Here is a 72,089-nt window from a genome sequence, read left to right on the forward strand (position 1 = left end):
TGCATACAACGGGTGCAAGCCAGTTTTGCACATGCGGATACTAAGGTGGCCTTGACGAGCCTAGCATGTACAGACATGGTCTCGGAACACGTGATACCGAAAGGTAGAGCATGAATCATATGATTGATATGATGAACACTTTGAGTGTTCGCCATTGAAATTACACCTTGTCTCGTGATGATCGGACTATGGTGTGGTGGATTTGGTTCGTGTGATCACTAAGACAATGCGAGGGATATTGTTTTGAGTGGGAGTTCACCTAGATTTTTAATTATGTTGAATTAAAATTTGAACTCAATTTGTCATAATCTTAGTCTAAACTATTGCAAATATATGTTGTAGAGATGGCGTCCCCAATCAATTTTAACCAGTTCCTAGAGAAAGAAAAGCTTAAGAGCAACGGTAGCAACTTCACCGACTGGTTCCGTCATGTGAGGATCTTCCTCTCTGGCGGAAATCTGCAATATGTGCTTGATGCACCGCTAGGTGACCCTCCTGCGAAACTGAAACCGATGAAGTAAAAGCTGTTTACGAGACTCGGAAAACTCGGTACTCTCAAGTTCGAGTGTGCCATCCTGTGCGATCTGGAATCCGATCTTCAAAAACGTTTTGAGCACCACGATCCTCATGAGTTGATGAATGAGCTGAAAGCTATTTTTGAGACTCATGCGGCCGTGGAATGCTATGAAGCATCGAAACATTTCTTCGAGCTGTATGATGGAAGAAGGCAGCTCCATTAGTGAGCACATGCTCGCCATGACCGGGCATGCGAAGAAACTCGGTGACTTGGGAATAGTGATTCCTAACGGACGGGGATTAATCGTGTCCTTCAATCACTGCCACCAAGTTACAAGAACTTTGTGATGAACTACAATATGCGAGAACATGAACAAGGAGTTACCTGAACTCTTTGGCATGCTAAAAGCTGCTGAGATTGAGATCAAGAAAGAGCACCAAGTGTTGATGGTCAACAAGACCACCGGTTTCAAGAAACGAGGGCAAGTCTAAGGGAAAATTCAAGAAGGGTGGCAAGAAAGGCTGCTACGCCTCCTATGAAACCTAAGAACGGCCCTAAGCCCGATCGTCGAGTGCTATTACCGCAAGGAGAAGGGACACTCGGAAGCGTAATTGCTCCAAGTATTTAGCGGATCCGAAGAGCGGCCTTGTCAAGAAGAAGAAAGAAGGTATATCCGATATACATGTTATAGATGTTTATCTCAACTGGTTCTCGTTCTAGTACCCGGGTATTTGATACTGGTTCGGTTGCTCATATTTGTAACTCGAAATAGGAACTAAAGAATAAACGAAGACTATCGAAAGATGAAGTGACGATGCGCGTTGGAAATGGATCCAAAGTCGATGTGATCGGCTGTCGGCACACTTCCTCTACATCTACCTTCGGGATTAGTTTTAAGCCTAAATAATTGTTATTTTGTACCCGCGTTGAGCATGAACATTATATCTGGATCTTGTTTAATGCAAGACGGTTATTCATTCAAGTCCGAGAATAATGGTTGTTCTATTTTTATGAATAATATCTTTTATGGTCGAGCACCTGAAAAGAATGGCTTATTTATGTTAGATCTCGATAGTAGTGATACGCATATACATAACATTGATGCTAAGCGAATTAAATTGAATGATAATTCTACTTATATGTGGCACTCGTCGTCTTGGTCATATTGGAGTGAAGCGCATGAAGAAACTCCATACCGATGGATTACTTGAATCACTTGACTTTGAGTCACTTGATAGATGCGAAGCATGTCTAATGGGAAAAATGACTAAGACTCCATTTTCTGGTATGATGGAGCGAGCTACCGACTTATTGGAAATCATACATACCGATGTGTGCGGACCAATGAGTGTAGCATCGCGCGGTGGTTATCATTATGTTCTAACCTTCACGGATGATCCGAGTAGATATGGGTATATCTATTTCATGAAACATAAATCCGAAACTTTCGAGAAGTTTAAGGAATTCCAAAGTGAAGTAGAAAATCAACGTAACAAGAAGATTAAATTTCTACGATCTGATCGTGGAGGTGAATATCTGAGTTATGAGTTTGGCATGCATTTAAAGAAATGCGGAATACTTTCACAATTGACACCGCCGGGAACACCACAACGAAACGGTGTGTCCGAACGTCGTAATCGAACTCTCTTAGATATGGTTCGTTCTATGATGTCTCTTACTGATTTGCCGTTATCATTTTGGAGTTATGCATTAGAGACAGCCGCATTCACTTTAAATAGAGCACCATCAAAATCCGTAGAAACGACACCGTATGAATTATGGTTTAATAAGAAACCTAAGTCGTCGTTCCTTAAAGTTTGGGGTTGCGAAGCCTATGTAAAAAAGTTACAACCGGACAAGCTAGAACCCAAAGCGGAGAAATGCGTCTTCATAGGATACCCTAAGGAAACTATAGGGTACACTTTCTATCACCGATCCGAAGGCAAAATCTTTGTTGCTACGAACGGAACCTTTCTTGAGAAAGAATTTCTCACTAAAGAAGTGACTTGGAAGAAAAGTAGAACTCGATGAGATTGATGAATCTATACTCGTTGATCGCAGTAGCGCGATACGGAAGTTGTACTCATACCGCCTACACCGGCAACGAGAGGAAGCTAATGATAATGATCATGAAACTTCGAACGAAGAAACTACCGAACCTCGCGGATCGACAAGGGAACGTGCCACTCCGATTGGTATGATCCTTGTCTAAATGTCATGATTGTGGATAACAATGATGAGGACCCTGCGACATATGAAGAAGCGATGATGAGCCCAGATTCCAACAAATGGCAAGAAGCCATGAAATCCGAAATGGGATCCATGTATGATAACAAAGTATGGACTTTGGTAGACTTACCTGATAGCCGAAAGGCTGTCGAGAATAAATGGATCTTCAAGAGAAAAACAGATGCCGATGGTAATATTACTGTCTATAAAGCTCGACTTGTCGCAAAGGGTTTCCGACAAATTCAAGGAGTTGACTACGATGAGACTTTCTCACCTGTCGCGAAGCTAAAATCTGTGAGGATTTTGTTAGCAATAGCTGCATTTTTCGATTATGAGATTTGGCAGATGGATGTCAAAACGGCGTTCCTTAATGGAGACATTGAGGAAGAGTTGTATATGGTACAACCCAAAGGTTTTGTCGATCCTAAAAATGCCGACAAAGTATGCAAACTTCGGCGTTCAATCTATGGACTGAAGCAAGCATCAAGAAGTTGGAACCGACGCTTTGATAAGGTGATCAAAGACTTCGGGTTTATACGAGTGTCATGGAGAGGCCTGTATTTACAAGAAAGTGAGTGGGAGCTACAGTAGCATTCCCGATATTATATGTAGATGACATATTATTGATTGGGAATGATATAGAACTGTTAAGCGATGTAAAAGGTTATTTGAATAACAGTTTTTCAATGAAAGACCTTGGTGAAGCATCATATATATTAGGCATCAAGATTTATAGAGATAGATCAAGACGCCTAATAGGGCTATCACAGAGTACATACCTGGACAAGATTCTAAAGAAGTTTAGAATGGACGAAAGTAAGAAAGGGTTTTTACCTATGTTACCAGGCAAGGTCTTGAGTAAGACTCAAGAACCGGCTATGGCAGAAGAAAGAGAAAGGATGAATCAAATCCCCTATGCTTCGGCAGTAGGCTCTATTATGTATGCCATGCTATGTACAAGACCGGATATAGCGCATGCTGTTAGTTTGACTAGCGAGATATCAAAGTGATCCAGGGAATGGAACACCGGACAGCGGTCAAGAATATCCTGAAGTACTTGAAAAGAACTAAGGATATGTTTCTTTGTTATGGAGGTGACCAAGAGCTCGTTGTAACAAGTTACACCGATGCAAGTTGGAACACCGATCCCGATGACTCTAAGTCACGGTCCGGGTACGTGTTTATATTGAATGGTGTCTGCGATAAGTCGGGCAAGCTCGAAGCGGTGCACGGTGACGAAGTCTTCAACGAGAATCGGAGTACATAGCGGCTTCGGAGGCTTCATCGAAGCGGTATGGATGAAGAGGTTCATTGTAGAGCTCGGTGTGGTTCCTAGTGCATTGGACCCACTAGTCATATACTCGTGACAACATGGGTGCCATCGCCAATGCACAAGAACCAAGGTCACACAAGAGGCTGAAGCATATCAAGCTGCGTTACCACTCGATTCGCGAGTACATCGAAGATGGAGAAGTAAAGATTTGCAAAGTACACACCGATCCGAATGTAGCGAGATCCGTTGACTAAAGCTCTCCCTAGGGCAAAGCATGACCAACACCGGAATGCCATGGGTGTTAGGTTTCTTACAATGTAATCTAGATTATTGACTCTAGTGCAAGTGGGAGAGTCGTTGGAGATATGCCCAAGAGGCAATAATAAAAGTGGTTATTATATATCTTTATGTTTATGATAAATGTTTATATACCATGCTATAATTGTATTAACCGAAACATTGATACATGTGTGATATGTAAACAACAAAGAGTCCCTAGTATGCCTCTTAACTAGCTTGTTGATTAATGGATGATTAGTTTCATAATCATGAACATTGGATGTTATTAATAACAAGGTTATATCATTGTATGAATGATGTAATGGATACACCCATATTAAGCGTAGCATAAGATCTCGTCATTATGTTATTTGCTATAAGCTTTCGATACATAGTTACCTAGTCCTTATGACCATGAGATCATGTAAATCACTTATACCGGAAAGGTACTTTGATTACACCAAACGCCATCGCGTAAATGGGTGGTTATAAAGGTGGGATTAAGTATCCGGAAAGTATGAGTTGAGGCATATGGATCAACGGTGGGATTTGTCCATCCCGATGACGGATAGATATACTCTGGGCCCTCTCGGTGGAATGTCGTCTAAAGTCTTGCAAGCATATGAATAAGTTCATAAGAGACCACATACCACGGTACGAGTAAAGAGTACTTGTCGGAGACGAGGTTGAACAAGGTATAGAGTGATACCGAAGATCAAACCTCGGACAAGTAAAATATCGCGAGACAAAGGGAATTGGTATTGTATGTGAATGGTTCATTCGATCACTAAAGTCATCGTTGAATATGTGGGAGCCATTATGGATCTCCGGATCCCGCTATTGGTTATTGGTCGGAGTGAGTACTCAACCATGTCCGCATAGTTCACGAACCGTAGGGTGACACACTTAAAGTTGGATGTTGAAATGGTAGTACTTGAATATGGAATGGAGTTGGAATATTTATTCGGAGTCCCGGATGAGATCCCGGACATCACGAGGAGTTCCGGAATGGTCCGGAGAATAAGATTCATATATAGGATGTCATTTTATGTGAATAAAATGTCGCGGAAGGTTCTATGGAAGGTTCTAGAAGGTTCTAGAAAAGTCCGGAAGAAACCACCAAGGAAGGTGGAGTCCACATGGGACTCCACCTCCATGGCCGGCCAACCCTAGTGGGGGAGGAGTCCCAAGTGGACTCCCCCTAGGGGCCGGCCACCCCCCCATATGGGAGGTGGAACTCCCACCTTGGTGGGAGTCCTAGCTAGGCTAGGTTTCCCCTCCCTATGGAAGGTTTTGGTTCGGGTCTTATTCGAAGACTTGGAGACCAACTCTTGGGAATCCACCTATATAATGAGGGGCATAGGGGAGGGGCCGGCCACACCAAAGCCACAACCTGGCCGCCCCTTGAGTGTCCGGCCACCCCCTCCCAAACCCTAGCCGCCCCTCTCCTCCATAGCTCCCGCGTGCTTTAGCGAAGCTCCGCCGGAGTTCTCCACCGCCACCGACACCACGCCGTCGTTCTGTCGGATTCAAGAGGAGCTACTACTTCCGCTGCCCGCTGGAACGGGAGGTGGACGTCGTCTTCATCAACAACCGAACGTGTGACCGAGTACGGAGGTGCTGCCCGTTCGTGGCGCCGGAACCGATCGTGATCAAGATCTTCTACGCGCTTTTGCAAGCGGCAAGTGAACGTCTACCGCAGCAACAAGAGCCTCATCTTGTAGGCTTTGGAATCTCTTCAAGGGTGAGACTCGATACCCCCTCGTTGCTACCGTCTTCTAGATTGCATCTTGGCTTGGATTGCGTGTTCGCGGTAGGAAATTTTTTGTTTTCTATGCAACGTTATCCTACAACTTAGTGCTCCGGAGTGGGGGCATATGAAGTGAAGTGACATCGCTAGGCTGTTTCTTTGCAGAAAAGAAATGATGCCTAAATTAAAGTGATTATATCCTGATGCTTCCCACTCCTATCTACATTGTGTACACAGTATTGTGTAAGGTATGTAGCTACAACTTAGGTATGCTTACAATTTCTTCTCCAATGAACCTTAGATACTCTGTTTGTGAGGAAGGATGCTAGCTACTTGAGATTCTTCTTCTTAAATAGGAAGAGTAGCGCGCGTGTCACACCATGTGGTGCAATAATGCACACGACATGTACAACAATACATTTTGGTAGGTAATGAGAAACAAAACGGTTACTCTGAAAAGCAATCGAAAACATCACTGCCACCCCTAGCGCCAGGTGTTACTAGTCCATATGTACCAACTAATATTTGTGTAGCTATGAATAATTGCTACCAGTTACGATGTTTCGTGACACTCTCAAATATTTTTCTGCCTCAAACTATAGGTTTATTTTACATACATAGTTGTACCTTGGTTTACTAGGGACCAAACCCAAAGTTTGTTGTCACAGTAAGCGGATCATTCTCTCATCAGGGGCACACATTCCCATCGATATTGACGTGTTTGTGACGATTCATTCAATTTTAAAACTCAACAACCGTTTGTGTGTGAAAATGTATGTCTATATGTAGTTTGTGTTTTCAAAAGCATGATCATCACAACATTATACCATGTTGAGAATCAACGTGTGGTTGGGTGGTTAGGAGAGCAGTGACATTCACATCCCACCAGAGTTCAAAACCCAGATTTGACACTTTTGGTATCTCATTAAAAGGAGAAATATTCTTCCGTGGAAGGCGACGTTCCCGTCGACAGCGAGTCGTCTGTGGTGACTTCGTCAATCTCAAGTCCCGTCGGATGAAGTTTCTTGGACGCAGTCTCTCAGAGGTGCTCATAGGGGTAGGTTGTGCGTGCGTTCATAGGGGTGAGTGTATGTGCGTATATTTTTTTTTTTTCGAGAATACACTCTGGAAGGTGTATCAATCGTATAGAAGAAAGGCCAAGACGGCCGGAAGGCTACAACTCCACTCCACGATACAACGCTACACCACGATACAACACCAAGAGGCAAACAACACACCCTGAACACACCCGATGATAAACGACTCTTCTTGCCCAACATTCTGCCATGAATGGCGAGAAGAGGAGCACAAGTCTTCAAGACCGCGTCACGAACCAAGCAAGACAACACCGACTCGACCTCGACTCCAAGGCAACCCAGACCAATGTACCTCCCGTCATGCGCCTAGAGGAGTCGGCGAGAAGAAGGCAGGGTCTTGACGGACTTGGGTAAGACATCGAACGGAACATCTGCCATGTCGTACATTGCGCGTCGGAAGCGCAAGCCTTGGACCGCGGCCACCACCTGCAGCACATCACCAACCCCATACTCCGAAAGCCGCATCGGTCCCTCCTCGATGGCCTGGACGACGTCTTCAAGAAGATAACGACACATTGGTGCCGCCGCCGCCTGGTCCGGTGAACCGGACCTAGGGTTTCTCCTGGCATCAGAGGTAAAGGAAGGCACGGTGAAGGCCACGACCACGCCTTCAGCAAGGTAACGACACCCGCAGGCGTCGCCGTGATCAGCATCGGCCACCGCCGAGCAGGACTTTCGCCCGACCATACACCGCAACCCCGATGCAGCTGGAGCAGATAGGGGATGAGGATGAAAGCCGCCGACTTTAGCTACCACCACCCGGAGAAGAGGAACATCGACGGTGGCGAGGGTTGTGCCCACCACCGGCAACAGCCGCCGGCCAGATCGGGGACCCAATCCCGCATCCGACGCCGGAGCCTTGGCCAACTAGCCTGCAACCGCGACACCACCATGGCGCCCGGCAGCAGCAGCTAGCGCCGCCACACCGCTGCAGCAACCGCCTCAGCCCCGTAGCCCCGCCCTGGCCATGGCCACCAACGGACCCGAGGCCGCCGGCGCCGCCGGCAGGCCGTCCCGCCGGAGGGGGCTGATCCCCTCGTCGCCACCGAGGCGCCGAACTCGCCGGGGAGGGCCGCGCCACCACGCCGCCACCGAATCCCCACCGAAGAACGCCGCCGCCGCAAGGAAGGGAAGCCGCCGCCCGGGGGAGAGGTCCCCGCCTCCACCGTCGCCACCAAGGCTTCGCCCGACGGGTCCTCCGGCGGCGGCGAGGAGGAGGGTGGAGGGAGGGGGCGCGCCTGGGGGCGGCGGCGTGGGAGCCTAACCCTAGGGAGGGGGTCACGAGTTCTGGTCCACGACCTGGATGTATTCCTTGTGCGTATATGTGAGCGTCTACGTCTGTACTGTGTTTTGAAAAAAAACATTATACCACGTCCGACGCACTAGGGTGGACGTAAGCCAGCCTTAATATTTTTAATTTTAATTAATTATACGTGAATAAAAAGTATTTATCACATTTTTTACCAGCTGTCACCTGTATACTCTCCAAAAGTGAGCAAATCTTGGAAATTATTTCACGGAAATCCAAAAAGATTCGTGATTACTATACTGCACATGACGGCGATCTGCTTCGACAGACGGAAAGCGGCTGGCTGCGCGCGTGGGTTAAAGCAGGGTTTATTTGGCGTCTTGCGGCTCCTGCCTTTTCCCTTCCACTCCTCTCCCCCTTCTCCCTCCCTCGCGCGCCGCCGCGCTGCCGCCGCCGCCGAGATGCGGTCCCTCGCCGTCGCGAGCCACGCCTCGCCATTCGCCGCCGCGAGACGCCGGCCCCGCTCGTCCGCCTCCGCCAGGTTCGTGGACCGACCTCCTCATTTCCCTCGCCGCTAGCGTCCACATGCGCGAGTAGCTCCGACGCCGACTCGATCGCGTCGGCGCGTCGAGGGCCCGGCGGAGACCGGCGCGGTCTTGCGCCGGTAATGTGTTGACCGTACTCGCGATTTCCTGGCTCGTTTGGGATGTGATTTAGAATTAGATGCCTAAACGGAGCTTATGTGCTATTGGTAATGGACGATTGCTGTGAGGCGGCGCAGACATCGCGAGGCTGTTGCGTTTTACGGCGTGGATAGCCTTTGCTTGATTTTCTAGAGCTGAAATGGACACTTCATAAGTGTGTCAAGGATATTACTGCCTCCGTTTTCTGCAACTACTTCGCGACTTCCTGTCAGCCGTGTTGTCAGGAAAAATGTTTGTATTGGGTGGATGACAGTAATATTACTAGTTTTCCAGGAGTAGTATTTTCATAATACATGTTTGTAATAATTTCTCTACCAGCATACACATAGAAAAATGCAACAGTCAAAGATTTATGTTGGAAACTCGTGCTTCATATATCAGTCTACTTCAGTTATGAAATAGATGGATTATTAATGATACATTTTGCATCAATAACATGATTGTGAACTTACAGTGGGGCTAAGTTAAATATATTCAATCTAGTTTAGATGTCATATCTTCTTAGATTGCACATTCTGCACCTCTGTCACTGTTTGTTTTATTCACAAGTTTCCACTGCTGCTCTTTCGATGTGTATAATCTTAGACTAACCTTATGCTGCTTCACAAATCTTCAGGGATGCAGTTTCACAATGTGTCAAGTGTGAGAGAAATCAGGACCGGCCTTTGGGATCTCTAAGGTAGCGTTTTCGTGCAATGAATGTTGTTGCCAATTAGTAATTTCCTTTCAGCTAGAAATGTTCTGGCTAAATCCCAAATGCACAAGGACCATGCCCTTGTCCGCCTGTTTCACTTAGTTGCACTTGGCATTTCGAGCCTCATTGCATGCCCAATCTTCTGTTTCTGACATTATTAAAGCTGCTGAGTAAATTATTCCTGGAAAGTCTTCTCAACCTGTCTGGAGTAATTAACTTCTCAAGTCCTGTGTTATTCCCCTATCTGCGTTTAGTTCTACCATATATATTTTGGTGTCAGTTATGCCTTGCCAAATTTCAGTTAATATTCCTTATTTGTTTGGTCACTGTCTTGTTCAGGATAGGTTACTCTCAAGGAAGTTGGCAAAGACATGGTTCCAAGAATCTCTTCACACCAGCAGTTGGTAATTTGCCTTCCATCAGGCCATTGTTTGTGTTCGTCAACTCTATATTACCACTCCCAATGCATCTTGCAATAAAGATTCGTTTAATGACTTGACGTATAAAAAATCTTATAAATGTTCAACTCTAGCCACCAACTCTACTATTTCTTGAGAACTGTATTTTCTCATCATATTTAGCTTGTCAAAGGCTTGGCTATGGGCTGGGTTAGGTTTCGGCCGCTGCACATGCTTGGCCTCTGAGCCCAACCTGCATTGAGACCAAAGTCCAAACAGTAGCATACTTTCTTTTTATTCAAAAAATATATTAGCTTCTGTCATTCCTAATGATAAGATGACCAATTAAATTAAAAATATAGTACAATGTAGTTGCTGACTGGTCTGTAGGCCCAGCTAACTCCCTCATTTCCCAAACCCAGCCTGGCCACAGGCCATGAACAAGTTTGGTATTGTCCATCTCAGTAACCCTGTTGGAAGACAAAGCTTCAAAAAATCATGTAGCATCAACTTATTTGGGGGCATCCAGGGGCAGAACCAGATAAATATGGTCAGGAGGGCCAGTTCATAATATTGGGCTCAAATAGGACGTTCCCCACTAGCAACCCCTTGTCTCCATTCTTGAGACATCTACTTTTGCTGCCCTTACATTTCTGTTTTTCCATCTCAGTTCCAGTGTCATATGCTCTGATTGGTGTTATATATTAGGTGTACATACTTAACATGCAGTTTTAACCTTTTTATCAACCAGACATGCATGTTGTATCCATCTAAGATTTTCTGTTTCCTTTGCATCCAACTTGTTTCTTGCAGCAGCGGTTTCAGTTGAACAAATTGAAGTCAGTACTTATCTCCCAAAAGGTGATATGTGGTCTGTGCACAAGTTTGGTGGCACTTGCATGGGAACACCTCAGAGAATTCAGAATGTTGCTGATGTAGTTCTTGGTGACTCCTCCGAGAGAAAGCTGATCATTGTATCTGCAATGTCCAAAGTTACTGACATGATGTACAATCTCGTACATAAGGCTCAGTCAAGGGACGATTCTTACACAGAAGCAGTGGATAAAGTTTTTGAGAAGCATATGTCTGCAGCGAAGGAACTTCTAGATGGAGAAGATCTTGCAAGATTCTTGTCTCAGTTGCATTCCGACATCAGTAACCTGAGAGCAATGCTTCGTGCCATTTATATAGGTTTGAAATACTAATTCTCCATATTTCATGGTCTTTTGTTTTTGAGTGGCTAGTATTGATTAGGTCCTTAGAAAGTATGGCTTTTGTATAATGTCTCTTGAAAGTATTTTTCTTTCACTGATTGTTGGTTTCCTTCTTTTGTTGCTATTGCTGTTATGGGGAGATTATTGATGTCTGCTAGATCCTGAGTTCTTCATGCTTTATTAAATTTCATCAGAAGCTCAAGCACCATCGGCTTGTTTGATTTTTTTTGTTTTGTAAAAGCTTATATTTTCTTTGGTTTATATTCATTTAAGTGGCACATTTTGTCCAAACTCCCCACTATCACTCTTCATACATGTGCATCTGGTCACTTGAAGTATTGACGGGAACAAGTTGGGGACAGCCTTTGCATGTGATTTACTGCCAGCTAGGGTAGCCATGTGCTGATTAGCATGTTTACTTATATTTTTTAAATCTAGTTTAACTTCATTTCAGAAAGACATGCAATCTTGTTTTTGCGTCATTTTGTGCTGATACACAATCAGAACACTGTGTCAGTTATAACTGTTTGGGCACGTCTTTGACCAATGACTAGTATTCTGGTATATGCCGTCTTCCGTCTTATTGATGGTTGACTTACCTGTTGCTATTGGAGTAAATAGGAAATAATGTGTAAGTCGTATTCTTATAGATGTGTAATATTGTGGTTCTGTATATTTATGTTTGCAGCTGGACATGCAACAGAATCTTTCTCTGAATTCGTTGTTGGGTATGGAGAGTTGTGGTCATCTCAGATGCTATGCTATGCTATACAGAAGGTACACATGAAACAAGCTTCTGAATTTATATAACTTAGCTCGTTTGGCACCCCTCATTCATTTCGTTTGTTAGAAATGAAATGAAAGGACACCGATGCCATCATTTTTTTTGTCCAATTTGAAATTCCAAGCTGAAGAAGTATGTTTGGCTGCCACAAGGATTTATGAAATGACATGATTCCCAGAAGAATGATGGGGTTGGGGACAGGAATTGACTTAATACACCGTACCCATCTGTTGGAATTTCCAGCTGAAATGATGCTTCCAATTCCATGACAGCCAAACACATTGGCTATGGAATCTCAATTAAACTCCATGATTCCGGCACGAAATGATGGTTGCCAAATGAGCTCACACCCCTCATTTCATTTCATTTCATTTGTGCCAAATGAAATGACACTGATGCCATCATTTGATTTGTTCAATTTGTAATTACAAGCTGAAAAATCATTCTTGGCTGCCACAAGCATTTATGAAATGAAATCATTTCCAGAAGAATGACTGGGTTAGGGACTGGAATTGACTTAACATACCATATCCATTAGCTGGAATTTCCAATTCAAATGATGGTTCCAATTCCGTGACAGCCAAACAAGTTGGGTATGTATTGAATTCCACAATTCCGGCGCGAAATGATAGTTGCCAAGCGAGCTCTAAGTTTATAATTGTATGAACTCTACAGCATGCATTTGGCAGATGTCTCAATTTTATCTATGCTACTTGGAGTTGCACTTTCTTAAACCACAACAGCACAATAACATTTGCGCTTAAAATTAATACTTCCACCTTGTCACATGTGCTGAATTAACAATACACCTAAGAAAATGAAAGGTAAGCATCAGTGATGAGAGCATAGGAGCTTCAAGTTTGGCAGGGCTGTTCTCTGCAAGGTCTTTATATTCAGTTTTGTAGGGGCTGTTATGACTTGTGAATTTTCGGAGGCTCACATGATGTTCTAATTTAGTCCTCATCTTAAAGTACCTTACAGGATGTGCATCCACCACCATATCCTGCTATAGTTCAGTACTGTGAAGATGCACAAAATTGTGGCTAAACTCAACTATAGGAGCAGTGGGTCATTGATGTTACTTCTTCCCAATGCCAAAATTTATGTAAAGATGGTTGCTTAATTATTTCACTCAGATGTTTACTTAAACAAGGATAAAATTATTGCACTGACCTGTACTGTCTGATATAAATTATGCAGTCTGGAGCATCTTGTAGCTGGATGGATACAAGAGAAGTTCTAGTTGTAAAACCTAGTGGTCCTGACATGGTAGATCCTGATTATGTTGAATCTGAGAAGCGACTCCAGAAATGGTTTTCACGCCAACCTGCTGAGATAATAGTTGCTACTGGCTTTATTGCGAGTACCCCTGAAAACATCCCTACTACTCTGAAAAGGGATGGAAGCGATTTCTCAGCAGCAATAATTGGTTCTCTTGTTAGGGCAGGCCAGGTCACAATCTGGACTGATGTTGATGGGGTATTTAGTGCCGATCCTAGAAAAGGTTTGTCTCACATGGGCCTTGTTCTTTTGAACTAAATATTTTCCATTTGATTCATTCAACTTGCTGTGTTGACATTGACAAACACATAATATTTTTGGGGAGTATCTACTGCACGGAATTCTCTGATTCCCCTTGCACAAAGGAAATAAGTATATATCTGATTGACAATCATTTGATTATGCAGTCAGTGAGGCTGTGATCTTAAGCACATTATCGTATCAGGAGGCCTGGGAAATGGTAATTTCTCTATTCTTGAACACTTGCTCATAGTATTGCTTTTCAAGCTTTTCATAATGTTGAGCATGGCGACACAACGGTGGGTGGGAAGCTGCATGATGTGCAGCAAGGGTTCTTCCACAAAAAAGAATGTTTCGTCACTTTGAAGTCTTTGGTTGAGCTGGACTTGCTTGCTGGGAATGGGAACCTAGCAATAGTGGGATCCATGTGCGCTAATTTTTTTCATTTCTTGCACCCGAAGCTATTTGATCTCCCACACCAAACCTCATTGCAAACTTGAATTTGTTCTTTGCAGTCATATTTTGGGGCAAATGTATTGCATCCCCGGACCATTATACCTGTGATGAAAGACAATATTCCCATTGTCATTAGGAACATGTTCGATCTCTCTGCCCCTGGAACCGTGATTTGCAAGCAGCCTGCTAATGAAGATGCTGATTTGGATGCTTGTGTCAAATCATTTGCCACTATAGATAAATTAGCCCTTGTTAATGTTGAAGGGTAAGTTGGTACCATTTGTTCTTGATTCATAATTTGTATAATCTGGTTATGTTCTTAATCTTTGTGATACTGTAGTACTGTACTTTCATGCTCTTCAAAAGACCTAACAAGGTCATCTCATAGAGCTATTGACATACATGCAGATGTCATGACTTTGTATTACTAAAATTGGTTTCTTTTATTTATTTAATGATCTCCATAATTTTCTTGCAGAACTGGAATGGCTGGTGTTCCAGGTACAGCAAATGCCATATTTAGTGCTGTCAAAGATGTTGGAGCTAACGTTATCATGATATCTCAGGTAGTTCATATCTTTCAATCTTTTGCATCTCCATACAATTCACTAGGATTCTTCCTCACTGTAAGATATGTGCAGGCTAGCAGTGAACACTCGATATGCTTTGCTGTTCCAGAAAAGGAAGTTGCAGCAGTCTCTGCAGCTTTGCATGCTAGGTTTCGCGAGGCATTAGCAGCAGGAAGGCTATCTAAGGTGATTCTTGTCTTTGAATAGCATGACCTTTACATAAATCCCACCAAATAGTGTTATTTTCTAAAACATAGTAGTAATAGTTTCTCTATTCTAGATGTATCAAACTTTAAAAGACCAATTTTAAAGCTGACTTTGGCAAAATTTCATTTTTTTAACCCTGAACTCAAACTGTTTGAACTGCAACCTTGAAATATCCAAATAGTCCACTATAGATATGCTGTAATAATTTTGGAAGTACTCGTACTGTCCTTTTCTTAATGAAGTATTAAAAAACCACTATTAAAACAAATTTCTGCAAGAGTTCAAGGTTGAAAAATGGACCTTTTCCATGTACTTTCCATATGGACGACATGGTTAGGAGAATAGACACGTCGAAGCAAAGTTGAGAGAATCAAACTTGACACAGCACCAGCACTATAGATATGCTGTAATAATTTTGGAAGTACTCGTCCTGTCCTTTTCTTAATGAAGTATTTCTTGATTTTTTTCCTCAAAACAAACATAATAAACTTGAAAAGTATCATGTTATTATCTTTGTCAATGCTTTGCTCAAGAAATTATTTTTTGTCATGCAAATGCGGAGCAAAGTCTTCACTGTGTGACACCAAACAAATTCATGCCTTGCGCATGATTTTTTCAGGTTGAAGTCATTCAGGGTTGCAGCATTCTTGCTGCTGTTGGCCTGAGAATGGCAAGTACTCCTGGAGTCAGTGCAATCCTTTTTGATGCGCTAGCAAAGGTGCTTATAGTTTTGACTGGTAAAATTTTGATTGCCTTTGTTACTGGACTGATTTTCCCTGTAACAATTGGTGCAGGCAAACATTAATGTACGAGCGATAGCTCAAGGTTGCAGCGAGTACAATATTACTGTTGTGTTGAAGCAAGAAGATTGTGTCAGGGCTCTCAGAGCTGCTCACTCGAGGTTCTTCCTCTCAAAAACCACACTTGCTGTTGGGATAATTGGACCTGGTTTGATTGGGGCAACACTGCTTAACCAGCTTAGGGAACAGGTATGTTGTGTTTGATACTCATATTATGCACTGAACAATATTCAATTATTTTAATTTATTTTGGAGTTGTGACATCTCATTCCTAGGATTATAAAATGTATATCCACCAAAAGAGAGTTTCAAGAATTTCAGTGATGAAATATCTATTGGTAAAACACGTTGCAAAAATGACAAGAGGCTGCCAGCCTGCCACTCTTCATTTGAAGTTTTCTTGCAAAAACAATGCTCTCAGTGTAATTTGTTAAAAAATCCTGCGTATGTTGTTTGAAATGATAAAGTAGTCATTTTGATGTAGTCAACCTCCCTTCTGTGTCATATAGTGGTATTTTGTGGCTCTAGCACTTACCATACCAATGAATGTGCATAAACAAGATAATAAATAACTATCGGTTATTAATGGTGAGCAGTATGTGTATAGTACTGTTCCTCGTTAGTTCGTACATGCGGTGAAAATAATCATTTGTCAATTCATTTATTTGCCTATATTATATTGGAAAGGAAATGCTAAGATTTATCTATATTATATCTAATATGTGCAACTATGTACCCCCTTCTTGCCAAAACTTATTCAACTTCTGTGCAGGTAGCAGTTCTCAAGGAAAATATGAATATTGATGTGCGTGTCATCGGAATAACTGGTGCAAGCAGGATGCTTTTGAGTGACACGTATGCAACTGAATCTTCTCTCGCCCACCCCCTCTGTCAACTAATTGCTTGGTTGCTTTTGTCTGGGTGCTGCTTTTATGCAATTAAAAGTGGGTGCTGTCCCATAAACCTCGTCTTTTGATGAACTTTTTCATGACTGTCAATGGCATCATGTAACTGGAATTCTTGGTTCCCCATTACACTTTTGTTTGCTCCTTCATTATGATGCTTTAGTAATGGTTAATGGCCTAGTACTACAGATAGGGAGTTATTTAATGTTGAATTAAAATTGTATTTGTTTCTGTGAGAAATGCATTTCCAGGAATCAGCTACATTGTTAGGTAGGATCATGACAGATTTTGCATTAGATACAAACCACTGTTGATATATTTTTCCCTGTCTTACCAACACTGTTTTGTTAACCCAATAACTCGCGCATCATTTTCTTTTCAGTTTTGCTATTGTCTCATAGTTTTTTCTGGGTTTTTTTTTGCATGTAGAGGGGTCGAGCTAACCAGTTGGAAAGAAAATCTACAACAGGAAGCAAAACCCGCTGATCTTGCTAATTTTGTTCGCCATTTGTCTGAGAACCATGTGTTTCCAAACAAAGTATTGGTGGACTGCACAGCAGACGCAGATGTGGCCTCTCACTACTATGATTGGTTGAAGAAGGGTATCCATGTCATCACGCCAAACAAAAAGGCAAATTCTGGGCCACTTGATCAGGTAAATATTTGGCTGGCTAAACATAATTTTCCCACTTTTTGTTTATTTTGAAATAAAATTTAAGCTTTCTAATGATCATGGACTGCCCATCAATTGACTATCATCAAACTACAAGTTTTAAATGGATTAAGTCCAATTTGGTACATATGTTCTAAATATAGTGGAAGAAGACAAGAATGATGATGAGAATTTTCCAAGCACTCCACCCCTTAAAATCCTGATAACTAGCCAGTTATTTGAATGCCCAGTCACAGAATATTAGTGAGTGAGTGCAAACATGGCTGCTTGGTATCTTAAACTCTACCCGAGATCTTGTTGCTCTCAGAATTAAGAATCAAAACACACACAGCAATGTCAACCCGCTGTATTTACTACCTTGCACCTCTGCATGCCAGTTTGTCTACTGGATTCTATCAACTAAGAATTTTGTGTGTGTGTTTACAGTATCTGAAGCTAAGAACCCTACAGCGTGCATCATATACTCATTACTTTTATGAAGCAACTGTTGGTGCGGGCCTCCCAATCATTAGCACCTTGCGAGGTCTTCTGGAAACAGGCGACAAGATATTGCGTATCGAAGGCATATTCAGGTGTGTGTATGCTTGAACACAATCGGATTTTATTTTGACTAAAATGCACCACAAGTACTATTCAAGGTTTGCCAAGCTAGTTCGAATACTATGAAATTGCACATCCAAATCCTAATAGTTTGTTAAGTGTGTCATCTGGGGTCTTACCCACACCGCATCAGCTTTGACTTGCACGTATGGCAGGTTGGTCTCTGCCATGTGGCAATATTTTGCAAAAAGAACCCTAAGAAGTATCCTCTACTAATTGTGTGACCCTTCTCCTTCCTATGCATCTTCTCCCCTCCTTTCCTCTCCACCCCCTCAGTCTGCACTCTCGGCATAATCGCACCGTTTCCCTGCTGCGTTGGACAGATCCCGGCCGGTACAATCACAATCAGCCAGCTGAAGCAAGAAGACCAGAGGATCGAAGCCATGGGCCATCAATATTTGTTTCGACCTCCATGATCTTGTCATGGCTAACCTCATGACTATGCAGTTACGGATAACAGAGCTGTTAACGTTCTGCATGCACGATGGTTGAGTACAAAGAAATTCAGCATGTTAGCCGGATGGGAAACTGCAACGCCATGACTCTTCAAGATAATTTAATACGGTCAGATTGAAATATTGTCTTACTGTTGTCATTGGACACTAGAATTGTCCAAGACTGAAAGTACCAATAGCATCCAGCCAGCCGTCTCCACACTGGGATCTACATGGAGCTAGAGGGTTAAACTGGATACCGGGTAGAAAAATATTTCTTTGCAAAACAGCTAATTTTCACCATTTGATCGCAAGGCGGCGGATAAAGTGGTCTGGGGGCGTGGACTGGACGGTTGAAGGCGGCGTATTAAACCGGGTCACTGCGGTGGTTGCGTATTAAACCGTGTCATTAGGATATGTCTATCTTGCTGGATGTGATGCGTCGTCCAGACTGGACCAGAGAGATTTGATCTGGTCGTCATTACCTTTTTTGTTTGGGTGGCGGATGCACACTTGCGGAGGAGACAGAAACGGAGAGGATGCAAGTGAAGGAGAAGGGCCACACAATTAGAAGAGAAGGCTTTTGGGGGTATATGTGGAAAATATTGCCACATGGCATTAGTCAACCTGCCACACTTGCAAGTCAAAGCTGATGTGGCCTGCGTAGGACCTTAGATGTCACGCTTAACAAACTTTTAAGGCCCAGATGTGCATTTTCATAGTATTAGGACTAACTTGGCACCCCACAAATAGTTGTAGGACTTGTGAGAGCATCTTCAGCCGTTGGGGCTCCCCAGGCCGAAATCCGGCGCTATTTAGCGCCGGATTGGAAGAAAGTTTCGCCTGGGGAGGCCCATTTTCCCAGCGGCGAACCCAGGATGGATGAAAGTTTTTGACAAAATACGGCGAATTCAGACAAAACTAGGCGAAACTCGTTCAAACATAAGCGAAATTTAAAGATATTTAACATATATAGGCGAGTTCGTACATATATAGGCCGAATTCGTACATATATTTGAATTCGGCCAGATGGAAACATAAACTTAAACTAATAGGGGCCTTCTACATGCCGAAATGGCGGTCAGGCGCCACCGCCACCGTGGCGTCCTCGGCGCGCTTGGCCTCGTTGAGCGACCTGGCGATCGCCTCCGCCACCGTGGCGTCCTCGGCGTGCTTGGCCTCCTCGGCGAGCTAGTTGGCGGCGGCGGTGGCGGCGGCCTCCTTCTTCGATGACTTCCTCTTCCGCCCGTGCGATGGAGAGGAGGGTTGGTCGCGGATGACGAGGGCGCCGCTGCTGCGCCCTCTGGTCGGCGGTGGAGACGCCGGCTCCTTCACGTAGCGCGGTGTCGCCGGCGGAGGCGCCGTCGGACCTGTACGCGGACCTCGACCCAGACGAGGAGGAGGAAGGCGCCATCCTCCTTGGCGTCCAGGAACTACCGTGTCGGCGCGACACGGTAGCCGCCTCCGGCGGCGGCATCCCCAGAACGGGGGAGTTCCCACCCTCGATGAGCGCGAGCACATTCGCGAGGGTGCGGCCAGGTGCGCTCCACCACCGGCGGCGGCCGGCGGCGTTGTTCCTAGCGGGAGGAGGAGGAGGGCCATCGTAAGCGGCGAGTTCGCGCTCGTACCTGCGCCGGAAGAACTCCGTCCACGCTGTGTAGTTGTCCGGCCAGAACCGCTCCTCCGCGCGCTGCTCGTCACTGAGAGTGACGAGCACCGTGTCGATCTCCGCCTCCAGGGCGGCGCGACCCATCGGCGGCGGCGGGATCGGGAAGCCGCCAACGCTGAGTCGCCATCCTCCCGGTGCGCGGAAGTCCGGCGGCGCCGGGTAGCCCGCCATGTGGAGGAGCCGCCCCTCCCATTGGTGGAGAGAGCGGCGGCCGAAGCCATTGTTGGAAGCGCCGTTGTTCGCCATTGTGATCGCTGCTATCGCTCGAGGTTGGGGAAGATTGGGAACAGGGAGATGGCTGCGTGGTGAATGCGGCCAGACACGGTAGTTCGGCGATAAATAGAGGTCGACGAGCGTGAAACCAAGGCGACGGCATTAACTCGCCGCGTGGAAGCTACGCGTCCAGCGAAGACTGACCGGCGGCAGGCTTTTACAGCGCGCGGAAGACGACGCGATGAGGACGACGATCGGTCTCTCTCGCCGACAAGTTGGGGCCACCAGCTGCGCGGGAAGTTTTCTCGGCGTTTCCCGCGCTTTCGTTTTGTCCGGAGTCCCCGAGCGCTCCCCAGGGGGCCGGGGATGGCCTGGGCTCCCCGGATGGATGAAAGCCCAAATCCGGATGAAAACGAGGATCCGGGGGCGCGATTGGGCCGTTTTCGTCCATCCGGATGAAAAAAGGCGTCCTGGGGGCCTTGTCGGGGAGACGGCTGAAGATGCTCTGATGCATTTTACTCTTTTTTTACTCTCTTATTTTACAAAATGTTGTTTTATTAATCCACAAAATGCGCTAGTGGAAGTTTATTTGCAGGAACATATGCTCTTTTTGTTCATTAATAGATAGTTTGTTTCAAAAGCTTCAACACATTTTTTTCATTAAGAGGAGAAACATGTTTCAGTTACAAGAGAATAGCAGCAGGGCAAACAAGTGCCCACTGTTAGTGTTTTGCACGTTCAGTAGACATAGTAAGATGCTGGCTGATACAATGTTTGTTGACTGTTAAATTGCAGTGGGACTTTGAGTTATATTTTCAACAATTTTGAAGGATCAAGAAGTTTTAGTGATGTTGTTACTGAAGCAAAAGAAGCTGGGTACACAGAGCCAGACCCAAGAGATGATCTATCTGGAACAGATGTTGCCAGAAAGGTAGATCTTGGTTTCTTTTGAAAATATTGTCACTAATTACTGGCTGTTACTCCCTCCGTTTCTTTTGAATTAAAACCATGACAAGAATTATGGAACGGATGGAATATTTAATATTTGGTGCTGTGGCTAGATATATCTTATTGGGTCATTCATTTCTGATTCCTATCTCCGTATCAACAATAAGCTTCGAAACTTCTATTTGATTTTGACCAAGTCCTCCCTATTAACTAAGTTGAATACTCTTGGGGTGAGGGTGATATTGGGTACTAGATATGACCTTGGAGCCTTTCTCCAGAGTTCCACCTTCTTTTACTTGGCACATTACTCTGGCAGGATCCCTTTACTTGTCTTTGGTTAGCATTTCAATCAAGCTTGCTCTTCCAACTTCTTTTCAAAGGCAATGCTCACCTCAAATTTTACGCCATGAGGTTTCTAGCTTTTCCTTGTTTAGGTAGACAAGGTCATGTCTGTAAAGCAGAACATAATTATGGCAAATGCTACACTCATTGGTGACTTAGGTGAAAATGGAAGAAAAATATACTGGGTTAATAATTTGAATACTTTTTTGTACATTTTCATTTTAGAAATTTATGTTTTCCATTAACTTCTTTTGTCAATTGTTCACCATAATTTGTTGCTATTTGGTGGAGCAGGTCATTATTCTTGCTAGGGAATCTGGTTTGAGACTTGAGCTTTCGGATATCCCCGTAGAGAGCCTTGTTCCAGAGGCGCTTAAGGTAAGAATTGGTTATCATATTCATAACAGCTGATACCTTGTTATACATTTACAGTTTTACACTTCCTAACTGGGTTTGCTATGCAGTCATGCTTGTCGGCAGATGAATATATGCAAAAGCTACCATCGTTTGATCAGGATTGGGCCACACAACGCCATGATGCTGAGGCTGCAGGCGAAGTAAGTAAACCTTTCACTTTCTTGAATCACCCTCATGTTCTCTGAGTTGTATTGTTTATCTAGCTTTTATCGGGCACACACTTCATTCCATCTACTCTGGATGTCTCCAAAAATTATTGAGTAGAGCTGATCCAGTTCTTTTAACCTGAAGGTACTGCGGTACGTTGGAGTCGTGGATGTGCTGAACAAGAAGGGACGAGTAGAGCTGAAGAGGTACAAGAGGGACCACCCATTCGCCCAGCTATCTGGCTCCGACAACATTATCGCTTTCACCACCTCGAGGTACAAGGAGGAGCAGCCGCTGATCGTGCGAGGGCCGGGTGCAGGTGCGGAGGTGACTGCCGGAGGTGTCTTCTGTGACATCCTGCGTCTAGCGTCCTACCTCGGCGCTCCCTCGTAGACTTTGTGACCGTATTGATAAATTTGCGGAGGTTGATGGATGCCAACATGTACTATTCTATATTGGAGGTGGTAGCGTTTTGTTCTGAATAGGTGCGAGGAAAGCAAATAAGGTTTACATGACTTCCAGTGTGCTGTTCCTTGGTAGGGTGTGTGTAGGTGTTTGTTCTTCGGATTTAGGTGCTTCTTTTTGTGCCACCCATGCCAGAATTGTTATTGAATTATCAATGCAATAATAATGCCTCTTCTACATCAGATGACATTGGTTCTTTTCTGTTCACCTGGTCCTTATGTAGTCCAACATAATGTGTGGATAATTGTCAAAAGCAATAATAATGTATGGATAGAAAATATGGAATCAAACATCTGATGGATAGAAAGCTTTGAATCAAATATCTGAAATTTCAATGCAAAAAAATAGTCTTTAGATCAAAATACTTCATTTGACCCCAAGTATATATACAGAGTGAGACTTGACCATTGATTCCTTTGGAAATTTTGTTTTCCGAAAGAAATAATTATAAATTATGTAGTAGTATATTTTGTGACAGATGATATATCAATTTGTTCCCGCTCGGTGTTTGACTGGCATGAATTTACCTATATTTAGGATTGACAGGAAGAATTATTGTTAGATTTGGCATGGAAGATATATTGTTAGATTTGGCATGGCAGATATTTCATATTATAATTACTTATTACGTATAAAAATAATAATGTTCAATATTATTAGTTGGTGACTATGCCTATATCCGAAACATCGTATAGTTTATTGGAGGGAACAATCGTGCCGATATTATTAGATGGAGCTCCAAAAGAACTAAGCATTGATTACTAAGGAAACATTGGTGTATACAAAGAAAGTGCAAAGAAGAAAGGATGAAAAAAAGATGGTCTCAACAGCTTTCCGGTTGGGAAATGATCTTCGATGCAATTTCACCGGATTAGAATCCTGAAGCAATTTTTACTACAAGTTCTCCCAGGAACATCACTGTTCCTATCCCATCATCATGTCTACACACAGATTCAAATTTTCAACACTTCTACTGCAATATAATATCCAGTTTTAAAGCTGATTTAAGTTAGTTCACTCCAGCATCTCGCTAGTTCACAAATTTCGGCTTGATTAAAAAAATTGTGAAGTTTACAGTCAGTTTCCAGCAACTGACACTTCTGCTGCAATATAATATCCAGTTTTAAAGCTGATTTAAGTTAGTTCACTCCGGCATCTCGCTAGTTCACAAATTTTGGCTTGATTCAAAAAATTGTGAGGTTCACAGTCAGTATCCAGCAACCGGTAACATCCTGAAACCAGTACCATCATGAGTCATAATTAATGTTGCCGGTAACACCGGCCAAAATACCACCTGACAGTATTTAGCTGAATTGCCGGCATTTGTTCTTAATCTGTTGAACTCGTGCAAACCATGGCAAACCCGGTAAATATCTTTATCCAGTTGTTAAGGTACAAGGAAAAGCTTTTACAAGCAATAACAGGATGTGCAAATCCGAAAACCACGGCGAGGCAGATGATATACGGTGTGTGAGGAATTGGTAGCCTTGGCTTCAGAGGTGGCCGTCCAGCTCCGCTCAACTGCTGGCATCATCAACTTCACAAACTCCTTCAGCAAGACCTTCATAGTGCAGACCTCACAGACCCTGTTACAGCAGGCACAAAACAGTTAGATCTTACCCTGCAAAGTACTACATAACAGTAATTAACTTCTACTTCTCAAATGCAGGGGAAAGGTCAGTGCGTGTAAACATTTTAGTGAACTAGTATCAGCTTACGTTTTGTTGCTCTCTTCCGGAGATCAGAAAGGGCTACAGCAATTTGAGCGCCAGTAAGAGCATTGTTCTTTACAAGTGCAATATCTGAATATGCTAAGGAGAAATTTCTGCAAATGTTGTAGGAAAATACAATTTTCTGTCTACCCACCTAAGCCTTCTCTTTTTCCCGCATGAAGTACATCTCATATTTCCTTGTTAGAATTTAAGAAGGGTAGAAAAGCCAAATTGTAGTTCATGGAACAGAAAGAAAAGATAACTACCAGAAATCAAAATTACAGGTGAATATGGATAACGATGCTATTACACAGATAAGTATACAATACATCGAGACAAAAAATATAGGATACTGGCTTCCAACGAAGATCCTCCAGTTAGTACTTTCACTCTGTCAAGGATGAAGGGGGTGATTGCATTTCCTGTTATCTTTTTATCACTGGAAAAGGAAGTGCAGAATAATTAGCTGAGGTTTCTATTGGCGCGAGCGCACACACAGAAAGAAAGATGGCAAGGAGCTGGGAGTGTGTACTCTGCTTCCTTAAGGGCTTGCTGCATTGCAGACTCTATAATTTTTCCTGAAGCTGCATGCTGCTTAGGAATTGGCACTGCAATGAGAATCCCAGATTCGAGATGCATATTCTTGTTTGCATCTGCATTACAATAGACCCAAATAAGCAATGCTTAATTTAAATATGTCCAGAGAACATCCCAAAATAAAATATGTAATGACCCCTAGTGACTCTTATGATGTGATCAGGTTCTATAGTAGTTGGATCTCAATTAATTTTGTATGTGGTTTTTGTTTTAGGTTAGGGCAGATACCATGTTGAGCTATCATATATGGTAATCATATAAAGTGCAGTTGGACATTACTTTTGAATTTTACTTAACTCTTAGTTCATTGTCGGCTATAGAATCCTTAATCAGAAGTTTTAAAAAACTTTGACGAGAATATATGACTTCTGGTGGTTCTGGTCATGTACCAACATTTCGCATTATATCAATAATGTCTCACAAAAATTATTCAATAACGAATACAAAAGAAGCAACTGCCAAATGCAATATTAACACTTACCTATTATCTTGGCGCACTCTTCTGGGGAATCAACGCGGCATGGTGCCTACATTAAGCAAACAGAAATCACTTAGCGGAGGCATCCACCAATTTTCTGTATATGAGAACATATACTTTCTGATTTAAAACAGTGACTGAAATTGCAAGATATTTACTCATAATGTCTGTTCCAACCTAAATGTTTTCCACCTTATGAAATATATGTACTGTAGTTTGCGAAAGTTACTTTCAAAAGCTAACCAAACTTGTTGGCAGATGGGCAATACATAATGAAAAAATAGTCTTACATCTTTCATGACATCTGGTTTTCGATGGAGAAATTTGGAGCTGGCCCAATAATATCAACTAATCAGGAACTTATGAGATGAAAACTATTGCCTTCTCATAATATTGATGAAAGCTATCCCTTCATATGATATAAGTTTGATAAAAAATCTTTCAACAGAAATAAAAACCTGCAACTATCATTTGAGTGGCAAAATAGTTTTTTGACCAAGATGCCACTGTGGAAAGTAACTCAACAACAGTCGATTTCAGAACTACAGTGCATTTTGAACCCTCAGCAAACCCTTGAAGCTAATGTCTTGAACAAAGAAAATGCTCATGTATATTGATTTGACAGAAACAAAATTGTTCACCTTACATCCACTGGTGTCCGTGAAGAAAGCAGGAAATTCGTTGGTTTGGTAAGCAGCAACTGTTACCCCTTGAGTTTCCTGTCAACATAATCATTTAAAATAGGCGATTAAGCACCGAAACAAAGTTGCATACTGCAATGTCTTCCAGAGAAAGACCAAACTGATAAAGCTCAATGGAACACCCAATGCAGCAACTCCTTTACCAGACAGTACCAGAGCATTTCGTTATGAATTGGTTGAAGAAGCTAGTCTTATATTAAGTACAAGAGAAGGAAAAGTTCATGATAAACAAAAGCCCACCAGTTGAGGATCTACTGGTTTTGCATCCTTAGTCCCTTACCGGAGTTTCTAGTGGATAGAAAAGGAGGCACTTCCAAAGCAACAGCTTATATTTTTCTTTGTGTATCAGAATTGAGAAGGACTTGTCTACTTTTCGTGCTAAGTTATCTCCAGTTCTTGATTTCTTATTACCTGATTTCTCTAATTTGTCAAGAGAAGTGCATTTATTCATTCTGCTAACATTAGTTCAGCTACTGATATGTTAAGGCCATTATTACAGATAGTAATGACTGAGGAAACTCTATAGCACCTAGCTTTTGTTACAAGATACTGTTTAGTTTATACACAGCTTGTTATTGGGGATCTACTGCTACGATCTTTCTATGTCCAGGCGTTCTAAGCAAAATTGCTACATGATCTTACAGAAAGTGCCTGCAACTTGGATAGCTGTTCCATCAGTACTTCAATATCAAACTTGGAAAATGTGAGGTACAACCTGTCAAGCATCTGGTGCCATAGCAACTAAGTCTACATAAAAGTTAAACCCTCGACAGATCAAAATTGTTATATCATGGAAGAGTGCAAAGGATAATACCAAGTACTCGAGTGTCCGTGATATGTCCAAAATGGACTTTACACCGGCTGAAATAACAGCTACCGGAGTTTTCCCAAGTTCAGTTAAGTCAGAGGAGATGTCCATGGCTGCATCAAAATGTAAAGTGAGTCAAGTAGTCAGCAGCTATTTGTAGCCTTGCCATGACCATTACATAGAATGGTATTTAAGCAGACATTCGTTAGCCGAGTTGAAAATATATTCCTAGTCTCTTGGTAATGCATATTAGAGAATCGTGTAAGAGTAGGTGTAAATGTATTTCAAGATTAAAGTTTACTAACCTACAAATGATATAGTAACACCAGCATCCTAAATTAACTAGAGAATAACTAGAAGCTCCAGAAGACGTAAGATTGCAACAAAAAAAGACCATAACAACTCAAGGGAAATATACATTTCCTGCTAAGTGTTAACTTGTATAGTTTAGCAAATACTCCCTCCACCCCGAAAAGGATGTCGCAGATTTGTCTAAATTCAGATGTATCTATACACCAAATAGTGTCTAGATACACTCAAATTTAGACAAATTTGCGACATCCTTTTCAGGACAGAGGGAGTAGTATTCCTTACAAAATGAAACAGACACAAAACACAATAGTGATGCGATGGTAAATTACAGGTATTACTGAAAGATCGGGAGAAAATATTTGAAGTTTCATGAGGTATCCACACACAAGCCCATTATAATGGTCTTGAGTGCTACAACTACCGTTCTTTCAAAACTCGGACAAATCAGTTGGAACATTATTAGTATGCTATGCACCTAAATAAGAACTCATTACAAAAATGGAAGCTACTTACTCTTTTCACCATGTCTGTGCACGCCTCCGATCCCTCCAGTCACAAATATTGGTATTCCTACCTGAATGTCAGAATAACTCATTTCGCTGTATAGAGAGAAAAGCATTTGGTGCTAACTACAGGCAGGAGACGCAAACACGAAAATGGCTATCAAATGAAGCCAAGGTAAATAAGAAGAATAAGATGCAGTGCTTTTTGAAAGAACCTTTTGAGCAAAAAACATAGTGGCAGAAACCGTCGTAGCTCCATTGCCACCAGAGGCAACCTAAAAAGTAGTAAAAAATCGAAAACAAAATTATAAACATGTGGACATACACAAAATGTAAAACAGGGGGGATTATAAATCTAGGCATGAGGACATGACGGATTTTACATGACATAATATGCCGGCATACCAATTCTAGTGTGGTGCTAAGAAGTGACAGCAATACGAGATCTGAATTAGGAATGTCGTATTTGTATCGTGCAAGGTACTCACAACTTGTGCGATATCTCTGCGTGCTGTCTTCTGAAACTGTGTTCCGCTTATCGCCAGTCTCTTGAGCTGTTGGCTGTTAAGCCCTGCCATTGCATGACGGATATTAGGAAAGCAGTCGAAATATAAGTCCGATATTATACTGGTCCTTAGGAGATGGGGTCTGTTGCCCAGAAAATAGATAGAAATCGACTTAATAAAAGGGCTGCCAGCAACCGTGGAGCATTGAATCAGTACGATGTAGCAAAAAGTTGAAATTCTACTACTAGTTTTCAGAAGCAACTGATGTCTACACAATGTCTAGAGAAGTAACTTAATCAAGTGATTTGTGTATCCTTAGTAAGAAGGATAAAACATGCATCTGTACTGCATTCCATGCAATCACCTAGCTTGAGGACACTTCGGAGCTCGGAAGATACCAATTGGGAATCTTGTATAACTTACCAACATGTGGCACGCCATCCAGAATGGCTATGGTGGCAGGGACGGCGCCGTTCTCCCTGACGATGGCCTCCACCTCCATGGCCGTCTGCAGGTTCTTCGGGTAGGGCATGCCTGCAACGGAATCACCAGTCAAGGATTGGGCGCAGTCAAAGGCACAACGCCTTACAGTTACAGGTTCCTCTGCTCTGAAGGGGAGCGAGGGGTACCGTGGGAGATGATGGTGGACTCGAGCGCCACGACCGCCCCTCCGCTCGCGAGCGCGGCCTCCACCTCCGCCGACACCGCTACTCCCACCGGCGACGGCGCCGTCGACATCACGGCGATCGTTGGGCTCTCCTGGACTGATTGCCCCGGAGACTGGGATTCCGAATGGAGGTTTCCGCTTCCGGAGTCAGCCGGCGTACTTCAACCTTCGGAAGGCGCACTCCCTCACCGGATCGAGCACGACCAGCTGGGCCCCACCAACCGTAGCAAATTCGACGGCGCACAGCCAAACCCCAACCGGGAACGAATCCTAGCCGTCCATCTGGCTTTCCGTAGGCCCTACTCCACCACCACGGCACAGGCTATATATACACCCGCGCCGCCCGTACGGCCGACCACGCCTCATCACGTACGCAAAAACCCTAGCTCGCCACCGCCGCCGGAGAAGCAGCTAGAGCTCGCGACTCGATGGGCCGCGTGATCAGGGCGCAGCGCAAGGGCGCGGCGGGCGCCGTGTTCAAGTCCCACACGCACCACCGCAAGGGCCCCGCCCGCTTCCGCGCGCTCGACTTCGGCGAGCGCCAGGGCTACCTCCGCGGCGTGGTCACCGACATCGTGCACGACCCCGGCCGCGGCGCGCCGCTCGCCCGCGTCACCTTCCGCGACCCGGTCCGCTACAAGCACCGCAAGGAGCTCTTCGTCGCCGCCGAGGGCATGTACACGGGCCAGTCGCTCTACTGCGGCCGCCGCGCCACCGTCGCCATCGGCAACGTGCTCCCGCTCGGCGTCCTCCCCGAGGGCGCCGTCGTCTGCAACGTCGAGCAGCACGTCGGCGACCGCGGCGCGCTCGCGCGGGCCTCGGGCGACTACGCCATCGTCATCAGCCACAACTCCGAGAACGGCACCACCAGGCAAGCTTGCATAGCATAACCTATCTCGTTTTTTTTGCTTTCAGATTGGTTCGCCGATCTTGCATGAGCTCATACGTACATTGGTAGATCGATCTGATCCTGACGTACGGTGATGTGCACGTTGTGCAGGATCAAGCTGCCGTCGGGGGCGAAGAAGGTGGTGCAGAGCGGGTGCAGGGCGATGATCGGGCAGGTGGCCGGCGGCGGGAGGACGGAGAAGCCGCTGCTCAAGGCGGGCAACGCCTACCACAAGTTCAGGGTCAAGAGGAACTGCTGGCCCAAGGTGCGGGGTGTGGCCATGAACCCTGTCGAGCACCCGCACGGAGGAGGAAACCACCAGCACATCGGCCACGCCTCCACGGTCCGCAAGGACGCGCCGCCCGGCCAGAAGGTCGGTCTCCGTGGTGCGAGGAGGACCGGAAGGCTCAGGGGACAGGCCGCCGTCAACGCCGCCAAGGCCGTCTAGTTTTCTTCTTAAGTTTCGTCGATATTCGTATATTCGATCGATCGTTATGCTGATGATCCTCATCGTGTCATCGATCGTTATGCTAGGTTATTACTATCGTTTAGGTTTTGAGACTGTTAAATCGGTTATACATCCCAACGTGGATGTGGTTTTGTTTGGTGGTACTGCTACTTTCCTCGAGCTGATACTTTATAGACCTTCGTTTGCCGTATCATTTTTCATTAAGTCATTATTATGCTTCGTCAGATTTGCATTCTGTGAATTAAATCTACTGCGATGTTCTATAGATTTAGCTATGCTTGCGATCATGCTGCAGTCTTCGGCACTGAAGCTTTGAAATTGCTCATTGAATATCGAACTCTCACTACTTCGTAGATTGACCAGACATTAGACGTTGAACTAGTACAAATGCCCGTGCGTTGCCACGGATCTCATATTTTATTTCTCAATGCACATATATAGGATGACATTAAGCCCCGTCAGCAACATCTTTAACGAGAAAGGAATATCTCCTACACGGATACTAATCTGGTTCATCAGTTGAATCCTCAATTGTTCCGATATTTCCCAGACCATATACCATATGTAGTGCCATATCAGCATCTATCAAGGCGATCATTTATGTCGAACATGCTCCAGTCTATGTTTCGCCACACACCAGGTTAAACTCCTTGCACTTGATGAAAACATGTGCTCCTTCCTCCTCAGATAGTAAAATGTCTTGCCATGGTCCCGTGATATATTTAGGTTTTGACAACCATGTAGTTTGACATTCAATTAAAATGCATTTCGAGAAGCCATAATTTTCTAGCAACAAGTTTTCAAATGCATTTAGGATACTGATATATATTGAGAAGCCGTAATTTTGCAGCCACGTAGCCGATTTTGTAGCCACATATACGCATAATCAAACTTTCTTTTTAAGCCTTAATTAACTTGAAACTTTCCTTGAGTGATGACACTGCGAAAAAATAAAAGAAACTCACACCCAAACTGGGACACGGCCACCCTCTTAGTGCCTCTCGCCTGCCTCCCCACTCTCGACCTTCCTTCTTTCTATCTCCCTCCATTTCCCTTTGGTGAAGAATCCTTTCCTTGCCTCCCCACTACTGGCGATCAGACTGCTCAGTCCCCTGCCTTCCAGCCGCTAGCCTCGATGAACGCCTTCTCCCCACCGCTGCCGCCATTACCTATCCCTGGTGGCACGCCCATGTTCTTCTCCGCCGCTTGCCATTGGTTATGGTACTCGAGGGAGGAGGCTAGCTTGTGGTAGGTCCACAACCCAGCGCTTGGCGCCATGGAAGAGGAGTGACAGACCTTGTCTCAACAGGATATGTGGTACACGTGTAATCATCTGCATATGTTTAGCATAGGTTAGTCCTCACATAAGTTCAAGTATTACAATATGATTATTCAATAAGCCAAACATATACGCATATGCCATGTAAATGAAAATTATCCATTGTCACCAACAGATTTTCCGAAACAGAATCTCGTAATACTGAGAGAAGACATCATAGTTTGAGGTGATGATGGAAATATCCATTGTCACGCATACACAGGGAGGCTTTGCAGTATTTGGAACGTAAATTTCAGGGAGGTGAACATGCCTTTCTCTCATATTGCCATAGAAATTAAATTCGTGGGAAGGGGAAAAAAAAGTATAGTTAGGTAGCAAACAACCAGTTGAGAAAAGTAAGTTTACAAAACCCAAAAAAAGCTCCAGCTCACAAATTGTCCATCGATGAACTTAAGAACATACATTTTTCTCCAACTGAGTTCTAGATTCATGAATACCAAAAAATTGCTTCAAATTGCACATTTTCTTTCCAGACAAAAAGCAAACTATTTTCCAAAGATCCATCATTGTCATATATACTGTATCGTGAGGATCCAAATCCTTGTGGAATGCGCACAAAGTCTCAGATATACACGTATTATCAGGAAACCTTTCTCAAATAATGGCAGGCATGCAACTTTTGATGAGGAAGAGAATGAGAACTGACCTCGTTGGAGGCCATGGCTTTGCTTTGCTTGAACTGCCCTCCATGGTGAAAACATGTTATATCTCAGCGTTAAAATAGTCTTTACCAAATAGAAGGTTCGGTTCTTCTACTTTTGTTTTCTAACAATGGTGGAATTTTTTATTCCATAAGGTAAAACTACAGTGGCAACATAGCAGTATTCATTTTTTTCTCGTTATTACAAATTATTTACACAATAATGCAAGTAGTGAGCTACCTGTGATTGGGTTATGCCTCTATGATAAGCTGGGTTGTGCCTCTATGATAAGCTAATTTGTCCAGGCCCTATTTGTCTGATTTCCCTTACCTTTGTATGGTACATGAAACAAATATCAGATCAAAACTTTGCATTTTAGGCAGGAAAGTCTAAGAAATTCCGAAAGGGCAAGAGGGTCATTGCTCACCTTGTTTATCGTCAAGCTCCTCCAGATTTTATGACACTCCTTGCACATGATATCTGAATTATCACCAAATCATACGAAGTCACGCATCATAATCAAAATACCATAGAGACCGAGAGGCGATAGTTCTGATGAGTACACTAAGAGATTTAGCGAGCATGCAAATTTGTCATGTTACTTGAACTTGAACAACAACATAATTTATTATTTTGAAACGGAGGCAGCTTTGCCTCATTCATTGATTAAGTAGAAGGTGCCCGGTTTTTAGAAGAAAATCGGGCGAAAACCTACAACAATAGAATCAAGTCCACACTCACAACTGCCCACTCGCCACCACGAGGGGCACACGAAACCACCCTGGCTACCACAAAAGCTACACATATGCGAAGCTCAAGTTGACCTATGCCAAACAGATGGCTCTTCGAGAAGAGGCTGGTAGCTCCGATTCTGAAGACGAAACGAGTACACTGCCCAAAAGCAGTTTCGACTTCACATCAAGAGGATACCAACCCGAAGACATTCGGACACGCCGCAACGGAGCCTACTAACACGGCCTTGTGCAACCAAGCCTTGCTTATCACCATTGTCGTTACCTCGCAAAACCTCCACCCCGGAACACCCGCATCACCGGTTGACCACCAGCCAGCCCAGATGCCGTGTGCGGCCAGCCCGACGGAGTGCGCGAAGGGGATCACCGGCTTCTAGACGACACCCTCAAGAGGGGAAGCGACGATAGAACGACGCCGCCATCCGATCCCGCAAGGCAGGATCTAGGCTTTCACCCGAAGACGTGAACCCGGGGATAGCGAAGGTCGAACAGCTCCACGACCGCCCCCCAAGAAGGACGGCGACATCCACGGATGCCGCGTGGTCAGGCTTTCGCCTGGAGTAATCGAGCCTACAACATTCCCACGCAACCGGACAACAAGACGAAGCTTCGCCAGTCCGCACTCCGCTAACACACACCTCCTGTGCGGCGACCGAAGCTTCACGCTGCCCAAGCCATCTGGAACCCAGCGAGGCCAGAAAATGACCAACATGGCCCGCCCCGGACCATCCCTGCACCACACATCGGCCAGGGACTGCACGCAACGCAGCCTGACCATCCGCACAGCCCAAGCATCGCCGCATCCGCCGGGCCGCCGCCACGGCCCGCCTCCCCATCAGAATCGGGAGCGTAGGCTCCTGATCTGCCACCCTATCGTGCCGGAGCTGCCGCTCCGGCATCCTTGCGCCCACCTCCGCGCCACACAACGCCCAACCTGGCCATCCTCGCACGCCCTCCTGGAGCCACCTCGCAGCAGCACCCGCCTGGACACCCCCGACGCCTGCCCGGAGTAACCCCTCTGGCAACAGCAGACTGCTGCCGCGCTCCACTGCACCACCTCAGGCGCCCCACACCACCGCGGCCCAGATCGGGCCCCGAACGCCCCGCACCGCCGGCCGCCGCCTGCTGCTACGCCACGGCCGCGCCTCCACAGCCCGCAGCGCCCAGCCGCACCACCCCGCCGCCGTAGCAGACGGGACTCCAGGGCCGCCGCCCTGGCTTCCACCCTCCCATCCGGCGACACCCCACACGGGCCGGCCACCCCGACAGGAAAGAGCTCGGGCCTTCCTCACCCCCTTTGGGGATGAGGCCCGCCGCCATCGCGGCAAGGGCCGGCGGCAGCGGCGGCGCAGGTCGGTTGCTGGCGGCACGGGTAGGGTTTGGCTCCCGGCGTCGCCTAGGGAGCGACGCGAGGAGCCCCTGGCTTCGTGAGATTTAGTTCACTTTTTGGCCTAAAGTAACAACATAATATAGAAGCTATGGTGTCCCATACTACTACAGAGAGAGAAATATAATGTAGTTACGAAACTTTCAAATGTCAAATATGCATACATACTGCAAAACAGTTACCACTGATGAAGCAATAGATTATTGCATACAAACAGCATTTTCGTACTTTATACTTAGAACGTAGCAACATGAACTCCTCTAAAATTTCTTATCAATGATCACTATGTATGCATCCCGTTAATACACTTGTCACTATACAATCAGCAAAGAACTAAAGATGAAGCTCTGTATCTAGAAACTACCGAAGCAGTAATATCATTTTTTCCATCCGTTCCTTCAAACAATGCTCCTTCTTGCAGAACACAGTAAAGAAAACGGAAACCTAATGGAGTTTGATCTTACAACCAACCTCCTCAAGGGGCCTCAAGGCTGATGAACTCGTCGCCGTTGTGATCTGCCACCACAACCATCTGATTGGCCTCCATGTCCACATCACAGCTTCATCTCCACTAACATGGTTAGACATAAAGAAAGAAGAGAAATTGATAGAAAGACTGGAAGAATGAATCATGCAGTCTTAGACATAAAATTAAGAGTGTTGTGGAACAAGGAATCGATTCTAGAAAATAACTATGCAACATTCCTGGAATAAAAAGTATCTATACAACATTCCTGAATTCATGAGGAAAATAAAATTACCTATGCAACATTCGTGAATGGGAATTGTAGATTGTGTACAAATTGATGCTTGCTTTTGTGTTAAGGATTCTAACATTTATGATGTACTAATACCATCGTGCAAGTAAGTCTCATATACTGGATATATCTTAGAACAGAATTGCACGGTAACTCTGATGTTGAAAAGAAAGTCAGCGTAAAATGCGATAATCTGATCGTTGTCTGCACAAAGTTCAAAAGAAAGAATAGGGAATTTTCGATTAGTATTTGATGTAAACATTAATTAGTACATAAATTTAGAAATGAAAAGTTTCTAGCAAGGTATGCAGTACCATTCGATAGAACACAAACTGAAAAGAAATAGAAATATGCAACCTTGGAAGTAGCAAATTGCTACATCAAAGAGTAAACTATGACTCTTAAAACTGTTTAGCAGGGGTTGACTCTTAATAAACTAATTATACATAAACGATATTTCTTTCAGAAAGCAAACAAATTCCTGTGAGAGGATTAGTTCCTACATATTAATCGTTCAGTGCTTTTGAATAACATATAAATAGCAAGTACATAAGCTGCTTTTATATGCTGCTCCAGGTGCTAGCAGAACTATTTAACTTCAGGTTACTTATGGAAAACTAATAATTATTGCTCAATCAGTAAAGATAGAAGCCAATATTTAATCAGGATGAAGCTAGGATTATCTGTTGGTGCTACTGAAGGCTCAACATAGTACTCAGATATCCAAACATACAAATCTAGACAAACCAAGCAGCATAAGCATCGTCTCTTCCAAAAAAAAATGTAAACCAACATGCAACAAGATACATGCGACCAACATGTGTTACTATAATCTGACGATCGTTGCACAAGACCTCTGTTCTGGCAGTGTAAAGAACTGCAACAAACAATGAATAACCAGACTAAGGAGATGGTCACAGATATTGGATGACAAAAGGTACTACCAACTTTTGCAGGTCCAAAGACACGGCCAGATTCAGTATCATATATGTACTCAGACCCTAACAACACAAAAAAGAAAAAAATACCATTTGATTGACAGTTTCTACCTATGCGCAGAAAACAAAAATTGTCAGGTTGATCAACCCCCTGGTCCAAACATGCAGAAGTAGATGGGTGAAGCCGCCCTAGATTCTTGGAGAGAAGCATGAGATCATGGGGAAGGATGGTTTCACAGGGAGGAAGGTACGACGGAGAGAGCTATACCTTCAAGCCAGGTGATGCTGCGATCGGACACGTCGCTAGCCGATATGTCTCCTCTTGGTGATTGTTGATTTCCTAGATCGATGATACCTACAGAAATTTGGTCAAATTAGCCTCGGTTTAGTTCAAACATAATGAAACATAATTGCTTCTTACATACTTGCATATTGCTTTGTTAATAAGATTTGGCCACATGATGTGAAAATAAGATTAAGTTATGCATGACAAGCCTACTGAATAACTTATGTTAAACTAAATGAGCAAAGCACTATTTTATACTACAAGGTTAATTATTCCAAAAACCATGTCTACAAAGCACTAAAGTGACATATCGTATACAGAACAAGTCCAAAGCATGGAAAGGGCGGTGCTAAAACAATCACAGAATAACCAAGGTTTCTATTAATCTCTCATGTCATACACAACAGTAGGGCGTAGACTGGCAGATGGTGAATCAATCCATCTACATTGGCCATCATGTGCTTTATGGCAACGGGCATACCAAGAACAAAAGGGAGTAAGACTTCGGAGCACAGGCCGTTGAGGTTCGGTGGATGAGGAAGATGATGGGGGGCGGCTGACGAGGGTCGACACTACTAGGAAAAGGCCTAGCCGTAAGGTTGACTTCAGTGGCGCACCATGATGGCCGTGCGCCACTACTACTTAGCAGTGGCGCACCACAAAATGGTGGGCCACTGTTACAAATGTAGTAGTGGCGCACCTCGCTTGTGGTGCGCCATTACTAATTCCTGGCAGGAGGCCAGCTCCCACCCAAAACTAATAGTGGCGCACGTCTACATGGTGCGCCACTGCTACATGGCTTACTTATAGCGCATGTCTTTGTGGTGCGCCACTCGCTAGGAGGTGGCCGGGGCCCTTTAGAGATGAGGGCTTTAGCAATGGCGCATCGCTTGGTGCGCCACTACTAGGTATGGCGCACCGCCGACATGGTGCGCCACTGCTAAGTTGGGCGGGGCGTGGGTTTACAGGTAACAGGTGAGCAGTGGCGCACCACTTAGCAGTGCGCCATTGCTATGTCACCCTAGCAGTGGCGCACGGCTAGGTGGTGCGCCACTGCTAACCTGGGACCATTTCCTGCTTTTCACCCTCCACTCACATGTGCCACCCACTTTCCCCAAACACTCTTCCACCACCACCTCCCACCAAATCTGGATCTGGTCGTGTTGCCCCTCCTTCCCACCTCATTTTCACCTCTTCATTCACCAAAATTAAGTTGGTAAACTTAATTTTCTTCATAGGTAACTAATGGTGAAGCTTTCTTAGCTCAATACCCTACTCAATCTCAACTTTTTACCTCATCCAACACTCTAGGTCATGTGTGAACGGTTCCGATCGTCTTGCACACACGTCATGCACATATGTTATGTGCGAAGCTCGATGATATCATGTGTACGTGCGCATGCGCGAAAAGCGTCACGTATATACGTGCATGTGTGTTGTATGCGAAGCCTCCGGATCCACATGTGCATGTGTTGTATATGCGAAGCCTCCACACATGTGTTGCATGTGTTTTTGTTTGCAGGGATTTGAAATGCGATGGAGTTGCCAATATTTTGCCGAAACGTTGATTCATTTCCGTTTCGGCGAATGTTGGGCATACTACGCATATACATGTCCTATTTTTAGGGAAGGTCATGCCAAAATTTTCTTTTGGTATGCTAAGATATCCATTTTCTCTATATCCGCAGGCGACCATGGTCCGCATGATGAGCGAAGGCGTTGTGGCTAGGTTTTTGAAAGCCGCGACAGACGAGATGATTAGAAATAACCAAAAGGAGATAAGATGTCCGTGTCGAAGATGCAAGCTAACGAGCCTTATGGACCCTAAAGCCGATATGGTGCGGGACCACCTTCTCATGCGTGGTTTCATGGATGGCTATCGGTGGGAAGGCGACGAAGATGATTATGAATTTGTCCATGGGAATTCAACAAGAAGTAAGGAAGGCCGAGGTGATCGGGATGTAGAAGATCTCGGGCATGATCGGGATGTAGAAGATCCCGGAGATGATGATGACCACAATGTAGGAGATCCTGGACTCGATGATGAGGAAGATCAAGATGGAGGTCATCATGACGATCATGAAGATGAAGACGATGAACCATCGTCGATGGACTGGGTGCGAGGACCCTTATCTTCAAGAGCTGCTTCTCAAGCGGACGAGTAACGCAAGAGCTGCCGCCCGAGAGAAAGCCAAGATGGATCAAGCCGGAGGTAGACGCTGTTACTCCATTGTATGAAGGATGCAGGCCGGAGGATACCCGCCTGAAAGTAACGCTCATGGCTCCGGAGATGAAGGTAAAGCACAAAATGACCGACACATCCTTCAACGACAACATGTCATTCGGCGCAGGAACGTCTTCCCAAAGGTAACACGTGTCCGACTAGTATCGAGGAGGCCAAGAAAATCGTGTGTCCTCCGGATTTACCGCATGTGAAATACCATGTGTGCTTGAACGATTGCATCATTTATCGGAACGAGCACGCAGAGTGTACCATATGTCCGGAGTGCGGCGTCAGTCGGTGCAAGAAGGGGAAGAAAGCTCCTCGGAAGGTGGTGTGGTACTTTCCAATCACTCCTCGTCTGCGGCGGTATTTCGCGGATCCTAAGCAAGCAAAGCTAATGCGCCGGCACGCGGAGATGAGGAAGGGAGAAGATGACGCGGATGATCCGAAGAAAAAGAAAAAGGACAGGATGTTGAGACACCCTTCGGATGCTAGCCGGTGGAATGCGTTGGACCTCGAGTACCCGGAATTTGGGGACGATCCTAGGAACATAAGGCTGGGCGCGAGCACCGATGGAGTCAATCCGTTTGGCAGCCGGAGCAGCACGCATAGCACCCGGCCCGTGTTTGTGTGGATGTACAACCTCCCCCTGGTTGTGCATGAAGAGGAAGTACATTCAAATGAGTATGCTAATTGAAGGGCCGAAACAACCGGGGAACGACATCAATCCGTATATGGGGCTTCGAAAGAGGAGCTAGCCACGCTATGGGACACGCCCGCCAATACGTGGGACGCCGCCGCGGAAGAATATTTCCCTATGAGAGCCGCAATGCTCACGACGGTGCACGACTTTCTCGGTTACGGATATGTCGCGGGGCAGGTGGTCCACGGATTCAATGCATGCGTAAGGTGCATGGACGACACAACGTACCGCCGGCTAGATAGAGATCCCGGGTCCTCGAAAACGGTGTTCATGGGACATCGAAGGTGGCTTCGCGAGGACGACCCATGGAGGAAACGCAAGGATCTCGTTCGATGGTGAAGACGAACCCCGAAGACGGCCACGTACGAGAAGCGGCGAGCAAATAGACGAGCTATTGAAAAATTGGAAAGAGTGCCCACCGCCGGGAAAGAAGCGAAAGGCGCCGGCGCCGCTGCTTAAGGTATGGAAGACGAGGTCTGTTTTCTGGGACTTGCCGTCATCGGAAGATCCTCCGTGTGCCTCACAGCCTTGATGTCATGCACATCACGAAGAACGTGTGCGAGAGTCCGCTTGGTACCCTCCTGAACATGCCAGAGAAGACCAAAGATGGGCCGAAAGCAAGGTACGACTTGCAATCAATTGGGATCAGGGAGGAGCTTCACGCGGGACGCCCTAATAATGATGATGATGACGATGACGATGATGAGGCGGAGGACACGCAAAGTCGTCGCAAGGGAAAAAATGCCAAAAAGATTGAATATTACTGCCCCCCCGCGTGCTTCACTCTAAGTCAGAAGGAGATCGAGCAGTTTTTCGACCGTCTCCTAGGAGTAAAACTTCCCTACGGTTACGCGGGGAAGATAAGCAGGTACCTAGACAAAGCGAAGCGAGAGGTTCAGCGGGATGAAGTCTCACGACTGTCACGTGCCGATGACGCGGATACTTCCGGTTGCAATCCGTGGGATCATGGACGCGCACGTCCGTGAAACGCTTTTTGGCCTATGCAACTTTTTCGACGTCATCTCTCGGAAGTCCGTTGGCGTGAGGCAACTTAGAAGGCTACGAGGAAGAGATCGTGGTGATACCGTGCGAGCTTGAGATGTACTTCCCGCCCGCTTTCTTCGACGTTATGGTGCATCTGCTGGTACATATCGTGGAGGATATCATCCAAGCTGGGGCCGACGTTCCTGCACAGCATGATGCCGTTCGAAAGGATGAATGGTGTCATCAAAGGGTACGTTCGCAACAGGGCACGTCCGAACGGAAGCATAGCCAAGGGTTTTCGACCGAAGAGTGCATCTCCTTCGCACGAGTTATCTAGAAATCGAGAACCCCGTTGGCCTGCCCGTAAACGAGGCATCTCGGGAAGCTCGCTGGATGGGGTCACCGCGACGGTAGCCGCGAAATGCATGTCGACTTCAAGGGTCGAATCGCCGACTTTGAAAGAGCAAACCTAGTCGCGCTACAACACATAGACGTGGTCGATCCTTGGGTGGTAGAGCACAAAACCTTCATCGCAAAGACGTACGGTGATCGGGGCCAACGAGAGGACGGACGGAGATATAATCAAAGAGCACAACTCAACCTTCACGCGGTGGTTCAAGGACAAGATGCTGACGTACCCTATAGACGAGGATTCTTCTCGCGGAAGAAAAACTCATATTCGCCTTGTCACGGGGCGCCGAACACAACCCGATGACATTTCGGGCGTACGATATCAACGGCTACACATTCTACACCGAGGAAAAGGACATGAAGAGCGATTATCGAACTCCGGGGTAACGATGGAGTCCTACACCGGTGACGTCAAGCAGAGATACTACGGAAAGATCGAGGAGATCCGGGAGCTGAGCTACGCCGGAGAGAATGTGCCGATGTTCCGTGTCAGGTGGGCCAAGAACGTCATAAAAGAAGACCGGCATTTCACCACCATGGTTATACCCGAAGCCAAATCCAAGACAGCGGGCGCAAAGGTCACCGCGAAATATGAGCCATGGGTACTAGCTTCCCAAGTGGACCAATGCTTCTTCATTACCGACCCGCAAAAGCCCAGCCGTGTTGTCGTGAGGAGAGGCAAAAGGAGCATCATCGGAATGGATGGAGCCGCCAACGAGCTAGACTTTGACCGGTACGGCGATCCGAAGATGGAAGATGACGACGACGATGATGAAGAACCATACACAACAAGAAGAAGCAGGACCACCCTACCTAAAGGCCGTCCATTCAAGAGAAGAAGTCTAGGAGTTCCGGGGCTAAATTATTCAACCGCGAGAAAGAAGGGCAAGAAGATTGTGAAAAGATAATTATATATCATTTTCTTTTTTTTTGAGATCAATTATGTATCATTTTCTTGTATGAATAATGGATGTCATATTGTTAATCTACACATTGTACCGATCAAAATAGACATATAATTTATTTTTGGATATTCTACATAATTATAATTATTTATGCCTTTTATGTTGGTGTATTATGCTATTTATTATAGTATTAAATCAATTTAAAAAAAGGGAAAAAAATTGGGGCCGCCAGGGTTCGAACCTGGCCGGCCAGGGTTAACCAAACAGGGGACGGATAGCTAGCCACTCGCGGTACGGTGCGGATCTTGTCAATAGTACGAGCCAAGTTCTTTTGACCCTATCCTAAAGTCGTAGTGGCGCACCCGTAGTGGTGCGCCATTGCTAAGCATCACTGTGGCGCACCCCTAGCAGTGCGCCATTGCTTAGGGGGTCGGGGACTTAGCCATCCCGACCATCTCTTCTTCTCCCCATCCCCATTCCCCCCATTCCCCAATCGATCCTCTCCTCTCCGACGGCGGCCTCCTCTCCGACGCCACCTCCCCGGCGACACGAGCGACGCCCTCACCACCCCGGCGACGCCCGGATCTCCGAAGCCACCTGCTCGCCCACTGCGCCCATTCCCCACCACTGCAACCTTCCCTTCTGCCTCGCGACGCCGCCCCTTCCCTCGATCTGCCTCGCGACGCCGCCCCGTCCCTCGATCCACCTCCCACCGGCGCCCCCGAGCACGCCGCCACGCCCTCGACGCCACGCCGCGGAGCAGGATCACGAGGAGCACTCCGCCACGCCCTCGACAGCTGCCTCTCGCCTCGCCTCGCCGCCCACGTCCAGGACCAGGAGGAGGAGCACCACCAGGTGGAGGGCGACCTCATCCTCGACCTCGCCGCCGAGGAGCCGCACGCCCTCGACCTCTGACCGCCTCCAGCCACCATCACCGTCGCCGCAGGTGAGGCCCCTCTCCCCTCCCTCCCTCTCTAACCTAACTCGGTGCACATACATTGTTCCTTTTTTGTTCAATTAAGGGGAAAAAAGAACACAAACTCTACTTGTTGTAACTTTGTATGCTTCACTATGTGCTAGTCTATGCACCTTATGCAAACCAAATGAGGAATTTTGATTTCACAAAAGGTGGTTCTCCTTCTGCTGAGAGCAAATGTAGTTCATTGGAGTTCATAGGAATGCTCTCTGTAGTGTTGAATATGTCTATGCTATGTCTCTGGTTATATGCATATCATAAAGGTAGCAGCATTTCCATTGATCTTGGACTCTTGGTAGTGTAGCAAGAAAGGAAGGGGGAAAATCATGGAAAATATCATGGAAAAGCTGCTGCTGCTGTTAGGTTGTTGCTTAGGTGCTGCTGCTGTTAGATGTTGCTTAGGTGCTGCTGCTGCTCGTTAGGTTCACAATTGTCTGCTACTGCTTAGGAGCGATAGTGTTGTTGCTTAAAATTGATTTAGTAACTCACAAGTGAAATTTGAACACCTTGAACTGCAAGCCTCGCTGCTTAGTAACTCACAATTGCATGCTATTAAGAGCATTGTTACATGTAAAGTACACTTGTTTATAAATCAAAACTCACAATCTTCCCATAGCCTATTGTTTATAAATCGAACCTGTGTCCGGATGTTCACATTTTTTGTAATTCAGTTTGCTTGACATTATTAGTAGTAAAATGAAATCACTTCGGACTGTTGTAAGCTCATGAATCGAGTAGCAAAACTCTCTAATCACAATCTGTCACTTCTACAGATTTTCCAAGTTTTTTATTGGTAGCAACCATGCATTTCATGTTGGTTTAGCTTATAAGTGTTCAAAATGTTCTTACATGTTGTAACCCTAAAGATCTACTCGGTAAATATGCTACATTATTTTCTTTTGGTTGAGGGATTGCTTGAAGTCTCCTCTAAATTAGTGTATGAAATCGTTATAGCTTCATCCAAGCTGGTTCTTTACGTCCTGAAAGCACCGGGAGAGTAAGACCTCTTATAATTGATATTGCCCTATTGTACTTGTGAAGTTTTAGGCTTAATAACGGAAAGAAATAAGGAATTAATAGAGAGAACACCAAGTTAAAAACAATTTGAGATTTTTAAACACTGGGTACCTTACTCCGTCGAAAGCATACAAGTGTCCGTAGGCTTTCAAAACTAGAAGGCTGAAAAAATTGTTTGTGTTCTTGACATTTGGAGTATTTTTGCTCATGATGTGTGTTTTGATTCCAGCCTCTGTACAAGTAACACCACAATTGTTTTCACCGAAATGAATAACCACCATTGTGTCCTGTACATGTACACTCAAATATGAATAACCACCATTTTAGTTGCTAGGTTGATTGTTGCTGCTGCTAGGTTCTTAAAGTTACTGATTTGTTACTGATTTTTCTATTCATTTAATAGTTTACATCATCTTTCACAGCCCTTGAACAAGAGCACTCGACCGTCGGCTGCCGCATCTTCCTCGACCCGGAGCAACAACTCACCTCTCGGAGACTCCACGCGACTCACGGTGAGCAACACCTCACCTCTCCCGGTCCCGATGGTGCTGATGGTGCTTGCTGCTGGTGCTCCTAGTGCTTGCCGCTACTAGTGCTTGCTACCGGTGCTGATGGTGCTTGATGTTGGTGCTCCTGGTGCTTGCTGCTGGTGCTACTAGTGCTTGCTGCTGGTGCTACTAGTGCTGATGGTGCTTGCTGTTGGTGCTGATGGTGCTTGTTGCTGCTTGCTGCTTGCTTGCCTGCTCTGCTGCTGGCTGCTAGCTGCTAGCCGCTTGCTCGTCTTCGCTCTGCTTGATGATGCTTGCTGCTTGCTGCTTGCTGTACTGCCCATGGTTAGCTGATGCATATGGTGTATATGAGGAACAATTGTGTATGTGCCATGGTGCTCAGCTGGTGGATTGTTTTGCATGTGTATATGGTGACATATTCTTGTGCAGGGATCGACAAGAGATGCCCATTATCGCCGAAATGTTGATTCATTTCCGTTTCGGCGAAAATGGGGCACTCATATGTCCATAGATTAGCATAGGTCATGCCCAATTTTGTTAGTGGAATGGATCGTAATATGGTTCAAAAATGTAAACATGTAGGATGGCCGGTCCCGGTGGCCGGCGAGGCGGTCGAGGCCGCGGTCCTGGGCGCCCCCGCGGCCGGGGAAGGGGCCGCCGCGATGGAGCAGCAAGGGTCCCACGGTCACCGTCACTCGCATCCTCCTCGTCTTCGCATGAGGAACGCTGCTTCGAGTTCCTCCTCCGCATCGACGACGACCCACTCGGCATCAAGAGGCTACCGGACAAGTTCGCCGAGTTCGTCGACGGCGTCGAGCCGGCGCACTTGCGGCTACGGGAGGCTAGCTGCAACTTCTGCCGCTGGTCCGTGGAGGTCCTGTTCGACGGGCGGGGCAAGATGTACCTGCACACGGGGTGGGACAAGTTCGCCCGTGACCTCCACCTCGAGCCCGGCTGCCACGCTCACCTTCCTGTACGAGGGGGACGGCGAGATGATCGTCAAGGTGTTCGACGACACCGCCTGCCGTGTGCACTACCCCCACACCGGCGAATCCGGCTCGGACACCGATAGTTAGAACTTAGAGTGTTGTCAACTCTATCTTCGTTGCTTCGTGTTGTTTGAATTCTATATTAAATTGTATGAAGCTACGATGTTAGGTATGATGATGTTATGTCCAAATATCAATCTCTTGTGCATCCTACCTTGCCTCGCCGACACCATCCCGGGATGTTCATATTTGTTTGGACCAACAATGTATGAGGCCCTTGTCATTCCATTTGCTTTGGTATCTCAAAATGCCGATGATTAGAATGTTCGGTCAACCGTACACTCCGGGGTGTCGCTAGTGAGCCTCGGTGTGATGGCACAAATATCAATCTCTTGTGCATCCTACCTGGCCTCACTAACGCCATCCCGGGATGTTCATATTTGTTTCGACCAACAATGTATGAGGCACTTATTCCATTTTGTCATTCCATTTGCTTTGAGATTTTCAAAATGCCGATGATTAAAATGCTTGGTCACCGTACACTCGTGGGCGGTGTTAGTGAGCCTCGTGTGATTGCACAAATATCAATCTCTTGTGCATCCTACCCGGCTCGCTAACTCCGTCCCGGAATGTTAATATTTGTTTCGACCAACAATGTATGAGGCATTCCATTTAGTTCATACTAGCTACTTGTTTCTTATTTGAGTTGGCACTTCTTAATTGCATTGGCCGATGATTAGAATGGTTGGTCACTTGTACACTCCGTGGTGACGTAAGTGAGCTCTGGTGTGATGGCACAAATATCCATGTCTTGTGCATCCTACCCGGCCTCGCTTACGCCATCACGGAATGTTAATATTTGTTTTGACCGACAAAGTATGAGGCCCTTGTCATTCTTCCATTTGCTTTGGTATCTCAAAATGCCGATGATTAGAATGTTGGTCACCTATACACTTGGGGGAGGGGTCAGTGAACTCGGTGCGATGACACAAGTATCAATCTCTTGTGCATCCTACTTGGTTTCACCGACGCCTTCTCTAAATGTTAATATTTGTTTGGACTGACAAAGTATGAGGCCCTTGTCATTCTTCCATTTGCTTTGGTATCTCAAAATGCCGATGATTAGAATGTTGGTCACCTATACACTTGGGGGAGGGGTAAGTGAACCTGGTGCGATGACACAAGTATCAATCTCTTGTGCATCCTACTTGGTTTCACTTACTCCGTCCCTAAATGTTAATATTTGTTCCGACCAACAATGTATGAGGCATGCCTTTTAGTTCATGCTACTTGGATCGTTTTTGAGTTTGCTCTTATTCGTTGCAAACATCTATGAGCGTGCACTAATGTTTCTTTGGGTTGTGCATATGTACGCAGATATGACGTGGTATGTCGTGTACAAGGGCAAGGTTCCCGGAGTCTACAACGACCGGGAGGAGTGTCGGAGACAGGTTCACCGTTTTAGCGGTAACAGACTACAAAGGGTACACCACTAGAGCGGAGGCCGAAGACGGATACGCACGCTATCTGGCGGGAGAGAGGACGGAGCGGAGGAGGAACCGGATGAAGACCACTTTCATCGGGACGGTGCTAGTAGTGACTCTAGCTCTCTTCTATGTGATGCTAGTTTAGATGATCGACCTTGTGTAACCACTAGCTCATTTGTGACTTGTAACACCGTAACGGTTATCTAATATTTGAAATCTTGTGAATCATGGAGGCTAATGTGAAGGACTATGTATTGGTATACTGTGCTAGCTGCTTATATGTGTTATATATACTGTATTTGTGTTGTTATAGTGTGATATACAACCTGTACAAATACCTGCCAGGAATACAAAAAATAAAAACGAAATACTAGCAGTGGCGCACTAGAGGACCATCAGTGGCGCATGACCTGTAAGTAGAAGTGGCGCACTAGTCTAGACTTGTGGCGCACTACCCTCTGATCCCCTTTCGAAAGTAGCGAGTAGCGCACCGGAACGCCATAACGGTGGCGCACCCCGAGGAGGTAGCGATGAGCGCACCGACACCATAGAGTTGTGGCGCACTACTGCAGAACAACAGTGGCGCACCCCTTTGGGGTAATAGTGGCGCATCACTGGACTTGTCAATGGCGCACCACGTAGTGCGCCACTGTTACTTAGGGTAGTAGTGGCGCACCACTAGTGCGCCACTACTAAAACTTAGCAGTGGCGTGATAACAGTGGCGCACCACTAGTGCGCCACTGATGGGTAAAAGTGGTGCGCCACTGATTGCCCTTTTCCTAGTAGTGCGAAGGCCAGAGTGGCGTGAGGGATCTGCTGGATGGCGGGGACGAAGGACGGTGTGTGTGTGGGATCGGCCGAAAGAGATCGGATCGGACGCCGGCAGCATGAGCTCGGGATGCCGACGCTTCAGGTCGGGGGCGGCAACGCGGAAGGGTTGAGGCGCCGCCGAGCTCCATGGCCGCGCTGGCGAGCTCGGCGACTACTACCGGTGGGTTCGCCCTCCAATGGTGATCTACTCGATGCCGCCGCACGAGGATCTCCGCTGATGCCGACAATGAAGTCTGGGTACTACACGATGCCTCTGTGGCGACCAAAATATGTGGAGAGATAGGCATGTATTATGGGTTGATTGGCCTCTGTGGCGACCAAAATACTGGCAGATTGTGAATCAATCCATCTACATTGGCCATCATGTGCTTTATGGCAATGGGCATACCAAGAACAAAAGGGAGTAAGACTTCGGAGCACAGGCCGTTGAGGTTCGGTGGATGAGGAAGATGATGGGGGGCGGCTGACGAGGGTCGAAGGCCAGAGTGGCGTGAGGGATCTGCTGGATGGCGGGGACGAAGGACGGTGTGTGTGTGGGATCGGCCGAAAGAGATCGGATCGGACGCCGGCAGCATGAGCTCGGGATGCTGACGCTTCAGGTCGGGGGCGGCAACGCGGAAGGGTTGAGGCGCCGCCGAGCTCCATGGCCGCTCTGGCGAGCTCGGCGACTACTACCGGTGGGTTCGCCCTCCAATGGTGATCTACTCGATGCCGCCGCACGAGGATCTCCGCTGATGCCGACAATGAAGTCCGGGTACTACACGATGCCTCCGTGGCGACCAAAATATGTGGAGAGATAGGCATGTATTATGGGTTGATTGGCCTCTCGTGGCGACCAAAATACGCGGCGGATGGTGAATCAATCCATCTACATTGGCCATCATGTGCTTTATGGCAACGGGCATACCAAGAACAAAAGGGAGTAAGACTTCGGAGCACGGGCCGTTGAGGTTCGGTGGATGAGGAAGATGATGGGGGGCGGGCGACGAGGGTCGAAGGCCGGAGTGGTGTGAGGGATCTCGTTGGATGGCGGGGACGAAGGACGGTGTGTGTGTGGGATCGGCCGAAAGAGATCGGATCGGACGCCGGCAGCATGAGCTCGGGATGCCGACGCTTCGGGTCGGGGCGGCAACGCGGAAGGGTTGAGGCGCCGCCGAGCTCCATGGCCGCGCTGGCGAGCTCGGCGACTACTACCGGTGGGTTCGCCCTCCAATGGTGATCTACTCGATGCCGCCGCACGAGGATCTCCGCTGATGCCGACAATGAAGTCTGGGTACTACACGATGCCTCTGTGGCGACCAAAATATGTGGAGAGATAGGCATGTATTATGGGTTGATTGGCCTCTGTGGCGACCAAAATCGCGGCGAGATGGTGAATCAATCCATCTACATTGGCCATCATGTGCTTGGCATACCAAGAACAAAAGGGAGTAAGACTTCGGAGCACGAGCCGTTGAGGTTCGGTGGATGAGGAAGATGATGGGGGCGGGCGACGAGGGTCGAAGGCCGGAGTGGCGTGAGGGATCCGGCTGGATGGCGGGGACGAAGGACGGTGTGTGTGTGGGATCGGCCGAAAGAGATCGGATCGGACGCCGGCAGCATGAGCTCGGGATGCCGACGCTTCAGGTCCGGGGGCGGCAGCGCGGAAGGGTTGAGGCGCCGCCGAGCTCCATGGCCGCGGCCCGGCGAGCTCGGCGACTACTACCGGTGGGTTCGCCCTCCAATGGTGATCTACTCGATGCCGCCGCACGAGGATCTCCGCTGATGCCGACAATGAAGTCTGGGTACTACACGATGCCTCTGTGGTGACCAAAATATGTGGAGAGATAGGCATGTATTATGGGTTGATTGGCCTCTGTGGCGACCAAAATACTGGCAGATGGTGAATCAATCCATCTACATTGGCCATCATGTGCTTTATGGCAACGGGCATACCAAGAACAAAAGGGAGTAAGACTTCGGAGCACAGGCCGTTGAGGTTCGGTGGATGAGGAAGATGATGGGGGCGGGCGACGAGGGTCGAAGGCCGAGTGGCGTGAGGGATCTGGCTGGATGGCGGGGACGAAGGACGGTGTGTGTGTGGGATCGGCCGAAAGAGATCGGATCGGACGCCGGCGGCATGAGCTCGGGATGCCGACGCTTCGGGTCGGGGCGGCAACGCGGAAGGGTTGAGGCGCCGCCGAGCTCCATGGCCGCGCTGGCGAGCTCGGCGACTACTACCGGTGGGTTCGCCCTCCAATGGTGATCTACTCGATGCCGCCGCACGAGGATCTCCGCTGATGCCGACGATGAAGTCTGGGTACTACACGATGCCTCTGTGGCGACCAAAATATGTGGAGAGATATGCATGTATTATGGGTTGATTGAGAGACAATTATTTCGTTTCCAAAAATATAGCCTGGGAGTGCCGCAACGAAGGAAAGACCGAGTGCGACGAAGGAAAATACCGGAGGAAGCGACGACGGAGCGAACGACCAAAACTTGACGTATTGAGAGGTGAGGCGGAATAAGGATCATGTTCCTCCTTTTTAAGTAGTGTAGATAAACCTACGGTTTTGCTAAATCTCAGGTGACTGAAAATTTCTTATGTCTCAGTCGACCCGAGAATCATTGGATCTGTCTTTAAGATTCGTGCAACCAGTGAACAGAAATAAAAAATAACGGGCACGAGGCTGTATTATGGGTTGATTGGCCTCTGTGGCGACCAAAATACTGGCAGATGGTGAATCAATCCATCTACATTGGCCATCATGTGCTTTATGGCAACGGGCATACCAAGAACAAAAGGGAGTAAGACTTCGGAGCACAGGCCGTTGAGGTTCGGTGGATGAGGAAGATGATGGGGGGCGGCTGACGAGGGTCGAAGGCCAGAGTGGCATGAGGGATCTGCTGGATGGCGGGGACGAAGGACGGTGTGTGTGTGGGATCGGCCGAAAGAGATCAGATCGGACGCCGGCAACATGAGCTCGGGATGCCGACGCTTCAGGTCGGGGGCGGCAACGCGGAAGGGTTGAGGCGCCGCCGAGCTCCATGGCCGCGCTGGCGAGCTCGGCGACTACTACCGGTGGGTTCGCCCTCCAATGGTGATCTACTCGATGCCGCCGCACGAGGATCTCCGCTGATGCCGACGATGAAGTCGACCAAAATATGTGGAGAGATAGGCATGTATTATGGGTTGATTGAGAGATAATTATTTCGTTTCCAAAAATATAGCCTGGGAGTGCCGCAACGAAGGAAAGACCGAGTGCGACGAAGGAAAATACTGGAGGAAGCGACGATGGAGCGAACGACCAAAACTTGACGTATTGAGTGAGGCGGAATAAGGATCATGTTCCTCCTTTTTAAGTAGTGTAGATAAACCTACGGTTTTGCTAAATCTCAGGTGACTGAAAATTTCTTATGTCTCAGTCGACCCGAGAATCATTGGATCTGTCTTTAAGATTCGTGCAACCAGTGAACAGAAATAAAAAAATAACGGGCACGAGGCTGTAGCAGTCGAACTCAGGACCTCTGGTTACGCAGCGCGATGTCAATACCACCAAGAGAACAGTATGATACAACACAGGATCGCTACATCACAGATATATGGCTTAGTGCACTTGTTTTGTTTCATTTTGTACAAATAGCAAAGTAGACGGTATTTATGCTTATAATATTTCCTTATGCCTTCTATATGATTATTTATATTATTTGTGCATTTTTTATTTGATATTCATCAAGAAAATGCCAACCATGCTTTATATGTATTTTATATTTTTATTATTTATGTTAGTTGTATTTTCCTATTTTTTATAATATATATAGATTTCATCGGGTTTTTAATATGAGTTACACTTTTTCTCAAGAAATGTGCAACTAGTAAAGTTTTCCATACGAGTTTCAATTTTTTTAATGAAATGTGCAACTAGCAACCGATTATTGATACGAGTTACACTTTTCTAAAGAAATATGTAATTAGAAGTTTTTTTAATATGAGTTGCAATGTGAAACTAGAAACCTATTTTTAATATGAGTTGCATTTTTTCTCAAGAAATATGCAACCAGCAGTCTATATTCAATATGAGTTGCACTTTTCGAAGAAATATACAACTCCATCTAGTTTCAATATGAGTTGCATTTTTTCTAAATAAATGTGCAACTAGCTACCGGTTATTGATACGAGTTACACTTTTCTAAAGAAATGTGCAATTAGAAAAAAAAATATACGAGTTGCATTTTTCTGAAAAAAAAAAGTGCAATTAGAAAGCTATTTTTAATATGAGCTGCACTTTTTTCTCAAGAAATATGCAACTGGCATCCTATATTCATTGTGAGTTGCAATTTTTGGATAAATGTGCAACTCCATCTGGTATTAATATGACTTGCATTTTTTCCAAGGAAAAAAATAGCGCGCTATAACAAAATAGCGTGGGTCTAAAAATACGCTATTAGCATGCTATAGCGTGTTATTAACGCAAATAGCGCGCTATAGCGCCAAAATAGCGTAGCGCCGGCTCTCCAGATATGCTATAGCGTGCTATTAGCGTTGGAATAGCGCGCTATTTTTTTCCATGATTTTTTCTCAAGAAATATGCAACTAGCTATCGGTTATTGATGCGAGTTACACTTTTCTAAAGAAATGTGTAACTAGAAGTTATATGAGTTATACTTTTCTGAAGAAATGTGCAACTAGGAACCGATTTTTAATATGAGTTGTACTTTCTCAAGAAATGAGTAACTAGCATATCTTTTGGTTCCATTTTTTTTTTGTCTTTTTTTCCTTGTTCTTCTATTTTAAATGACTGACAGTCCCAACTAAATTTGTGAAAAGGTCTAAGGAACTTTTACTTTTATTATTTTTTATGAAGTTCCTTTAGTACTAGGCTAAGTGAAATCTAAACTGTTATTAGTTACCTTTGTATAAGATTAAAACGATACTGTTTAATTGGCAGCCGGCTAGCTAGCACAACATGCGTGCACATGCTGTTGTGCATGCTCCGTCCGTGCGTGTCTGTCAATTGTCAAGTGGCCTCATGATGCTAGGGCGTCGACTGAGCCAAACTAAAATCTCAGTCGACTGTTACCTAGTCACTCCCATAAACCTAATCAATAGGCAAAGCAAAAAAAAAAAAACATCATGAGCTTTCTAAACATAGATTAGATTTGATACACCCAATAATATTCATGAACTGTGTACTAGATGAAAAGCTCCTGAAAGAAAGTTCAGGGCTATATACCTTGTTGCCGTCTGAAGCTCTTTTTGCATCTAAGTTTTCTGTTGATTCTATAATCAACCCTTTTACCAATGTTCTTTATGCTGTTGGAATTCTTTCCATCTTCTCTGAGCGTCTTTTTCTTTGATTTCTTCTTTAATTCCACTCTCATATCCTAGCTCATGGCATATAACAAGGTTCAGATCAATACTCATATACAAGAAAAATATATCTGCACACTCTCTATTCCACAAAGGTTGTCTGAGATTTGTTAAAATTTAGAAGTATCTATATAGATACAACCAAATTTAGATGCATATCGGCGATGCGGGATTTTGAGTTTTTGACTGACGTCATCACATTTTCTTTTCCTGTTATCATTTTTTTTCTGATCTTATCATTTGGCTGTATATTTTCAGTCTAGACCTCCGCAGAAACTCTTACCATTATGCATGCTTCTAGATATTTTAGACTTTATTTACACTACAAGCAGTCTCAAAAGTTCTAGGCATGTAATCTTCATCTTGACTGCAACTATCAAATAGTGAATGAGCATTGCGCCTGGCAGCAGGTTTGTATGAGAATCATCATTGTTACTAGACCATGAAAGCGTACGTTGTTGCGCCCGTCCATATATAAAGAAATAATAAAGTTGGTGTACAAACATATGTTCAAGTTCATTTTTTGTGAATAAAATATTTGAGAAGTATTTTTTATGTGGGTATAAACTGGTTTGCAGACTGGGCCTTAATTGTCTAGCATGTGAACATATTTTTGAAGTTTAAAGAAAATATGGTATATGGACAACAAAAACATGTGAAGTTTCAATAGTTCAAGGTAGAATATCTCCATATAGGTGGCGGGGAAAAATTGTCACTTACCGAATAACTAAAATGCTTTTGTGTTTTACACTTTCTCTAGATCACATTAATCAAAGAGATAATACAGAATAGACATAACAATTAACTACAGTACATTATTCTATTTTCCAAAGGATAGAAATGTTCAACCTAGCAAGAGTTTGCCTTCCTAGAGTTAGAATATTATTGTGGAACTCTATACATAGAATTAGCTCTCTCCTCAAGTTAAATGGGGCATGCTGCAGCAGGGCACAAACGGTCGTCAAAACCAGGACCCTTAAGCGTGTTCAAGCATACTTTTCAGTAGAGCTAATGCCGAGAGCTATTCGGGATATAAATATTTAAAAATTTTGAATAAATATGAGTGTCAAAAATACATAACATTTTATTCATGGAATATCCCAGAAATGCCAATGGAGAGACTCAAGCCAGATTACAAGGCATGTAATTTATGCACAATTACTACTTGACTTCAAGCGAGAACTTCAGTCTCATTCTAGCACTGATAGCAAACTGCAGATTCAGAACTGCAGATTCAGATTACTTCTATGCAGTGATATGGTCAATAGCTAAGCTACAAGATCTTCAGATTTTTTTCTTTATTGACTTGGTGACAACTTACATCAATAACCCTCTTTGGCTCTATTTGCTTCTTCTTTGACCAGCAGAAGTGTCGGCCTGATTTGTAAGAGCATCTCCAACAGAGCCCGTAAACCACGCCGGAACTGTATTTTTCCGGCCGATTTACGGGTTCGGATTAAAACGGCGCAGAATAGAGACTGAACTCGCTGCCCGGCCCGAAAAAATTTCTCAGGGCCCCGAAAAGTTTCACACTCGACCCCTATTAATACAGACCGGATGGCGGTTTACAGGTCCAAAACTGACCGGAATTTCTAGCGCCGCCGTCCGTACAACCGTCTCCCGCCACTGATTAGCTGTTTTGCCAAAATTATGCGACCACGATCAAACTCACGGCTGCAGGCGGGATGCGCGGTGGCCGGACACGACAAGCCATGGCGCGAGGCGGTGGCGGGCAGCAGCGGCCGAGCTCCGCACAAGATAGCAGCGGCCGGAAGAGCAGCTAGCAGCGGCCAAGCTAGCAGCTAGCAGCATGCGCGCCGCGCGGTGGCCTGCTCGCATGAGCAGCAACGCACAGCAGCAGCGTCACAAATAGCCAATCGGCAGCACGAATCACGGCCGCGTCCGGCTGCGCTGCCCGGACCTGCGCCCCGCGCTCGGCTCTTCCTTGTACAGGGACCATCCTCGCCTGACCTCGGCTGCAGTAGGGGCGCGGGCGGCGGCCGTGCGGGGAGATCTGCGCAGCGGCGCAGACAGTTCTTATGAAGAAGACGATTGATTTTTCGAATATTTCGTTTTTCAGTTTCAGTTTATAGGGTCTGTTCTGCGCCAGCCATTTTACGACCCGTAAACACGTTTTCGGAAGACTAAACTCGAGTTTTTCGGTTTGCACTTTTACATGCTCTGTTAGAAGATGCTCTAACTCAAAGTTGGATCTCGTGCTTGTAACATGTTGATAAACACTTAGAGCTCGGACCACACAGATTTATTTTTTTTGCAAGAAATCCACCGATCTATTAATAATCATCAACAGTAGTACAAATAACCCAAAAAGTAAAGAAAATTACAAATTGGTATTCGGACCACCTAGCGACGACTACAAACACTAGCACGAGCCGAAGGCGCGCCGCTGTCCTCGCCCCTCCATCGCCGGAGTCAGGCAAAGCTTGTCGTAGTAGAGCTTGTTGTAGTAGACAGACGGGAAGTCGTCGTGCTAAGGTCACAAAGGACCAGCGCACCAGAGCAGCAACCATCGCCAATGATGACAACCGTAAATCGGAGGAGACTATCATGAAACCACACCAACAAACATGAAAACCGACCGGATCCCAGCAGATCCGGCGGGCACACAACTCCACGCGCCCTCCGACAGCACTAGATGCACCACCGGAGCGAGGATAGGGCGGGGAGGACCTTATTCTGATTTCAGGATGTAGCCGCCGCCTCACCATCCCAAAAAAGAGACTGAAAAGCAAACTAAATTAAGAACAGAAACTCCCCGCCGACGAGGGACCGTGGTCCACCACACCTCCAAGGCCCCAAGGCCACCGGAGGCGGAGTGGACCTCGGACAACACAGATTTGCTGTCTAACAGGTAGGAGCAGTGACAATATTCAGTTTCCAAGCACCAAAAGTGGTAAGAATGGCAACATGAGAGTATTGTTAGCTACATTTAATCCAGTTGGATCTGAAGGAGAAGTAAATGTTCACTGACTTCTGCAAAAAAATCATACTCAAATATAGGTTGCAAAAATACAATACTATAAAATAAAAATTGATATGTTGGAAATGAAATTAGATTACAGGCCACTTAAATATTTTTTCCTCAGCTTTTTTCTTAAAACACTTCATAGGTATGTGGAATCTGTGTTTCAAGACAAGCTTTTCCTCTCCAATTAGACAAAAGTTTCTATGATCGTTTATGAGAAGGCAAGGTGGGCTACACACTAGGGGCTTCCCCTAAAATAATTCAGTTTAAAAAGGCATGATGGCATTGGCCTCTCTTCCAACTCCTATCTGTAACCCAAAAGAAATCAGAGACATGGATGGGGAGATCAACACCTATTTGAACAAAAGCAGGTCTCTGATTTTAAAAAAAAAATCTAGTAGCATCACGTGTAGGGCTCTGTCTTGCCAAACTTGATGGGAAAAAAAAACTGTAGCGACCTCACCTTTTAAGGTGCCGATCTCTGTGCGTATCTGTGCTAGTCCCTGGATCAATCGCTAGCACACACAGTACAAGATGTAATACCAAGAAACAAAAATCTTTATTACATCGTATGATCCAGAATTTACATAAAGGATTACAAATTGCATAGCACAAGGCTAGCATATCATCAGAGTTTCACAACGAATAAACATAGACAGCATGGAGTCCTTCGTCTTCATGTGCCACAGGCGAGCATGTTGAGGATAGACTCGTAACTCTAACCATCGTAACTCACTCGTCTTTCAAAACATCTGCAACATGAAAAGTTACAGCCACGATGGTCAATACATTTGGAATTGTATTGGCAAGATGACACTATAGTAGAGTCAAATGGCAACCTAACACTCAAGTGTACATTTGGCTGGTAGAGCTCAGTTATAATTTGCATAAAGCCAGTTTTCTCCTATCATTTGTCAAATCTTTTTATTTCATACTAATAAGGCGGTACCATGGATAGAAATCAATGAACCTGGAATACCACTGATGGAAACCAGTGAATTCCTCCTACCCTTGTTCACCCATCAAATTTTTAATTTAAGAAGTTGGGATGAAGAGACTTTCGAACAGGACCCTTGTCAGTTCGCTCAAATTGTCCGTAACCGGGGACACGACTAAGTACTTAGATTTATACTCTAGAGAGGTTGTACAAATTTATCCACATGACCTAGTCTGCTCTTCTTCCATGATGCATATTTTACTCAAATGGACAGATGTTGACTAGGACGAGACTTTTCCGAAGTAATCCCCCAGACCATCTTCTACGGACCCGTACCGACCTACATTCCCCTACATCATCTGTCACGTAGGGACCGGGTTCTCACAACATACTCCGTCAAGCCAGAACCCATATAACATGTGGTTGTACGGTAAGCTAATGAGCAAGGTTGTCTACAATCTCTTTAATCCTGGGTGACTTTCCGCAAATGTGCACTCACACCAGGGTATCGCCGTTGACAGGGCCCCCCTGATGCAGCCACCCGCTCCAAAGCTCCACCATTCACCCAGGTAGTTCATTAAACTTAGTTGTTTTCCTTTAACCACTATCAAAACATTTTCATAGCATAGCTAAGCATCATACTAAGTTTAATGGCGACAAATGATACAAGTCAAGAACAAGTACCTATATTACTAGGTGTGAAATAGCAAAGCATATAATCCTATACATGCATACTACAAAAAATACTAAAGTGCATATATAAAACTAGGACATTTGTGATTGGTGTGTCACTTGCGTTGGTGAGAGGAGGAGTCGGTACACTCTTCGCAGAAACACTCGTTGCAATCAGCACAACCACAATCTACAAACAAATTTTTTACTCCATAAACACATAGCAACATAAGGATGGATGCAATATGTGGCTTAAACATGCTCAACACAACTTAGTATGTTTTCTGGTTGTCACTATATGCATGATGCCATGGTTCAACTTTTAGAGTTGTTTTTAAAAAAATCCAAACATTTTCCTACACTAGAAAAGGGCTTTAATACTAAACAAATAATACAAGGTAAGTATACAGGCCCACGCTTCTATTGTTCTAATGCTACTGTACAAAGGTTTCCATTTTATGATAATAGAAAAATTGAACATTCAATTATTTTTTTGTAGACTAATTCTATGACCAAAATACTCTATTTTAGTTTCTGCAAAAACTGTGAATAAAAATGATGTAAAAGTGCAATATTATGGTTCTACTGTATTCTACACATTTTTGTGAATCTAGGGACATTTTATTTGCTAAATTTGAATGAACGAAACTAAAGATATGATTTTTACAAGTTTCTATGTTTCTCTGTCCAAAATATCCGAAAACACAAACAGCTATGACAAGTGGCATGTTCCTATTCGAGGATACCCTTTGTTTAAGTGATCAGATTTTAGCCTTAGGATCGAGATCGTGCGGTTCACTGAGAACAAAGAAGGAAAGAATAAACGTGGCAGACTCACGTGCGAGAGGTTACTGGAAATAGCCACTGTGGTCGACGTCTAGGCTCCTACGATTCCTACCGATGATGAAGCAGATGAAGCCACTCGAAATCACGAGGCGAGTTTGGTGACGGTCGTTGAAGTGCACTGGTTCGCCCGAAATCGCTCGCCGGGAAACTTTCCAGCGGACGTACTCACAGATGAAGATGGCGCCATCGCTGCGGTGCATCAAAAATTGAGAAACAAAGCCTGAGAGATGCGCAAGGAAGAAATAGAAAGTTTGGAAGAAACTATAGATCAAAAGATGGACCGTGCTTACCACAATCGACGATTTACCGCGACGGTACCGCAGAATTGTGAGGCTAAATTCGAACAACCTGAGGCTCTCGGTCTGTGCGGTTTGAGGGGAAATGAAGAGGAGGATGTGGAGATTAAGTAGGAACAAACGGTGCATCAAATGGTGGCTTAGACTAGCCACAATGGGAGTATCATAAGGCTGTTCATAGTGGGGAGTAACTTAAACTAGTAACATATACCATGATACTAGTCTATGTTACTACCTTTATAGTGGGTAGTAACTTATATGTGATGTCATGCATTGTGTCATTTATTATGTTGTAGACTCATTTTGCCTTGGATTGTGTGATGTTATGGTAACATAGCTAGTTACCACCCCACTCTCTTTCTTCATTTATTGGCATGACATGTCACCAAAATGCTTTGAGATGTGTGATGTTACTAGCTATGTTACTCCCACTATGAGCAGTCTAAGTAGTATCATGCATGCCATGTTGGCGAAAATCTGATGTGGCGCACCAATTAATGAGGTGAAAGATGAGAGTGGTATCATAATATGATACAGTATCATAGCACGTAAAACTAGAAAACTTAATGACAAACACATCATGTACACACATTTGCATTGAGATTCTACAAAACATTAAATATGATGATACTATGATACTATCATATGATACTATGCATTGTGGGGTAGTATCATAAACTAGTATCATGTGCATGATACTAGTATATGATACTTCCCATTGTGACTAGTCTTAAAACGTTCAGAATCAATTGGAGAGTAAGAGCATCCCCACTCGTTGGCGCTCCCCACGCCCAAATCCGGCGAATTTTTCGTCCGGATTGGAGGAAGATTTGGCGTGGGGAGTAGTAGTTTCCCAGCCGCGTGCCCAGGCGAAGTCGACGAGGCGAATTTGAAAAACGGAAACTTGACAAACTACGGCTAAAAACGGGGTGAATATAGACTAAATTTAATGATATTTATCATATAACGGGCGGAGTTCATACATAGAGGCCGAATTCGACTATATTTCGAATTCGGCTAGGGGAATTCAAATGCTAATTCTAAAACACGGCGATCTACATGCCTAAACGGCGGTAGAACATCGTGTAGTCGCCGTCGTCGTCGTCGGAGCCGTCGTCCTTCGGCTGCGCGGCCTGGCTGCTGCTGCCCTGGCCGGCGTCTCCCCACCACCCCGGCGATGGCTTGTACATATCGTCGTCGGAGGACTCTAGGTCGACGACGGGGACAGCTTTGCCGGAAGGAGGTGTCGCAGGACGGCGGTAGCGCGCGGCATCGACGTTGGCGGTTGTAGCGGCGCGGGCGGCGCGTTGGTGTGCGGCGGCCAGGTCCAGCAGTCGCCGCTGCTGCTCCGCCTCCTGGCGCTCCCAGTCGCGCCTGGCCCAGTCCAGTGCGGCGTCGTCCTCGCGCTTCTCCTCCTCCATGTCCTGCAGCGATCTGGCGATCGCCTCCGCCACCGCGGCCTCCTCCGCGCGCTTCGCCTCCTCCTCGGCGAGCTGGATTGCGGCGGCCTCTTTCTTCGTCCTCTTCCGGCCGCTCTGCGGCGCGGAAGGCTGGTCGCGGATGACGAGGGCGCCGCTGCTGCGCCCTCTGGTCGGCGGCGGAGACGCCGGCTCCTTCTTGACGCGCACCGGCGTCGAAGGCGACGTCGCCTCCTCCCTCTTCACCGGCGCCAAGGATGACCTCGGCGCCGACCCGGAAGACGACGAGCTGGCAGCCATGCGTCGTGGCTGCCAGACGTTTCCCCGGCGGCGGCTCGCCGATGCCCTCGATGGAGCGGGCATCGTGAGCACCGGGAAGTTGCCTCCCTGGATGTGCTCGATCACGGCCTCGAGACTCCGGCCCGGCGCGCTCCACCAACGTTTGCGGCCCGCCGAGTTGTTGCGCGGAGGCGGAGGCGGCGGGCCGTCGTACGCGGCGAGCTCCCACTCCCACCGCCGCAGGAAGTACGAGTTCCACGCCGTGTAGTTGTCGGGGTGGTGGCGTGGCTCGGCGCGCTCCTCATCCGTCATTTTCATGCGCGCCTCCTCGATCTCGATGTCGAGGAGGTCGCCCCGAGGCGGCGGCGGGATTGGCACGCCGCCACGACTCAGCCGCCACCCACCGCCGGGCGGCCTCGTGTCCGGCGGGCAGGGGTACCCCGCCTGGTGGAGGAGGTGCCCCTCCCACGCGTGGAGCGAGCGGCGGGGAAGCCGTTGTTGGCTGCGCCGTCGTCCTCGGAGAATGCCATCTTCGGAGAGTTGAGGGAGAGTGGACGGAGACTAGAGGGAGACTGGAGGGAGAGTGGATCACGGGGTACGCCTGGCGGCGAGCGGAGCGGCGTATATAGGTGCGGCTGACACGGGGGATTAATGCCGCGTGGAGTGCGACGCGTCCGCGGCGAGCTGACCGGCGGCAGCCTTTGACCGCGGGGAGTGCGCGCGGAAGACGATGCGTGCGCGGAAGACGACGACATTAACTCGCCGCGTGGACGGCGAATGCAGACCGGCGGCAGGCTTTACGGCGCGCGGAAGACGATGCGATGAGGACGACGATCGGTTTCTCTCGCCGACAAGTTGGGGCCACCGGACGCGCGGGAAGTTTCCTCGGTATTTCCCGCGCTTTCGTTTCGTCCGGAGTCCCCGAGCGCTCCCCGGGGGGCCGGGGGTGGCGTGGGATCGCCGGATGAATTTAGGCCCAAATCCGGACGAAAACGAGGAACCGGGGGCGCGACTGGACGATTTACGCCGTCCGGATGGAAAAAAGCCTCGCCGGGGGCCTCGTCGGGGGGGACGAGTGGAGATGCTCTAAACACAAAGAACTGAAAGACGCTGCGACTCGTCCATTCGTATCCAACTTTGAAGAAGATGATGACATGGCAGTGGGTCCCGCGTGTCGGCAGAAAGAAAAATAAAAGGAAACGCGGACGCTGAGTTGCTGTTGTGTCGCGCGAGCGTGCACGTACGGCCGGACGTGCGTGCATGAGGTCTGGCGCTAGCTCGTTTGGAGCTGGCCTGGCCAAAGCTCCGTTCAATTTGTTTTTAACCTTTTCTCTTTTCTTTTTCCTATTTTAGCAAATGGAAATTAATTTGAAACCCGAATTTAATCAAAAGTGAGTGAAATCACGTCAGAAAAATCTGAATAAAATATCAGTGTATTCCTTATTCAATGAAGAACATTTAGGAATCACTTTTAAAACATTTTGATAGATTCGAATTTGGCACACAGACCTATATAGCTTTATTTGCATTACTTCGGGTTTAAGTTTTCTTTATAAATTTAAGGATCATTCAAATTTTTCTAGTGAATGCAAGGATTCCATTATGCTTATGAATGCAATGCATGTTTTGGAAAACTCCATTTTTGGATTTTTTTTTTTGAAAGTCTTAGTTCCTTGTGAATTTTTCAACTAAGACAAACAAAAAAGCTTAGATTTTATTTTTATTTCACACTCTTAAATTTTGGGTTGTGACAAAAACTTACAGAATCACCCATACCGTCAGTCCGACGGATAGCCATCGTAGTAATCATAGTACGTGAAACCTAGCTCGCCATAAGGCTGCACCCTCTGTAGTTCAGATAACTCGATGGTTATGCAATACTTGGCCAATATCTGGTCAAGACGAAAAGGGCCTACATGTTTCTCCAAAGAACCTACTCCATAGCCTGGAACATATTTCCGCTCCTCTTGCCAGGAGAGACACCCATCATCATAAGCTCTAATCTCGGATAAATCCGTGTAGTAGATTTTGCCGGATTGGACGGTGTGGACCTTGCTGGTGTCAAAGGAGATGCACCTGTTCCGGCCGACGAAGATGGAGCGGCTACCGGTGCTTTTGACCGGCTCTAGGACGCGCATTTTGGTGTCCACCCGGTATACAACAGGTTCGCCATTGTAAACCCGCCCGCTCAACACATACAACAGCTCCCCCTCAGACTCCACAAGGTAACACAAAGTGGCTCGGTATTCGCTGGGCAGAGTTGGTCCAGAAATGCTAGCACTCATCCACAGAGTCCTTGCTGAGCGTAGCAATTGAGTTCCTTCATCGGCAGGGTAAGTCATGCTTGAAATGATGGAGCCGTATCTATCTGTTACGAATATATCGCCTGCATAGTAGGTGATGCTGTGAAGAACTCCAAAGCAACTTGCCGCCCTGTACAATGCTTCACCAAAGCCTAATGCGGAGGGCCCTTCCTTGGTGCTCTGATCAGCCCACCGCAAGCTACAATTTTGAAGGTCTGATACGAACACCATGAGCGGGGATGTCATCACGACGACGGAGGACAACTCTTCCGCTGGTATCTACGCCTTCAGGCGTACAATGCAACCAGCTAAGGGGTTGAGCACCCGAGTCTTGTACGGCTGCACTCTCTGCCCTAGCACAACGAAGCCGCCCGTTGTGGCGACAAAAAAATACCTACTTAGAGGTGAGAATTAGAGCTTTAATCAAAGACAAATATCGATAACGGCAAATATATACTGAAATGAACATGCTCAGTTCTTAAAAGGAGAAGCAAAAAAAAACTTAAGGTAACACAGGACCGGCAATAATTAACTCAATAAACTGAAGTCGTGCGGATGCAAATTAAACTATATATGTGAAACTGTTGCATATGGCAAAGAATCACCTGCGGATGATACCGGAGATGTTCTTCCGCAGACAGCGGCCACTGTTCAGATTCAACAATGTGACACCGCCCTCGCTCACATCAGAAAGGGAGTGCTCAAGAATTATCCACTTCACAGGCTTAAATTCGGGCGCTCGTGTGGCACTTCGCCAGGAACCGCATACTGCACGGAAAGAGGTGTAGTAGTCGAGGTCTTCCGTGGACAAGAAGATGTCGCCGATCTTTCTGATGAGGTCGTTGGGGAGATCGCGCCAATCCACATCATTACCCCCATACCTTGGAGCTGACCGGCCATGGCTGTACGAGGGTTTTCTTATGTGAATCGGTCGGTGAATGGGGAGTCGTGGTGGAAATGCTTCCCGAGGAACTTCTTAATAAAGGGACCTTGGAAAGTTAAACCGCTGAAGTAGTGCGAAAGTGGAAAGTTGAACCGCCGAAGTAGTGTGAAAGTGGAAAGTTGAACCGATGAAGTAATATGAAAGCGTCTGTAGCAACCGAACCGGCTTAATATTTTTATGTTATCTGGATGTTCCGTGCACCATAGAGTTCAAAAATTCCTGAGGCAACATTATCTCCTACAAACGATCTGCAAAGAACTACGAATATTCAGAGATAACAGAAAACTACAGTACTAACTACATGTCAATTGTCATCGCATCCCTGTTGGCTTCCTCTCCTCTCTTTCTCTAAACACGCATAGCAAATTAGCAATGCATATCACTATTCACTACAACAGCTCTAACACCAGCAGAAATCTATGCATAGTATGCAGCTGGGCACATAAGTTCAGCAAAGAGCTCCTACGCGACGCTGGCGAGGACGCCGCTCGGTCAGAGCTCCTACCTGACGCTGGCGAGGACGACGCCGCTTGGCTAGAGCTCCTACGCGACGCTATCCTAAGAGGACGACTCGACCAGAGCTTCTACGCGCCGCTGGCAAGGACGACGCCGCTCGGCCAGAGCTCCTAGCTACGCGAAGCTGGCGAGGACGCCGCTCGGCCAGACCTCCCACTCCGATGGCGCAATCCTCCCGGCGCCGGCTAGATAGTTTATACCCCTACCCTAAACACCATACCTTGGGCCAGCGGGCAAGTCAACGACGGCAACCTCGCGGTCGTCCTCCAAGTTCCAACATCTTTGGACGGAGTGCCGGAGCCTCTGAACTCGGTCAGTAATTAATTTCAACACTGTCGCGTGGGCAATGTCGACCGAAATTGGCGAACTTATATGGATTTATTTTTAAAGGGTTATTTTATCTGTTGAGTCCTCCGCCGTCTGATTGTAACCTGATTAGTGCATAAGAGTTGCAAGTTGGAACGCATGCAACTGAGCCTTTTCAACCAAAGTTGGGAAAGGGATTAAGAAAAAAACTCTGTATATTTCATATTTTGTTGACCAAATTAATGTTCAAAGTTTTTCTGCACGTGTGTATAACTATTTAAACCTGTATGGACACAGTATTTTTTCGGTTGCCATCTACACGTTGGAGTTTGGAGAATGTATTTCTCCACACCTCTCTATCCAAAAATAAAATCCTTGCGGGCTTACATAGTGTAGATGGTGTGCATCTCAGAATACTGCACCTCTCAGAATACTGCACCAGAGTTGCGGTAAGTTCTCGTTACCTCCATTTTCCTCCATCTATGTCTATATAAAGCTTTTAATTTTCAGAGATTGTCATTCTTATGCATGTTATATCATGTCATTAGGCAAGTGTTTATGTAGACAAAAATCGTCCGCCAGTACAAGTAGCCTCTAGAATTTCACTTCAAAGAGCCCTTCTACTAGGTCGGTACCAACTCAGAAGACAACGGTTTAATGAACATCTGCTCAGTGAAAATCCCATCAGGTCGATCAGCAGTGGCTGACTGGTACGCACTTGTGCAGCACTGGAAGGCATCTCATGGTCAGCTACAATCAGGCCTTCCAGCCAGTGGAACCGTTATTCCTGAAGGTGGTACTACCCTGTCGAAGGAAAGCCCTATCCGCTCTATGAGCAATGTTGACTGGAACAAACTCTTGGAGCATGGGAGTTTATCCCCAGAGGATGGTCAGCTACTTTATGGCCTTGCAGCTGCTGGTAACTTTAATCCTGAAAGTGGTACCGCATACCAAAAGTAATCCCCACCAGCTCGATTAGCAATGCTGACTGGAACAGACTTGTGCAGCAATGGAAGGTATCTCATGGTCATCTACTCTCTAATCTCCCAGCTAGTGGAACATTCAATCCTTAAGCTGGTACCGCCATGTCAAAATGTGCTGAAGCGTGTATAGTGCTCACGACAAGCTACCCTTTAATATGTTATTTAATGGTGTGAAGGTAATTGGTAGTCTTTTTGTGGTGAGCTGATCTTAGTTAACTTTTCGTACAGTTGAATTGATCTTACAGGTGAATTGATCTTACTGGTAATTATGCTATGTATTTTCAATTGAGAAAGGAATACCATCAGGCTTGAAAAGCGGTGATAACAGTAGTTTTGTGTCTTCGTGGATTTTTTTTTCAAAAAGGGAAATATCTAGTCTCTGCATCATTTGCAAAGATGCATGCATGGTCTCATTTGGACGGCTGCCATGCACACCATCTGCACTATGTAAGCCCGCAAGGATTTTATTTTTGGATAGAGAGGTGTGGAGAAATACATTCTCCAAACTCCAACGTGTAGATGGCAACCGAAAAAATACTGTGTCCATACAGGTTTAAATAGTTATACACACGTGCAGAAAAACTTTGAACATTAATTTGGTCAACAAAATATGAAATATACAGAGCTTTTTTCTTAATCTCTTTCCCAACTTCGGTTGAAAAAGCTCAGTTGCATGAGTTCCAACTTGCAACTCTTATGCACCAATCAGGTTACAATCGGACGGTGGAGGACTCAACAGATAAAATAACTCTTTAAAAATAAATCCATATAAGTTCGCCAATTTCAGTCGACATTGCCCACGCGACAGTGTCGAAGTTAATTACTGACCGAGCTCAGAGGCTCCAGCACTCCGTCCAAAGACGTTGGAACTTGGAGGACGACCACGAGGTTGCCGTCGTCGTTGACTTGCCCGCTGGCCCAAGGTATGGTGTTTAGGGTAGGGGGTATAAACTAGCTAGCCGGCGCCGGGAGGATTGCGCCATCGGGGTGGGAGGTCTGGCCGAGCGGCGTCCTCGCCAGCTTCGCGTAGCTAGGAGCTCTGGCCGAGCGTCGTCGTCCTCGCCAGCGGCGCGTAGAAGCTCTGGTCGAGCGTCGTCCTCTTAGGATAGCGTCGCGTAGGAGCTATAGCCAAGCGGCGTCGTCCTCGCCAGCGTCGGGTAGGAGCTCTGACCGAGCGGCGTCCTCGCCAGCGTCCCGTAGGATCTCTTTGTTGAACTTATCTGCCCAGCTGCATACTATGCATAGATTTCTGCTGGTGTTAGAGCTGTTGTTGTGAATAGTGATATGCATTGCTAATTTGTTATGCCTGTTTAGAGAAAGAGAGGAGAGGAAGCCAACAGGGATGCGATGACAATTGACATGTAGTTAGTACTGTAGTTTTCTGTTATCTCTGAATATTCGTAGTTCTTTGCAGATCGTTTGTAGGAGATAATGTTGCCTCAGGAATTTTTGAACTCTGTGGTGCACGGAACATCCAGATAACATAAAAATATTAATCCAGCTCGGTTGCTACAGACGCTTTCACATTACTTCATCGGTTCAACTTTCCACTTTCACACTACTTCGGCGGTTCAACTTTCCACTTTCACACTACTTCGGTGGTTCAACTTTCCAAGGTCCCTTTATTAAGCAGTTCCTCGGGAAGCATTTCCACCACGACTCCCCATTCACCGACCGATTCATATAAGAAAACCCTCGTACAGCCATGGCCGGCCATCTCCAAGGTATGGGTAATGATGTGGATTGGCGCGATCTCCCCAACGACCTCATCAGAAAGATCGGCGACATCTTCTTGTCCACGGACAACCTCGACTACTACACCTCTTTCCGTGCAGTATGCGGTTGCTGGCGAAGCACCACACGAGCGCCCGAATTTAAGCCTGTGAAGTGGATAATTCTTGAGCACTCCCTTTCGGACTGGGCGAGGGCGGTGTCACATTGTTGAATCTGATCACTGGCCGCTGCCTGCGGAAGAAGATCTCCGGTATCATCCGCAGGTGATTCTTCGCCATATGCAACAGTTTCACATATATAGTTTAATTTGCATCCGCACGACTTCAGTTTATTGAGTTAATTATTGCCGGTCCTGTGTTACCTTAAGTTTTTCTTTGCTTCTCCTTTTAAGAACTGAGCATGTTCATTTCAGTATATATTTGCCGTTATCGATATTTGCCTTTGATTAAAGCTCTAATTCTCACATCTAAGTAGGTATTTTTTTGTCGCCACAACGGGCGACTTCGTTGTGCTAGGGCAGAGAGTGCAGCCGTACAAGACTCGGGTGCTCAACCCCTTAGCTGGTTGCATTGTACGCCTGAAGGCGCAGATACCAGCGGAAGATTTGTCCTCCGTCGTCGTGATGACATCCCCGCTCATGGTGTTCGTATCAGACCTTCAAAATTGTAGCTTGCGGTGGGCTGATCAGAGCACCGAGGAAGGGCTCTCCGCATTAGGCTTTGGTGAAGCATTGTACATGGCGGCAAGTTGCTTTGGAGTTCTCCACAACATCACCTACTATGCAAGCGATATATTCGCAACAGATAGATACGGCTCCATCATTTCAAGCATGACTTACCCCGCCGATGAAGGAACTCAATTGCTACGCTTAGCAAGGACTCTGAGGACTCAATTGCTACGCTAGTAATTTTATCCACGAAATGTCCTTTCTAGCCGCCAGTTTCGCAGAAGTAGCCCCTAACCTTTTTGAGTGGCAAGGGTATTCAAGTAACTGTAATTCGATGGTGCCATAACAAGCAGTTCAAATCTGAACTCAGCCGAGTCGTCTTAAACCCAGTTTCCCCATTTCATCGAACCCTAGATCTGCCTTCGGACATGTCTACCCAGCTCCCCCACCCCACTACTTCACAGTGCAGTTCGCCGGACACATCGCCGCCTCGTTACGGACACACCGCGGCCCTCCATCGTCCAGGCAACATCTTCACCGTTTTTTCAGAATGGTCTCACACACCATGACGCCCGGATTTGGTAATCTTTTCCATTTTCCGCAGCCAGTTAGTTAGTTTGTTTCTTGCGGTGCGCGTATGTTGGTCGATTACTATGCAGTACTCCGTATTACTTTGTTGGTGGGTCGATGTCTAGAGAATAGATTGTTGGTGGCAGCTATTTTGTTAGTTTGTACTACCTCCGTCCAATAATAAGTGTACCATTTTTTATCTAGATACGAATATATCTATATGCATTTTAGTTCTAGATACATCCATATCTAGAAAAAGTTGAGACGCATTAGTTCATTAGACTAGTGCATCTCTTGGACGCGTCGCTTATGGAGAAGCTGATCTTCTGGTGTTGTCTTGGTGGTTTCATTGTTGTTGTTTCATGTTTTCTATCTCTGTAGCGGGGCTTTTCTTTTCTGTAATTCTTCTCTGTTTTTTTTAGCTGTGTGCATCCTTTATGCCATTAGGGCATTATGTTGTTGCAGAGGCTGGGTGTAATTGGTATCTCCGTTATATTAATATATTCTTTTTATCAAAAAAATTAAACTAGTGCATATGTTTGATTTTCCCCTTTTATTCATCACTGGCATCACAATTTACGAATTTTTGCATGTCCTTAATATCTTAGGCACCAAACACAGTGAAAATAGGAGCAACAAGCAGAATATCAGAAGGAGCACTGCAAAACTTGGAGGTTCCCGTATTGAGAAGTTGGTAGCAGCCGCTCCTGAAACCGCGTTAAAGGATATTAAAAGGGGTGGCTCAGCAGCTAAGGGCAGCAAGAGAATATCAGCATCTCAGCCGTCCGAAGGAGATTCAAATCTTGAACTCTTATTATGCGATATGATAGAGACCTCCCCTGCTCTCTCAACAGCTAAGGTGCTAGTTCCTTCATCCCATCGTACCTTGTCATATTTATCTTTGATTGCTAATGCCAATTCATCGTTGTCATGGCCGCTTCATTTATCCATGTTTTTCTTTTTAAAAGTGAAATAAATATCATGCCGCCAACAACTGCAACATGGCTAACCTGACGCCTCCAGTTGGAATCACGTCCCAGATGAGCGCCAAAAGATCATCGCCAGACACGTCACCTGCTAGACAAAAATCAAATCCAATCTCAGTGTGCCACAGATCTCTTCGTCTAAACCCTTCTCTCGCTGAAGGCAAGCTGTACCACTAAGTTCTTACTGCATCTAGCATGTTGTACTATGAACTTCTATCTTTGCATTTATGTTTTGTTTGGATGCACGATGACCACACTCAGGTTTGCCTCCCATGGACACAGAAAATGATGCTATGGGGCATGTCCTTGTGGACATAGTCACTGACCGGATCGATGCCACCAATCTCATGAATGTTGAAGGCTATGGAACTCCTCACCTTGCTCAACATGATGAGGCTACCCTGCCTAGTAATGGGGTTAAAGGCATGGTTGGTGTATTTTGCCTGTTTCTTCCATATTTTATCTGTAGTATCATCATTATAGCTCACAAGTTTTCTATATGTGTAGTGGGAAGGAGAAAAAACGTGGGATAAGTACTGGGCAGATTGTACCAATCACCGGCTGGCAAACTGCGAGTGGTCATTCCAAAAGGGAGGTGATGTCTACGCACGCTTCTATTCCTGTAGACAGTGTTGGGCCTCCAAGAGCAGAGGTTTGTAGAACAGCAGCAAGTTTCCCTTAAGTGAATCACCCAAGGTTTATCGAACTCGGGGAGGTAGAGGTCAAAGATATCCCTCTCAAGCAACCCTGCAATTAAGATAAAAGAAGTCTCTTGTGTCCCCAACACACCTAATACACTTGTCAGATGTATAGGTGCACTAGTTCGGCTAAGAGATAGTGAAATACAAGTAATATGGATGATTGTAAGTAGTAATTGCAATCTGAAATAAAGATGGCAGCAAGCAAACATGTAACAGAACTTATTGGAAACGGTATTTCAATGCTTAGAAACAAGGCCTAGGGATCATACTTTCACTAGTGGACACTCTCAACATTGATCACATAACTGAATAAATAAATGCTACTTTCTACACTCTCTTGTTGGATAACAAACACCATTCATTGTGTAGGGCTACAAAAGCACACCTCAAGCCGGAGTAAACAAGCTCCACAACATCCGGAGTTCATATTAGAGTAACCTCTAGAGTGCATAATAGACCGTTGCAATTTAGACCGAGTACTAACATAGCATACACACTCGTCAACAATAGCTATGAAAGGGGGAATAGATCGCATCAATACTATCATAGTAATAGTTAACTTCATAATCTACAAGAGATTACAATCATAACCTACGCCAAGTACTACATGATGCACACACTCGTCAACATTACATCATGGAGGAGGAATAGACTACTTTAATAACATCACTAGAGTAGCACATAGATTAATAGTGATACAAAGCTCATGATCACATAAAGATCACACCATGGGAGAGAGAGATGAACCACATAGCTACCGGTAGAGCCCTCAGCCTCGGGGGAGAACTACTCCCTCCTCATCATAGGAGACAGCAACAGCGATGAAGATGGCGGTGGTGTCGATGGAGATGGATTCCGGGGGCAATTCCCCGTCCCGGCGGCGTGCCGGAACAGAGATTCTGTCCCCCGAAACTTGTCTTCGCGATGGCGGCGGCTCTGGAACTTTCTCGTATCGTGGCTTATCTTTTTAGGGTTTTCGCGATGAAGGTAATATATAGGCGGAAGGGCAGCCTCGGAGGGGTCCCAGGGCGCCCTCACCACATGGCGGCGCGGCCAGGGTGGGACCCGCGCCCCCTATGGTGTGGGGCCCCCTTGGCCCCCCTCCGGCCCTTCTCTAGCTCTCCGGGTCCGTCTCGGCAAAATATTGACTTCCGTCTTTGTGGGGTCCAATTCCGAGAATATTTCCTGTGTAGAATTTCTGAAACCAAAAATAGCAGAAAACAGGAACTGGCACTTCGACATCTTGTTAATAGGTTAGTTCTGGAAAATGCATAAAATCATTATAAAGTGTATATAAAACATGTGAGTATTGTCATAAAACTAGCATGGAACATAAGAAATTATAGATACGTTTGAGACGTATCAAGCATCCCCAAGCTTAGTTCCTACTCGCCCTCGAGTAGGTAAACGATAACAAGGATAATTTCTGAAGTGACATGCTACTATCATAATCTTGATCAATACTATTGTAAAGCATATGAGATGAATGAAGTGATTCGAAGCAATGGTAAAGATGATGATTAAACAACTGAATCATATAGCAAAGACTTTTCATGAATAGTACTTTCAAGACAAGCATCAATAAGATTTGCATAGGAGTTAACTCATAAAGCAATAAATTCTTAGTAGAAAGTTTTGAAGCAACACAAAGGAAGATATAAGTTTCAGCAGTTGCTTTCGACTTCAACATGTATATCCCATGGATAATTATCAACACAAAGTAATATGATGAGTGCAAATAAGCAAGTATGTAGGAATCAATGCACACAGTTGACACAAGTGTTTGCTTCTAGGATAGAAGGAAGTAGGTAAACTGACTCAACATAAAGTAAAAGAAAGGCCCTTTGCAGAGGGAAGCATGGATTACTATTTTTGTGCTAGAGCTTTTATTTTGAAAACATAGAAACAATTTTGTCAACGGTAGTAATAATTCATATGTGTTATGCATAAGACATCCTATAAGTTGCAAGCCTCATGCATAGAATACCAATAGTGCTCGCACCTTGTCCTAATTAGCTTGGATTTACATGGATTATCATTGCATAACATATGTTTCAACCAAGTGTCACAAATGGGTACCTCTATGCCGCCTATACAAAGGTCCAAGGAGATAGATCGCATTTGATTTCTCGTTTTTGATAGATCTCAACTAAGGACATCCATTCCGGGACAACATAGAAAACAGATAATGGACTCCTCTTTAATGCATAAGCATTCAACAACAGATAATATTCTCATAAGAGATTGAGGATTAGTGAA

General features: G+C 45.8%; 3 protein-coding genes across 5 annotated transcripts; 2 read left to right on the forward strand and 1 right to left on the reverse strand.

The window, feature by feature from the left end:
• Positions 1-8,824: 8,824 nt before the first annotated feature.
• LOC124651966 (bifunctional aspartokinase/homoserine dehydrogenase 2, chloroplastic) lies at positions 8,825-22,736 on the forward strand. Of its 3 annotated transcripts, none has more exons than XM_047190986.1 (19): positions 8,825-8,935; positions 9,715-9,777; positions 10,132-10,196; positions 11,004-11,381; positions 12,093-12,181; positions 13,389-13,692; positions 13,877-13,929; positions 14,225-14,430; positions 14,644-14,731; positions 14,807-14,920; positions 15,561-15,659; positions 15,736-15,934; positions 16,518-16,596; positions 17,076-17,301; positions 17,746-17,891; positions 21,031-21,166; positions 21,820-21,903; positions 21,990-22,082; positions 22,234-22,736. In XM_047190986.1, exons 1-19 carry the CDS (start codon positions 8,856-8,858, stop codon positions 22,480-22,482), a joined length of 2,751 nt encoding a protein of 916 aa, XP_047046942.1. In that variant the 5' UTR covers positions 8,825-8,855; the 3' UTR covers positions 22,483-22,736. The 3 variants fall into 3 exon arrangements, with proteins under 3 accessions (XP_047046942.1, XP_047046941.1, XP_047046943.1); XM_047190985.1 differs by having other exon boundaries at positions 15,736-15,930; positions 16,514-16,596; XM_047190987.1 differs by having other exon boundaries at positions 11,007-11,381; positions 15,736-15,930; positions 16,514-16,596.
• A 1,078-nt stretch (positions 22,737-23,814) lies between these two features.
• Positions 23,815-28,924, reverse strand: LOC124652959 (pseudouridine-5'-phosphate glycosidase). Its single transcript, XM_047192011.1, has 12 exons — positions 28,801-28,924; positions 28,595-28,705; positions 28,154-28,236; positions 27,881-27,940; positions 27,676-27,736; positions 26,857-26,963; positions 25,983-26,060; positions 25,345-25,390; positions 24,799-24,919; positions 24,620-24,705; positions 24,273-24,356; positions 23,815-24,140 (listed from the first exon to the last, which is right to left on the reverse strand). The coding sequence occupies exons 1-12, from the start codon at positions 28,907-28,909 to the stop codon at positions 24,118-24,120; spliced, it is 969 nt and encodes a 322-aa protein (XP_047047967.1). The 5' UTR covers positions 28,910-28,924; the 3' UTR covers positions 23,815-24,117.
• A 342-nt stretch (positions 28,925-29,266) lies between these two features.
• Positions 29,267-30,175, forward strand: LOC124656642 (60S ribosomal protein L8-like). The gene is made up of 2 exons (XM_047195351.1): positions 29,267-29,709; positions 29,839-30,175. Exons 1-2 carry the CDS (start codon positions 29,267-29,269, stop codon positions 30,173-30,175), a joined length of 780 nt encoding a protein of 259 aa, XP_047051307.1.
• Positions 30,176-72,089: the final 41,914 nt, after the last annotated feature.

Source organism: Lolium rigidum, chromosome 5, assembly GCF_022539505.1.
Source record: "Lolium rigidum isolate FL_2022 chromosome 5, APGP_CSIRO_Lrig_0.1, whole genome shotgun sequence".
NCBI classification, from domain to species: domain Eukaryota; kingdom Viridiplantae; phylum Streptophyta; class Magnoliopsida; order Poales; family Poaceae; genus Lolium; species Lolium rigidum.

Bases quoted from the DNA above. Each gene is read 5' to 3' on its own strand.
- LOC124651966 (XM_047190986.1), top strand. From the start codon at position 8,856: ATGCGGTCCCTCGCCGTCGCGAGCCACGCCTCGCCATTCGCCGCCGCG. The intron at 8,936-9,714 runs GTTCGTGGACCG...ACAAATCTTCAG, and splicing joins CGCTCGTCCGCCTCCGCCAG to GGATGCAGTTTCACAATGTG. The intron at 22,083-22,233 runs GTAAGTAAACCT...TTTAACCTGAAG, and splicing joins ATGCTGAGGCTGCAGGCGAA to GTACTGCGGTACGTTGGAGT.
- LOC124652959 (XM_047192011.1), bottom strand. From the start codon at position 28,909: ATGTCGACGGCGCCGTCGCCGGTGGGAGTAGCGGTGTCGGCGGAGGTG. The intron at 28,706-28,800 runs GTACCCCTCGCT...ATTCCGTTGCAG, and splicing joins GTCCACCATCATCTCCCACG to GCATGCCCTACCCGAAGAAC. The intron at 25,391-25,982 runs GTGAACAATTTT...TGCTTAATGTAG, and splicing joins CGGACACCAGTGGATGTAAG to GCACCATGCCGCGTTGATTC.
- LOC124656642 (XM_047195351.1), top strand. From the start codon at position 29,267: ATGGGCCGCGTGATCAGGGCGCAGCGCAAGGGCGCGGCGGGCGCCGTG. The intron at 29,710-29,838 runs GCAAGCTTGCAT...CACGTTGTGCAG, and splicing joins TCCGAGAACGGCACCACCAG to GATCAAGCTGCCGTCGGGGG.